This window comes from Myzus persicae, unplaced genomic scaffold (genome assembly GCF_001856785.1).
Source record: "Myzus persicae strain clone G006 unplaced genomic scaffold, MPER_G0061.0, whole genome shotgun sequence".
NCBI classification, from domain to species: domain Eukaryota; kingdom Metazoa; phylum Arthropoda; class Insecta; order Hemiptera; family Aphididae; genus Myzus; species Myzus persicae.
In genome coordinates, this window is record NW_019104002.1 from 34,698 (window position 1) to 106,786 (window position 72,089).

A 72,089-nucleotide genomic window follows, 5' to 3' on the forward strand; every position below is an offset into this window, starting at 1 on the left:
TCAAAACGAATACTATTTTTAGTGAAAAAAAAAAATATTCGTATCATTGATTATTTAAATATATCGTTTCCACAAAATGTTGGCCAATGATGTCGAACGTTAGAGTTGTATAAACAAGATATGAAAATATAATTTCAAAGAACCGGATTAATGTTATTATTTGTATTATTATTATTTCATAACACTAATCGACCAGAAATGTATTTTTTTAATTATTTAATCGTATATATTTTTTAACTGATTTGTAATTGTTTTTTGTATTATTATTTTTTGGATATCGCTGACAAATAATTGCTAATTATAACTATTCATTTTTAAATCTATCCATCCTATTGAGTATTGAACTACGAATGTATTCTGTAGTCATTACAAAAATTATATTAAAATAACGTAAATTTTATCAATTCGGTTTGTGAATCGAAACGCTGGAGATATAAAAAATATATAAACATAAATTTATACAATTTTGAAAAGACACGCAATCGAGAGTCGACCATTCTAATAGTAATTTTTCGAGTATTCGAATATTACATGCAGAATACATTTTTTTTAAATGTATTCTTTACAAGACTGGTACCTATAGGTAATAATGCCCCGGTCACCGAATTATCAACATACAGTGCTAATCGATTTATATCGTTCAGAACGTTCTTTTTAAATTTGATAATAAGTATGCCAATCAACTGTAATATTTAAACCAAATTCAACAAATCATATTCGCAAAAAAGCTAAAAAATATTGTGGGTTTAGAAGAGGATATGGTATTTTATTTTGATGAAATCTAAGAAAAATATTTCTTATTGTGTATATTCATTTATGTCTTGTATATAATTAGTTGTTTAGGGGGCTTAAAAATCTCCAAAAGATGGTATCCCTAATTGCACTTATACTGAACTCAGTACCTCGATAAGCCAATTTTGATTATTATTTTTAAAATACTTTTGGACTGCAATTTGCTAATTAAATCTGCATGTTATTCATCAAGAAAATCTTTGATCAAGTAACAATTTTGTGAAATTAATTAGAAATGTATATTCTTGAAGTTCGAAAAAAAAGAAAACTATCCGGCAACTACTTTAGATAATAATTCAATTAATTCATTAATTTGTTTATGACACTAGGTAGGAAGAGCTCAACAGTTCAAGTGTGATGCCTGTATAGTGTATATAGTCCATTCTAGTAGTTTACATCAATTTAAGATTCAAATAAGATAATTGGTATTCAACATTTGTTAAAATAATAGTTCAATTTTGATTTTTCAAATATTATCTCAATCTTTTTAATACATTTTTTATTATTGAATTTGTGGCTGAAATTAAAATACTTAAATATTTTTCAAATGTGCAGGTGTACTCTTATAATAGCTTGAGTATACCTGGTTGGATTGGTTGAATGAATGTTGAAGATTATTTTTAAAATTCTTTGTAACACTGAAAATGTATGTTATAAACTTATAAATTATAATTTTATTTATGAGCGGTGGCTAATTATATGTGTGAGAATATTTTCAAAATTAAGTATTGTCAAAATAAACTTAAGGTCTGCTATCTTTAAGACTAAAATCATAAAATATATTATTATTTATTGAGCAACAATTAGCATCCAATATAAATTATGATGTTATAAAAGAGGTGCTGTGGTGCTAGAGCACCCTATGGTTAATTTCATGGTTTTATTATTTTGGTCGTGCCCCTGACGACGACTGAAACGATAACAATATTATATTTATTTTTAGTACCTACCTACGGGCAACGTTAATAATGCATAGCTTGTACTGTGTGTAGACGTGTAGACCGTAGTAATTAGTCTGCAAATTAGGATTGCATCGCAATATATTGTTAGCAAAGAAATTTTAGTATATCATCAGTGTCAGACGCAATTGATTTTTTGAAACAAGAGTTGTATTTACAAGATTTGGTACCACAAATGGTAAATTTAATTAATATTATGTTAACCGTACCAGTTTCGTTGTGTACTGCTGAGTTTTATTTTTATGCTCTTCCACGTTTAAAATCATTTTTAAGGTCAGACGAAAACACAGCTTAATAATGTGGCGTTATTAAATGTACATAAACAAAAAGAAATAAATATTGAAAATATTGCTAAAAAATGTATAAAGAGCCCCAAAGTGTTATATACACCAAAGTGTTAAATAGTTATTAAAGAAATCCAGTTTCTTAAAAAAAAATATTATTTTATGTATTATTATATGTAAAGAATATAATTAAACCAGTCAAACATTGTCTTAAAAAGTTGAAATGTAATTACAAATAAACAAAAAAAAAATAAACATATAAATAATAACATAAATATAATTTCAGTTTGATTCAAAATTAAAATTAAACAATCATTAATTACATAAAAATATATTAATCAATAGCTAATAAACAAAAATTAAATTAAATATAGCACAGCAAATTGAAATTGGATATAATACATATATCTTGAGCATATAACAATTAATCCTGATTTTGAAAAGTATTCACTGGGTAGTAGAATCGAAATCCAAAAGGTCTAAACATTTTTTCACTCCGCGGTAAATTTAAATAGTTTCAATCTAAAATAGACAAAATACCATTTATTTATTTTAAATACTTTTAATTGATTGGGGAATCATCCCAATTACTATCGTTTTATAATAAAATCTTTTAAAGAGAGACATTACAAATATCAGTGTATAAAAATTACATTTAAGAAACGCACACATAACAATAAGAAAAAAATCTATAAAAACTGTTTAGTTTTACAAAACATAAAAATCGAGAAAGAAGGGGGTAGTAATGTCTGAATAAGCATTGGTCATAAATGTTCATTCTTCGTTCTTCATAGAGCAATGGTTTATTATTGAATTCAAAATGAACACATTCATTTCAATGCTCGATAACTACGGTACAGCAAAAATCATTATCTTTTTAAACATTATTCTTAGAGCAAGGACTTTCATGCATTCATATTTTTTTTCTGGTTAACTTTATTGTATCTAGAGTAAGTACACAATACATTTCACAACTTTCGTGACTAAAAGCTCAAAGTTTTTCATTATAAGAGCATATTTTGAAGGTTTTTCGAAAATACGAAGTTAAACAAAATTGTTTGCAATACAAGAACCTGCTGAAAAATGAAAGGCATTAATAATTCAGTGTAATTCAGATAATTCTTTAAGGTATATATTTGAGAATAATTCAACAATTATTTTAAAATACCTTTTTTGTTTTATTAGGTGCAGAACAATAATTAATAAAGATCCGAAATTCAAATAAGATTCTAAATCAATTTAGTTTAATAAAATAAGTAAAACTCAACTAATTAAGACTAGAGAGATAATATAAAATTATTAAAATTAAATATTTAAAGAAAAATTATAATTTTTGACAGCTATACATTTTAGTGTCTCAATTTTTTGGAGGGCATATTTAACAGCATATTTTTAAATGCATATTTGATGATTTTTAGTGCATGAAAGTCTTTGCTCTAATTATTATTGTTAAAGATGTATTGAAATTTTGAAAAGTTCGATTTTTAGTCATTAGTTATAGGAACATGACCGATCCATAATATTAACGTGGTATTAGGATATATTGGTATGTGGAAATAAAGTTTAAGAATCTCTGATATAGACCATTGTAACGTTAAAATACATTTTTATGAAAAAAATCATCCAGATTTTATAACATAAAACTCATTTATTTATATTATGTTTCCGTTGCTGTTTGGCAAGTGTGCCTTTCATTTGTGTTAGTGCAGTCATACATAATCTCGACAGTTATGAAAAACACTGCCTGTGTGCTGTGTTGTGTGTAAGATTATCAAATTTTGGAGTGAAGTTAACATGTTTCCATGCGATAAGAACATAGTCCAAAATAATTGACCAATTATTTTCATCACCCAAGTGCCTACCATGATCAATGACTTAACTCTAGGGAAAAAATTATAATAATAACATTTCAATATCTAAATGTTATAGCAGAAGTCATTTACCTTAAAGGCTAAGGTATGCTTCGAAGCTCAACAGAAAGAATTTGGGGATGTTTTTGTACTGCATTTTGACATTGACTTGTAAATATTATGAACTATATAATGCAGATGTTTGTCAAGATACTTTATATTGTTCGGTGGGATATAATTATCCTATTAATTAAACAATATATTTTTGGTTGGTAACATAAAAAAAAATGTGTGTGCATAAGACCACACGACAGAAGTGGAAACTTCAACAAGACAAAATTATTAATACGAAATATAAGTTTTTTTAAAAACTTAAAAAAAAAAAATTTTAAAAAAATGTTTAAATTTTTCCATTAATAATGGACTTCAGATACACACACACATCCTAACCTCCTAAGCAACACAACCTAACCTAACCTTTTTTTTTTCAGTTTGAAATCGACGACGTCGCGGGAACTGCTTTCGCATTGCTTCCATGACGCCACCAACCTAACCTAACCCTAACCAATTCTGCCGAGTGAGTATGGCAGTGAAGCTTTGACTATCTTCCTCTCTCGCTCTGCTGACTGTTTCTCTCATGCTTGGTCGACTAAAGCCGACTTCACCCGAATGAGTGTTACATAGCCGAGTGTGACAGCTCAGTTCAATTCAGTACCCACAAAAAGTGCTAAAGAAGTTTTCACTTTAAAAAGTAATTATAAATATTCTACTTCTAATTTTTCTTCTCTCAGTGATGGGTCGCCAATCGCCATTGCCTGCATAAGTTTCATTTGATGCTGGTTGTAATGGAGGAATTGGACAAGTACACAACTTCTTAAAAACAGATGGTCTCTAAACAAAGAAAATATAATTAATGCTTCACATTAAATAATAATAAAATGCAGTATTACAGTATTGTCGTCATCTGGATAATCGAATAATAATCGTTTACGAGCGGTACTTGGCAAAATGACTGAACCTTTATTTGAATTACTCGTACAACCATCCAATTCTATCAGTAAGTCCTGTTTGCATTAGAAAATACATGATTACAAATTGATATAAAATCAATTAAATTATTATTTTTTTTTTAATGAAGCACAATTATATAAATTAATTGATAACATAAGATTTATTTCTTTAACTAAAATTGAAACATTTGTCACTTCACTAATTTAATATATTGAACGATTCAATGGCCGTTCTTACAATGCCCAGCTTAAGTTAACAGACACTTAACCGGAGATTGTAGCCCTAATACGCTGCAACGCTGCAATTTGATATGTGAAACTAGCGTAACTGAACAAGAGTAAACATCATATTGACATCATCTTTTAAAGATTAAATAAAGACGAAAAAAAGATTTAAATTTATGGTATTAAAACAATAAGATTATAAGAATAATATTATATAATAAATACCGGTTTTATCCCAATGTTATCAGAACTAGGAATTAATTTTGAACAAAGTTCATGGTGTTTTGTACACAATTTTTCTGGACTGTTATTAGGTGTAGGATAGTTACTAATTGCTGAGCTCACGGTATTTGCAAATTTGTCAATTCGGCATGTATCTAAAAAAATGTATTTTGAAAAATTAAATATTAGCATGACAATTTTTTTCATAATACCATACTTTGTTCTGCTACTGCCAATGATAATCTTTCAAGTACTGCTGGTATATCATCTAGTACACATCGGTTCTTAAACAGGGTTTTGTCTGGACTAGGGGGTTCCATTTTTTACTAGATAATTTTTTTACAAAAAAATACAATTACTTTATGAATATTTTTCTTTTTATAGTTGTAAACATAATAACTACGGTAACACATGTAAACAACAATGGTGTTGTATTGAATCAAAAATACATCTTGTAATACAATAAATATAAATTAAATTAATTACAACATAAGTGATGTATGAAAAACATTTGAAATTCCAATGCAAATACTATAATATCAACCAATATAACCACCATTATTGACAAAGCCATACATTATTATTTAAAAATATATATATATAAACATATATCAATATTAAATATATATATTTAATAAATGTTTTAGTTATAACTTATAAGTAGGTGCCTATTAATTTATACATACAACTTGTATGATTGACAACTGGATAGGTAGGTAGGTAAGTAGGTATTCAAAATGTATTTTTATATTTTTACTGATTTGATACATTAATTCAGTATTTATTATAATGTATAACTATTGAATAATATATATTAAATTATAGTAGATGTTGATTAAGTGTAAACATTGTAAATTTCAATACAAAAACACTATGTTTTTAATCTTATACAGTACTGAATTCCTGTGAAGTAGAGAATGTCAAGTATGATATTTTTAATTTGTTGTTGAAGTGTATTTGAATATACTGTCAAAACTATAAGACAAAAGCCAATTTGTAACGTGTAAATAAAACTTAGATTTGTCCAAAATGTGAGTTCATTTGATCAGCACTAATGGTATCATTGTGGATATAGGTGCATAATATTATTATGGAGTTAGTTCCTAATCAATACAATTACATCAGAAAGAATTATGTTATAATATAATACCTAGTGGTTACTAGGTCAAATACTACGTTCAGATGTACCTACCTAATACCTAATGATGCTATCATTATGCCTAGTCATACCGTAATAAGTATATGTTAATAATTAATTATGGTGAGTAATTGCGCAAAAAGTACCAGAAAATATAATGTACAGGGATAATTATATTACTTTTCCCGGCGAATAGCAGCAACGGTCTTCACAATTAATAAGCAATAACGATAAACCAAAAAAACATAAAGAATAGATACGCTAAATTCTTGACAATAACAATTGACAGGCAACTGCAGCCGTAAATCGGTGTCACTAGATCATCTGTTGACTGCTGTACGGTGGCAGATTACGCCATTAGTCATTACGCGGCAAAATATGATAACAACAATGTTCGGCGATGTGCGGCAAGCTGCGGTGGAACAGGGGCAGCTGCAAGACATAATTGTTGCGCATTCGATCACCACCCGGGTGGGTACTGAACCTTTTTACCCGCTAGCCACAGCGTCGTCCGACAACCAGTTCATGTGTTCCCGCGACGACCTTCGCTCCGTCCAAACGACACCCCGCAACACTCGAATATTGTCCTACTACTACCCCTAACCGACGGATAATGGTGAAAATGACGCATTACCATTACGAATTTACGATACTTGATAGTTCATATATTAAATTAGCAGGTACGCGATAAACATTATTCGTCCGGAGAGAGCAAAAGTAAAGAATGACGTGATCACCACCCTCCCCTACCCCTGGGACGATAATGAAACGTATCTACGTAAACAGCCAACATAGGTTGGGTTGTGTTAAGTCATGGTCGAGATTAACACTTGTTCCAATATAACGAGTTTGGTTGGAAGTTGGGGGATTATAGACTAGTGGAAACTAATATCCCTAACTAATTAAAACCATTCGATCATGCCAGGTGAATATTCCATATTCCCTATTATATTATCGCTTATAAATTATGACTCGTATGCAGACGTATACTAGAGATCGTTTAAGGTCGATATTGGTGACGCATTCTTACTACTAGGAACCATGGGTATATGCTGTACCACGTTTATATAGCTCTGTCCACACGAAAGAAGAATTTGTCGGAATCACATGTTAGATAAATATTTTTCGATGGCAATGTTTCCGAAAAATAATACTTGTTCTGAACCGGGCTTAAACAATGCACAACGATCATTCGGAATAATTAGGAGCGATAATCGACTTGTTAATTCTTATTAGGCTAATGTGCATTAACGATTGCATATGAACGTCGTAAAGAATGATAACGTTATAAATTATAGTAAAATTTTGGGTATTTGAAAGCAAAATGCATAAGTTACTCACCTGTAGTGGCATTGGACGGCGGAAATGTATGACTACAAACAAACATTCAGGACAACTGCGACCAGAGTGGTGACAGCGATGAGCAGTGGTGGTATCTCAGCGAATCTCTTTGTGTCGACTACTGTCTGATTGGCCGTGCGTTGGTCAGTGCATGTGGTGGGTAATCATATAAGAGGGAAATATTCGTTTTGAACCCGACAACCCGTGGCGCAAGATGGTACCGCCGATTGACCCGCCTTGGGTTTACACAATACGCGTGTGCCGTGTGCACGAAAAATGTTCAGCCATGATCAACAACACGGTAACGTCTTTAAAATGTTGAATGTGTGGTAATAAAACAAACACGGCAAAGGACTTAAGCGAACGTATATAGTGGAAACAAGGCTATAGTAAAACGTATTCTTTTGACATACTGTAATACCTACCTAATATAATATTTTTTTTTGTTTTATTTGAAAACCTTCAATATAAACATAAATATGGGAGGGAATATTATGCATTAATTTTTTGGAATAAAGAAAATGTATTAAGAAATCGGTATTGAAATACTTATGACATAGATCTATAAACAAATGGACTGATAATTTAGGTTTCTACAATGAATCATATCATGATCAAACAATTGTTTTGCAAAAATATTTCCTTTTTTTTGTAATTTTATCAAATTTTCTACCATAAATATTCTTTAAAGTTGAATATCTAGACATTTTGTATAGTATAAAAAATCAATGTAAAACCATTACATTCATCTCTAAGCTTTAAATCTAATATAATTTTGAACGGCCTAGTTATGACATAGTCCATGTACACTCATGGACGGCGGTTATAATGGTGAAAGGGACTGACCTCCCACAGTGTCTACGACTTCTTCAAAATATTTCTGTATGAATAAATATAAGGTTGTATATTAGTTTTGGTAGTGGGGCAGGTGGGGTATGGTTTTCCATACCTCAACCACCCTTGCACATTGAGTTCACATCTGCCAGCAGATGTTTAGTTGTATAGCATATAATAAAGGATAACAAAAAAATAATACACCTATATATAATTTACTATTTGGATACTTTGAATCGATATTTTTCTATTGTTGACATGATGTATTGACACATGTAAAAGTGTTATAACTAGTGCCCGGATTTAAATTCCCTTAAAAAATGAATTTTACCACAAAAATTTCATGATACAGTTGATGAACAAAAAACAGAAGATGATGAACAAATGGATGATGAAGATGAAGAAGACGATGAAGAAGATGAAATAATTGATCAAAATGATACTGAAAGTAGGTCAAATGAGATAAAAAAATCATTAGAAGATTCTAGAATTAATCTCGATAAATCTGTGACTATTGTTAAAGTAAAAGATCTAAAGCAAAATTCTGGTGGTAGTGGTAAAAAAAAATGACAAGCTTACCTGACATAATCTATAAAAAGTGAATTATCACTATATGTCCTTATCACACAATACATTTTTTTTTGTACAATTTGGTATTTTAATTATTAATTTATAAATAAGATATAACCATTATTTTATTAAAAAAATTTATTTATTTATTTATTTATTTATTAGGTGTCCCGTCACGACGATGTCCGTGTATTACATAGCTTTATAAAAAAACCTTTAACCTCTCAAAGGTCGAATTTTACAAAATTTCAAGTCTCTAGACCCAACGGTTTGGTCTAGGCGTTGATGAATGAATAAGGACGATCTCTTATATTATGTATATAGATATCTTAGATTTTATTAGTTCAATTGAGAAATAATTCGTTAAGTACCTATAACTGTATTAAAACAATCAAATAATTATTTATTTTTTGTTTAATTAGCTGAATTACCCGGCTTCGCCCTTGTGTAGTTTTCGCTTTCTCAAAATGATATTTTTAAATCAACGCACATTGTTGTATTTTAAAGAAGAAAAAATGTTATTTTACTTAATGCTATCAAGTGCTAAATAATAGTAATAGTTGAATTATAAATAAAACAAAAATAATAATAACAATAATAATATTTACAAATGATTCTAATGATTCTATACACAACACACATATTGTTATTAGAAAATGTTTCTATAATTATAATTATAATTTATGTAAGTAGTTAAAACACCTTTATCGCAAGGCGATAACAAAAGTGTTATTATTTTTCGATAACGCAATTTGTATAATTGAGTTATTCGGTGTTTTCCATACAACTCTTAACTTAATAAAAATGTTATGTTAGTTCGCAGTTTATAATTTCGGCGAGTATTCCTATGTCATAAATATAGCGATTACAGCCGGTGCTACGTACGATCGTCAGTAGACAAATTAATTGAACCAAATACATAAAATGTCTTTATTCATATTTGCTTTTGTAAAATTCGTGTTCGGTAAACCTCAAGTGCAATGCGAATAACGGCATACTATATGGTACAGTATGAACTATTTATGAGAACCATCGTTTTAAATGTTCAATCCTTAAGACATTAACTATAAAAGAGCTATTACATTTTAAAAATGTATTTATAAATAAACAATTTTTTATAAATTTCCAACTCAAAATAATTTGGAAATTTTCATTAATTTGATGTACTTGGTCAAAATTTCAACTTTAGACTTTCATAAACAATTTTTGTAAATTAAAGATCAATTTATTTTCAGTTTCCACTAACAACAATTTATGAAAAACTTTGTATTACAATTTTAAGTTTCTTGATAAAGCAAAAAATGTTTTTATCGACAATAAAAAAAAAAAAACTATAAAACTCGAAATTGTATTATGCCTATAAATACATTGTATGCAATTTATACAAAGAACCTATATACTTACACTCATCTACGGTACGTCGATAAATGGACTCAAAAGAATAACAATAGTTTATTATGATATTGATATAAATACCTATATACTATTATAATAATTAAATATTAATAGTGTACTGATCAATGCTATATTTTAAGTGAAATTACAGAACTTTGGAAGTCCACAAATACTTTAAAATATGACCGTCTAATGTTTGAATTTTTACGAAATTCGATATTTCGCAGTAAAATGCAGTCGTAGGATTCTATCAAGATTCTTTCGGCTTAGCCAGTAGTTTTATGCTACGGTAATTGGATGGGCGACCGATTTCTCTGGCATAATATTTTTTATTTTTTTTTTATACAATTATTTTTGTTTGTTAGTTAAACACTTTAAAAATGTAAAACAATATAGTTTATATAGTAACCCATACGCATATAATTCCATAAAAATTTTTAGTAAGGATTTTAAAATTATAATTAAAAAAGGGGTAATACTTTTTTTTACCGATTGTCACACTACGTAAGTGTACAAAACAAAAAAATCAAGCGTGAATTTCCCAACATTTCGATTTTTGGAGATGCTGTATGTCGGGTTCACGAACACTGCGTATGAACGAGGGTCTCACGTCCATCCGTTACTGTTCTTCGATTTTGGCAGCGAAAACGGCATTGGTGGCACTGTGTGTGCGACGGCGGTAGGTGTTGCGGCATTTTAACGTAGACGCTCTTTCAGCGGGGAAGATCTGTCTTGCTCAGTCTATGTACCAGGGTCGCACGTACTAGTCGTTACTTTTTTTCGATTTTTCCGGCGGCGGCATCGCTTACCGGTGCTCTTGACGGCGGCAGAAGCGGACATCACGATCACAGTATATGATCCTATTACATTCGTTTGGTAACTTACCTCCGTCGTTATTTTACATCGTCCCTGCAACGTTCCTACAACGTCCTTGCTATATTATTACAACATCAAATAAGAAAACTGGGTAGGTCGTAAATAAACCCTCACACTCGTTGTTTTCACCAATTTTTATTATCCAATTTACGCTTATTACGATCGCGCCAGTATAACGAGATTCCCAATGGTAATTCCCAATGGATATATAATATTGCTTATATTCAACTCCTTAAAAACGATCCGCTTTCAACAGCCTTAAGACGAGATTCTCTACGAAGTCGTCATAATAATAATATTGGGATATTGTTAATATCAAGTTGGTCTTCGGTTGAATCGCGTTGATCGCGGCAGTAAAATACTTAATGCAAAAAATGTGGGGTCGGAGTACCAGGGTGTCATGCACTAGTCGGCACTTTTCTTCGGTTTCAACAGCGGCGGCGGCGGCAGCGGCAACGGCGACGGCGACGGTGGCAGTAACTGTTCGGTGCTCGTCTCACGACCGTCACGACCACGGCATGCGTTCCTGTTGCATTCGGTTCGATTCTATCGACTACACAAAGAACACAACCCGCGTGCCACCTATATAGTCAAACGGAAGGTGAAGAGTAGGAAGGGGTTGGTGACATAGACCCAAGCCCCTAGGGCGGCGTTTAACTTTTTTTATATTAGATCAAATTTAAAAAAGACTCGGAGTACTATATTAAACCGTGTGTAGTATAAAACTCAATATACAAATATAAAATTTTATGAGTATGATCCAACAAATATAAACGTGTGTCTTACGCTTTAGGTAGACCGTAGCAAATTGACTATGACATCCGACCTAATGAATTCATAATAAAGTATATTTTGGAAAGGTTTTTGTAAAAAAAAATATTTGATATAGTATTTACATGTATAAGGAGCAGCAAAATGTATGTTTGCCTAGGTGTGTAAAATCACTTGCGCCGGGTCCTGGAACCCTCAAATTCTCAAGCTGGTCTTGTGTATGAGACTTGTGTATGTACACATAACATATTAACACAAAGAATAACGTTTATCATTTTGTTGTAATTTGGTTCCAAAACAGTTCAATGTTACATAGATATATTTAATATTTTTCCAGCATCACTGATAATTTAAGAATAATATTAATGCAACTTACCGGCTACCATATTAAGAATAACTAATAAATAATAACAATATAAAATATCCAAAACTGACATACTGACTCCGCTCAGAATCGATTTTCGAAAAAGACGATATGATATCATTGAATTCAAATTTAATACCATCCATTGCAGCGACCTTCTAGACGCCTAATCAACAGGAGAGCGACATCATCCACTTATTCGTTTTTTTTTTAAGTTCAATGTGTATGGAAAATTATGATTTAAATGGTAGTGGAAATGTGAGATCTTTCTATGATAAATATTTTTTTGAATGACAGCAAAATAAAAAAAAATGTTAATATAGATAACGTTACTTCGTCTGAATATCCTGTCGTCAAAACTTCAATCGTTCATAAAAAATATAAATGCATTATGCCTACATTATATAAATACCTGCATGGCTGCATGTATGCTAATTTTGATAATATAAGCTTATTAGTTATGAAAAAATAAGGATTAAATGTTTATAATAATTACCTATGAATTATAATAATGTATTGCAGCTGCCACCAAACGTGAACGAACGAGAGTTAAATACTAGAATACTACCAACTACTTTATAAAAACTAGCTGATCCACTTCGTTGCCCGTTGAAAATTCAAAATCTATAACTGAGATTCGCTGGTTATAATACGAGCAATATATTATGATTTGCCTGATTTGCCCGATTAATAACCACTGGCAACCGTTAACAAATAAAAATACCAATTTCCACTAAATAAATTTGTATTTCTCCTATAACCAGTATAGGTATATATAATAATAATACGATTATAATTTAATAATATATTAATATGTATTCAAAAATTATTGATAAAAATAAAATATTAAGATCATGAATTATATAATTACATGAACATTATAAATTATAATACATATTATATATTATACCTAATAATAATTAAACCTACACAATTATAATTTAAAGCTAGGTATCTGTATATAAATATAATATACATAATATATATTATTTATATTATTATAAGCTGTATTGAAAATAAAACAATACTATATTGTTTTAATAATAATAATATAGTATTATTTTGTTGTTACTTTGAAAATAATATTATACATTTGTTCTAAATAAAACAATACTATAGTATTATTATATATAATATATATACATTATTATATTGAAAATAATATTTTCATAATTAGTTAATAATAATATAGTATGATTTTTTTTCGATACTACAATATCATAACATTCATAAATCATAACACATATAATGTTGATAAAATAAAACAATATTATTTTAATTATATTATTTCAGATAAAATGAATTAATAATATTTTATTATTATTATTATTATTATTATGCTTTTGCTATCTGGGATATTCAATACATGACATATTTCTCTATGTTGATCCATTTTTTTGGTGTTGGCCGGGGGCCCCATTTTAACGATTAATTATGTCATATGGATAATTTAATAAGCAAAAGCTTGCTGTAGCTTTTTCAATTCAAAAAAACATTCCAGAACTCAAAAAAATGAATCAAAAAAAAATTTTTTTTTTAAAGGGTTTTTAAAAATTGTTTTTCGTAAAAACCTTCTCCTGGCAATTACGAACAATTAAAAAAAAAATTTGAGCCAAATCGGCCCAGGCGTTCTTAATTGATGAATTGTTATACATTTTTGGCTCCATTTTTATATGTATAGATTGTTTATATGTTCAATATACAACATTTTATTGTTCATGTTATGTACTCTACAGTTTTACTCTTCTAAAAGGTGTTATATTACTTATAATTTATAACTGTTGAGTGATTACCAGAGCTAGGTAGGTCACACATCAGGGATAACGATAGAAATGTGACGGATTTCCGTTCACTCCATGTGTGCCCCACCACTATAAAGCGAGGCGATCTAAAAAAAATCGGAATTAAGCAGCGCGACACCTTATCTGTGGGGTTGTTCGACGATTGACCGTATTGCCAAAAACAGTTGGTTTTTAACAATGTGCTGATGTGATTCCGGCGACTAAAAACATATTTTTTACCGATTCGTGAGGGCCAATCACCCAAAACATTCACATTTCACGCCTACCCAAGGGTGTAATGACGACAGCAACAGCACGTAACGAAGACGGCGGCGCACGGGTACATAATATATATTATATACCGACATCGACGGACACGCAAAACGACGGCGGTCCTTATTTCCCAAAAAACATTACCGGCTGACAGTACACCACTGAGTACCGGTGGCGGAGAACACGACACCGGCGGCGGAGGCGGAGGGGATGGCGCGCTTACGAACCTTAACACTGCCGGAAATTGAATACAGGTCAATGGCCGCTCATTAGCTCTGCGCGTGCTGCACAAATATCATCGGTAGGGAGGTGCCTGTCTCTAAACAAATCATAGATTTACAACCTTACGAAATTCGGAGATATTACTGCGGGCCTGAACACAGAAACCAACTTGGCCAATGCCAACCTGTGAACCATCAAATTACAATCTGATATATGATCATGATCCAACAATTGTACAACGGTAGAGTGAGACACGGCTGAAAGGGCATCGGACGTTGACGGACGGGACGGCAATACTTCCGAAAAACGTAAAACGGAGAGATAGTATATTGGCCCCGGACAGACATCGACGTACGCGAAACTGACCCACCAAGCCGTCGGATGTGCTTTACTAATTTCAAGCGATGGAGCAATGAACCCCGAACCTGTAGAATTTATTTGTGCCAAAAAAGCTTGGGATGCTTCAACAAGGTCACGCATAATGGAATGTAAAGCATGCGAATACTCGTCCCCCCTGTAAAGCTCGAGCAAACAGTTTGATACGGCCAGATCAAAAGACTTGAATTCAGGCCACAGATAACCTAGGTCAGCAATATGAAAGGAATACTGGAGAGCTAGGCTATTGTCGGTACGGACACGTACTCCCGTGTCATGTGTACTTCGAATTTGTGATATCACCATAGTCGCAATTTGGACAACTGATTTGGGGGGGGGGGCTCAATTTATAAAATCAATACAGGCCCGCAGGGCTCCAGCCCCGTGTCCCCTCGCCACTTGTCATAATTTTTTTTTTTTTTATATTAGATAAAAAAGAATATTTACAATCTGTAATATTTATATACATACAATAAGTAAATTTGATAATATAAGAAACAACAACATGAATGGCGTGAGGAGGGAGGCCCACCAGTGTGGATACCCTCTAACTTGGGGGAGAGGTTTTATTTTTTTTTTTTTAATTAGTGCAGGTCGGGAGTCATAATTTTTATAGTAATAATTTATTACAAAAACATTTTTACGTTTGGTACTCAACAGTAAAAACAAAATACTTGATACATTAAATACAACAATATACAACTAAAGTACTCAACAACTCAATGCTAATTAATCATTTATTTGTAATTATCAAAATAAAATAAAATAACATAGTTACGCAGTGTTAAATCTTATAATTGCTAACGGAGATAAATTATCACTGATAATACATAGCGAATTTATTTAATATGTCTTCATTTGTAATACTACCATATCATATCACGGTCGAGCGCTTTACAATATTCAATTACACAAAATTATTTAATCTCGTGAAACGACGGAGACGCTCTTTATCTTTGGCCATGGTAGCGGACATAACACTACGCTTCTATGGAAGACAACAACTGAATAACGAACTGAATCACGACAAGGTAAACAACCGGAATAATAATCAAACTGTTATGTGAAATATCTCACAGCGACCGGCGTGAATAATAAATAATAATACAGAAATATAGACGATATCACTTCAACGGCGGCGCAATTAAAACGTTAGTACCTACAGATTAGTTGATATATCGGTCATATCAACTCCGCGTCCAACACAATTAACTAATTATAATCTGATATATCGACGATATCAAGAGTAAGTAACGCACTAACGTATACGTACTAACTTACAACCAATTACTTATTACTGTAAATTGTAATCTATATAAGTGCTTATTGCTTATAGATGATAGCAACACGGTGCCCGACGCAGTTAACGAAAACGTATTATATATAATATACCTATAGGCTATAACCTATATAGGCTATACAATCGGCGAGCAGCACATATTTAATGAATTTAACTTGGATATAATAATAATAATAACCGTCACCAACGGGGAAGACCGGTCAACTACTATAATACACCTTAAATTTCCAAAATCCGGTGAACACCCAATCACTGTACTCGAATTCAAAATAAAAAGGCTAAAACAAAACTAACAGTTCAAATACACCGCTACCAAACCCCCCTATGAGGTCAAAAAAACTACGCTCTGTTACTAAAAATGTTGCGCCGCGACCTCTCCTACGGGAACGGCGGTTGCCGGTAGCGACTTGCAAGGTGTTGGAATTAAGGTTACCCACTGGTTGGTATCACAATAATACAAACAATTCATAGCGCTATGCGCACACAGTTATAATGAAAATAAATAGAATGACACATGCAATCAATAATAATAATTAATAATAATCAATAGAGGGACGCTCAAAATACAAAATATGTAATAATAATGCATCTAGCACACAAATTCTCTGCCCATAAGAGGGAACTTACAATATATTTAAAAATACAAGACCAACGTTACCACTGACCACGACGACTACGATTGTGACAAGACAGTGGCTGGTTGCAGGAAAATGCAGCTGAACTGGGCCATGCTGGTAATGCGACAGCGACTTGAGACAACGCGCCTATAGTGACAATCAAGTCTAGGACATAAGCGGCACACTCGAAAACGGCGGTATACGTATGCGTAATGTGACGACGAAACTACTATGGTAATCACAGGCACGACACCTCGTCAACTATCGCCCTTTACTATTGAAGGTAAAGCTCAATGGCACACAAAAAAAAAATCGAGCAGCTAGCTCGACCGTTAAAAACAGACGACTTGGACGCCGGAGGCACAGCCTACGGCAGGTGTGCAACGGCGAACAACCCGGCGCTGGACGACAGCGGAGGGGGTAAACCACCTCGCAAAATGCTGCGTCCGATGCGCCGCTAGGAGGAAGTATGACGATACGTCAGTGGCGCGAAAAAGCGTCTGTGTTTGAACAAGTGTTTAATTAGCTTTGATATTAGAGTGAATTGACCTATTAACAAACTATGAAGTAAAAACATGATCTGTGTTTTATCGTTGGTCCTCACGATATTAAATTTTTAAGTGAATTATTAATACTTTATATACTCAAAACCCACTAAAAAATTGAAATATCGTAGAAAACCAACAATAAGGGAACACAGATAATGTTCTTACCTAAAAGTTTGATAATAGGTCAGTTCGCTGCTATATCAAAACTAGCAACACACTACACACTAGGTATTGAAATTAGTGAATGAAAATTGTTTATGGTATGAAAGAAGGAAAGTTTAAAAAGTAGATGGATTAAGAAAGAAAATTTGATACATGTTAATTTTTATTTTTGAATTTGTTTTTTGAATGTCAAAATAAAAATTTATTAAGAGAATACCTATTTAAGAATTGTTACATATTAATAGAGCATACATAGTTAATGTTTAGGGCATACACGAGTAATGTGTGTATTAGTCAAGGTTTTTGATAACATGAAGTCAATATAATAATATTATTATAAATTAATATATTCTCTAGCCCTATATAATATTATCTATTCGATTTTATAGTTCATAGTTATCTCATCTGTGAGGTGAACGACTCTTCAAGCTATATATAAGAGCCATACAAATTATGTAGGCTTCCTTCCACTTATTTTGAGGTTCTTCGACCACTGTTTGTAAAAAATATAGGTACATAAATTTATAATATGTTGTATAAAAAATAAATAAATCTATTAAATCTATTTAAATCGATATTTATATCTTCAGACTTGTAAAGCTTCTTTTAAGCTTTCTTTTTAAAGTCTTTTTAAGCTTCTTAATTCGTGGGTATTGTCGTTTTTAAAAATATTAGGTTCCATAAAAAGAAAGGCTCTAGGGAACGATTAAGAGGACGTGATACCTGCATGTGTTGTCTCCGTCTTACAAGTGCGTAACATAGCAAATTTTACGCTCAGCAGAACACGTGTAGCTCCATTAGTTTAAAAATTAGTGCGAATTGACCTCTTATAAAATCTAAAGGTAAGATTATTATCTAGTCAACCTCATAGGTTTTTTATTATATTTTAATTTTAACGCGAGTTATGAGTATTTTAAGACGTATAAAAAATTTACAATTTTAAAATACTCATAACTCGCGTTAAAATTAAAATATAATAAAAAACCTATGAGGTTGACTAGATAATAATCTTACCTTTAGATTTTATAAGAGGTCAATTCGCACTAATTTTTAAACTAATGGAGCTACACGTGTTCTGCTGAGCGTAAAATTTGCTATGTTACGCACTTGTAAGACGGAGACAACACATGCAGGTATCACGTCCTCTTAAGCAATATATTAAGTAATTATTTAATTACATTTATAAATAATTATATTTTTTGAATGATTATTATTGTTATTGAATTATTTAAATTTAAAAATAATTTTCATAATATTTGTTTTTCCGATTTTTATAACACATTTTTTTTTTTTAATTTAGTTTTGATATCTTCAGATGGTTTATGTTTAATTAACCTAACCTAACCAGTTCTTCACCTCTTATTCGGCTGATTTCCAGTATTTTAACGGTAGACAATTTTTATTTATAAACATAAGGCTTGTCACATTTTCATATGTCAATCTTGCAAGCAGTTTTGTATGGTGCAAAAAATAATAGTCAGAGATCATTATTTTTTATGGTATAGCCATTCACAGTTCATGATTGTCGGTGTTTTGCACACACGTACAACGAATATAGTTAACAGCACTTAGGTATAACAAATTTTAAATTTTAAGATTCTTAGATTCCCATTAGTTTTCAAAAGTGCCAGAAAAACAAAAAAAAATTTAAAAAAACCGGAAATTTGTACGCAAAATCTATTTGGTTTAATTCTAAAAAAAATTACGGCAGATACATGAAATTTTGGCTGAATTTTTATGTGAGCAGTTTCTACACACTAAACCTTTTTGATCTAATATATTTCGACTTATTTTGAGCTGTTTACGGACATTTTCAGTTTCCAATTTTTTTAGGTTATTTTTCTATAAATATTAATCAAATTTTATTTGTAAGGTAAAAAATCTTGAAAATTTAATAGCAGGCTCCATATATGTATATTGTTTCTCAAAGGCAGATGAAAAATATTAAAAATCCGTAGTCACAAATTTTTTTTCTAAGCATTTAAAGTTCAAATTTGGACAAAATACGTAAACATGACGAAAATTTGCCAATTATTTTGAGCTAAAAATTCATAAAAAAATTTTCTAAGATTTTAAAATGTAATACAAGATATAACATAAAATTCTCTACTTTTATCAAAAATAAAATTATTTTAACACATATTATCTAGTCACACATTGTGTTGTCTCATTGCTTGACTATTAGGTACTAATATTATTCTTGTATGCCATATTTTTATTATAAAATATGTTTTTGCCACTAGGCACTTCAACACTTATGTATAGGATACATTTTTTAAGTCAGTATTAAAAAAATAGTTAGCACTTTGTGGAGGTTATACTAATTACCAAGACTGGACATTAATAATAAGTTAAAAAGTTAAGTTAATAAATCATAATTGTAATAATAGTTATTATTTTAAATATTCACAGAATATAATATTATTATATACCCATAATATAAACAGTAATGACGTTATTGGAGTAATTTAATATTCTGTTGGATTGTATCATTGATTAAAGTATGTATACGCACGTACAATAATTAATTTCAATCAATACCTCATACATTTATTTAAAAATTATAAGACATTTATTGAGTTACCATGTTTGTTAGCTTTAGAAAGGTTTTTATATGAAAAAAAAAGTAACTAATTAACTAATTTAAGTAACTTTTATTTTATAACTAACTTGTAAGTTAAAAAAAGGTGGACAAGTGGGTACAACTTTACTGTACAGCATGTCATTGTATTATTTTATTAAATAGATGTGTAAGTGTAATATTTGAATCCAATAAACCTTTGTATACGAAAATGATTCTGAAAATGCATGAAATTTTCAATTTTGACCTTCCAAAAGTACCAACTATAGATTTAATTTTATATCAGAGAAGATGCTGATCTTGAAAACAGGAAGAAAATTGAAAATAATGTTTGCAAAGTTATGTAAGAAATGAAACAGATTTCAGGTGACCGGACGTCAAAACGTACGCCGTGTGTTCATTCATATTATTTTATATGTATTTTACTGTGACCCGGCAAGGGTCCACCGGTTTTTTGACGGCGTGCTCTTCCAAGCCTGGTCGCCGGTCGAAAAATATGCCGGAGCCGGCGACTGACCGGCCGACGAAAAACGTCACTGTCTGTTTGCCACTAAAACTCTATATAAAAAAAACCGGACGGCAGACGCCGCCCGGCAAAATCCGGTCGTCTGTTTGGACTCTAAATATTGTTTATCAAACAAAACCACCTCATTCGCTTTCAGCAGTTGAGCATGGTAGAGTTTTTAAATAATTCATTAACTCTGGCATAGGCGTGCATATGCGACAATGTATAGAATAACTATTATTGTTTTTATGGTTTGTTATTATAGACCATGTGATCATATTATATGATATATATCTATCATATGTCTACTCTAAAACTATGTGGGATTTTGGATTTTGAGGGAAGCGAAGAAGCTAAGACGTATATTTTCAAAAACTTAGATTGTAGACCGTGTCCTATTCCTATATGCGGTAAAAAAAAAGTTTAAAGTCTTAAAATTGTTTTTTAGAATACAATTATTTATTCTTTCTTTTGAATTCAATAAAATAAAATTGTATCTTATCCTAGGTGCGAAATATGTTCTGTGATTTTTTTTAGTTAGGGCCGGAAAGGCTTTTTTTGAATTGCATAACCTGCGAATAAAGTCTGCGCACGCTTATGAACTCTGTCATACATTGACTTAAAGACATATTTTAATCATCTATAAAAATTAAACTCGTTTTTGGCATCATCTTTATTAAGTATAAATCGATTGCACAATCGTTTGATTTCGTTTTCTCCATATCTTATATCTACATTTTCGGCCACTTTGTAACATCTAAAATTATCATATCTCTAATAACTTCTAAATCTTGTTCGTTAACTAAAAGTCTTGATTTTAAAGTATTAAATAAACTATAGTAATAAATTGATTCTTATTAATATTTTACAGCTTATAATTAATAATAAATTAATATTTTCAAGTCTTTTTTTACTTCTTTTTTGTTTAAGTCGGATATTCACAATGCATTAAATATTTACCAAGTTTTTTTATTAAAAAAAACATAAATTTATTTATTTATTTATCTATTTATTTTTGTTTTTTATATGTTTTTATACATTTGAACGCAATTAAAACTCTAATAGTCCGATTAATATCTTGGTATACCTCAATTAATGTTAATGGAAGATTTTGATGTAATTCTTATAATATGGATAGTTCTTAAAAACTCCATGCTTTTTTTAAATTATAGATATAATTCATACCTATATGATCATAAAATAGGTACGTAATAAAAATGTTATTGAAAAAGTATAAAAAAAAAATTTTACGTTACATTGAACTCCTTAGAAAAGATACACCTTATTTAATTGTATATGTAATATATGTATTATATGTAATCTAGTATACACTATATGTAATTGCCGTATATACACCGTACTACGTTATTTTTTTTAGGTATAATCAATATATGAAAACATCGAAAACCAAAAAGTGAGTATACGCCGTATACCCCGTATAGCTAGGTAAGTCCGAATACAACACTGATAAGGATGTTAATTTTTAACTCACAATTTGTTTTCTTTCTCTAACCCACTCGTCAACATAATAAATTTGCATTCAGCACTTCAGCAGAACCAACCTTATAAATTATAGGTTATTATTATGAATTATAATATTAGCTTTATATTAAGAAGACACCAGCATGTATTGTCTCCGTCTGCGTAACATAGCAAATTGTACGTTCAGCAGATCACGTTTAGCTCCGTTAGTTTAAAAATTAGAGTACATTTACCTCTTACAAAATTTAAAAGTGGATTATTATTATTATCTAGCCATCTTATAGGCTTTTTATTATGTTTTGTTTTAAAGCGAGTTATGAGTATTTTAAAGTTGTAAATTGTTTTTATATCTTGATTCTTGAGACAACACATGTGGGTGCTCTTAAAGTGAATTGACCTATCAATCTATCATCAAACTTTTGTTTAGTTTTTCACTTAGATTATATTATATTATAATCGTCATCCACGAGTTCAAATAAATAGTTTTTATATTGCATTTTTTATACTTTGGGTTTCAGGTCATTTTTTAAATGTACAGAACATTTTTATACTTTATTGAAATCCAGGCAATATTATTATTTGTTTTCATTAACACTCGATGTTTAAATTCATAATAGAAATAATATCGTAATTCGATATTGTCATTTTTATAAAAATCCACTGATCTTGTTTCGTTAATATGCTTTAAGATGCCTCATCGAAACACAAGATCTACCTCTCATGTCCCTCATGCCACCACAAACTTTTAATTTTGTTTAACGAACCAATGAGAAGGTTGATGGGGAATGCGAAAGTGAACATTAATTTTTAGTTTGAAAACATTTTTCCTACATTTAATTGTTGTATATATTTAATTATGCATGTATATACTTAATTACTTTTATAATTTACTTTAAACACATAATGTAAAAAAGGGCCTCACCATGACACTATGACGCCATTAATAAATAAATAAATAAATAAATAAATAAATAAATAAATAAATAAATAAATAAATTACAAAAAATAAATTAAACAACTTATAAAACTTTTTTATTTAAAACAACATAAAATCATAAACTTTAAATAAAGATTTGCTACTGGTTTTATAGTGAATAGTACTTACTAAACTTTAGTGAGTACTTATCCAATTCTTGGGTCAACGACATAGTTTTATTATAATGATGCAGACGGATTTGAAATATTTTTGATTAAAAGCACGTCGTTTACAATATTGAAAGTGTTTTTTTTTACCAGGATATCTTTATTAGGGCCAAATATACCTAGCACTTATAATGCTTATATTATATTGTATATAAAAAAAAATTAACTTGTTTTGAGTTTTAGTGTTGACATATTTTTTAAAATTTTTTTTTTAATCTAGAATTTATACAATCTGTACATAACAAAAAGTACAATAAACATAAATGATGTTTTTATAAATTATAGTATACATGTAGGAGCTTGAATATCTTAAGGGAAGAACCAACCAGCGAAGGCACTTCGGCGTGAATTAATTGACATATTTACTTAACAAATCATGAACCATTATTTTTCTTTTTGAAGCTCCACTTTCGAAATTTTATTTAGACATAATAAATAATTATCATATAGGTATATTATTTAATAAATTAAAACGCAATTAGCAAAAAGCCACAGTCACAATAGCCAATGAGAAAAGTAAAATAAAAATAATAACAACTGATAAAATATTAAATAATACCATAGGGCATAGGCCATAGAGTAAAAATAAGTAAATGATATTATTGTTTTTATTATATTAATGTTGATGTAAGAGAAAATGATGTCTTACATACATTCATACGCATTGTTTAAACATAGAACAAATCGAATTTATTACAATACAAAGATATGAACAAATATATATAAAAGTAGATAGTAAATACGTCATACTTAGCTATCACTAATCGAAAAATTAATTATCTATTATTATTGTTGTTTATTTTTGTTATTCAAACATCGATTATATTTATTTTTATTTACATTTTATACATTATTTAGTTTTAGCACAATAGTAAACATACAACAAAATATATATGTATTTATACGGGTATCGACGACTTTATAGTTTATACAGAAGCCCCTAGGGCCTTAATGGAGTATACAAAATACAAATATTACAATTTACAAATACGCATTAATACTGTACAGCCGCTAGGGTGCCAGTCAGTATTATAAAAATTTACTTTTATATAATTATTAATATTATTATTTTTTTATTTCGGGATTGGGGACTGGGGTCACTGAGTATAATATTGATGGGCCTATCGGGAAAATCCCGATTTTCCGATGGGCCTATCCGCCCATGGAAAGTGTATTATTTCAGTATTTACCGTGTGCCATGTGCCCATGTATGAGTTTGAGACAGTGAGACCATAAACCATTATACATGTATAAAGAAGTATAAATGCGTCTAGGGATAACTACTGATGAATGGCTATCGCTAAACACTTAGTCAGTGAGTACTGACTAAGGTAGAAACTATAATCCAACTATCCAAAGTTGTTTACTTGTATCATAAATTATGATTTATAATTAATATTGTTCCACGACACTACCTATCAGTATTAGTTACCGCCGTATTATCATTTACGATTTCGCGCCATCGAAATGTAGAAATTCTTTTATCTCGATGATTCACGCCTTGTAAACATTGTAAACTCAAACCAAGATAATAATATAGTTCATCATTTTATTATATTTTCAGTTGTTATTATTTTCGTGATAATTGATAATAAATGTCACGCTATTGATTTAACCCAAGTTTATGTGTATAACCTTTGAAAATTAAAAAAAATTAAGGATTCCCACCGGCTCTCGATCATTAAAATCGATTTTCTCCGTTTCTTCGTTTTAGCACCATTTCAACAATTCACTAGTGTGTTTTGCATTTATCGTGTACATTCAGAATATAACAGGTATGTATTATAAGTATATTGCTTAAAACAATATAAACAGTAAAATATTCCCAGTACTACATGTTATGTTTTAATTTCAATACCTATCAATATTCTTGAAACTCAAAAGGTACAAGTGCAAGTTTTAAATCTTAAATAATAAATTATATTCTACACTAGTGGTTGACAACCGTATATTTCATACAGCACAGCTTTAAAATTAACTTAAAGATAAAAATCAATTTATTCCTGATATTAAATATTTTAAAATAATGTTACAACTTTTATGTCATTGTATTAACAGTTTTATATTGAGTTGTTGAAACTAAGGTTTATAGCCATAACCAACATTTTTTTGCATAACAAGCTTCAAATGATGATAACAGTGGTCAACGATAAGCATGCTCTAATAGAATATTGTACTGTGTACTTTTATATGTATTCCCAAAAAAGTCTTCTTTCATCTTTCAATGTATTAGGCAAACATTTAAAATATTTTAAAATCACTATACATTTTTTGGAGGTTTTTTAGAGTTCTTCAATGTTCTGCTCGGTTTTTAAAATGTAATTATGGCCATCCTAGTTGACATAGATAGTAAACTAACTTTTTCATGCAAATTAAATTAAAAACCCATACTGTGTACTTAGAGTTGGCATACGTAATGTTGACGTGTAAATTTAAAAAAATAGAGAATAATATGCGATAACAAAACTCACAGTAGGCATTTTTCAAACAATTGTAATTTCTACACTTTCATTCATTTTATTGTAATCTGTATTCTAAAATGTATTATTTATTATTTAAACATTTTTTAAATAAGGTTACAGTTTTTATAGTTGTCCAGCTTGCCAAACTTTTTAATTCTTTCATTTAGACCAGCGTTTCCCAAACTTTTTCTCTGCCGGACCCCCTTAGAGAAAATAAAAAAGATCGCGGACCCCTAAATAAAAATTTAAATTAAAGCAATAATAAATAATAATACTAAATTGTTTGCTTTATTTTTAAAATTAAATACACATATGTTTATAATGAAAAATTGAATTAATAAAAAAAAATGGATAAATAGATATATTATTTTTATAATAAATAATTAATGCGTTTAATGTGATGGATGGTGTTGTTTCTTTAATACTAAATCTGGTATTTTAGGATCTATATTAGAAAGTTGAATACGTAAATCTGATTCTATATTTAATCGATTTCTATATTTATTTTTAGTGTACACATAAGCTGAAAATCCTTTTTCACAGAGATAAGTTGTTGAAAAAAGCATCAATGGCCTTAGTGCTGAGTCCGATATTTCTGGATAGTCTTGTCTTATACTCAACCAAAAAGAAGACAAAGAAGATTCTTTGAAAACCCTTTTTAAATTAGAATTACTGGATATTTCGATTAATTGATTATCTTGTGTTGTTGTTAAACCAGTTATATCAGGGACATCTGCATTAAAAGGGTCTACTACCCAATTTTTATTTTTGTCAGGAACTGGAAAATATTTTCGAAATGAATGTTTCAAAATTTGGAGGTGTTCAATAATTATATCTTTTGTGTCCTGAGGAAAAACTTCATCGGATGATTCTATAAATGCATAAAGAGTTGGAAAGTGGTTAAAATTGTTTTGAAGGGCACGTTTTCTCCATAGCTTCAATGTTATCCTCCGTGTGAAAAATATTGTCTTCTTTCCCTTGTAAACTAATATTTAATGAGTTCAGAGAATTAAAAATATCAGCCAAATAGGCCACTGTACAGAGCCATTCAAAATTATTGAAAAGATTTGCATATTTAGTAACTAATCTTAATTGCTTTTCAACGATAACTATTTCAACAATGTATTTATTATCAACAGTATTTCCCATGTAATACGAATATTGCATCATTATTTTCGTTTTATGGATAGGTATACTTTGTAAATTTTTAATTTACGTTCGCGGACCCCCTCCGGTATACGTGCGGACCCCTAGGGGTCCGCGGACCACAGTTTGGGAAACGCTGATTTAGACTAATAAGTGTTAAAAAATGTTGTGTACCACTTGTTCTACACTATAGGTTATATAAAACCAAAGCAGTAAATGATTATATACAATAATTGTCAAATGGCTAAATTTCAAACCAGCTGTTCATGAAGATTTTTACAAGCAATTATTTAATACACCTACTTTATTTAATTGATACTTAATGGTGTTGTAGTCACTTTTCTTAAGTTATTTATTTTGAATAATAATATTTATATGAAGTTATCATTTGTATAATAGAGATGGGTGATAATAATTCTAGCCCTACTACTACAAAAGTTGATCGGCTTAAAAGTTTCCATCCTGACTGCGACGAATTAAAACAAAAGTATGATCAATGTTTTAATGTATGGTTTACTGAACATTATATGAATGGACATTATAACAACGAAGGATGCAATAAAGTGTTTGAGTTGTATACAGACTGTGTGAAAGTAAGTTTACATAATATACAAACTAACATATTTTTATTTCAATTAATTAATGTCCATCATTATTTCTAATAGCGTGGTATGAAAGAATACGGACTGCAATACGAACAAACAACTACTTTACATTTGGGAACAAACAAAGAAAAAACTGCATTCACGGATACAGAAAAGCCAAAATAGAATAATGAATAACGAGAAAAAGATAGCAATGAACAATCTAGCGGAAAAAGTATAATGATTTTTATTTATTTTTATTTATTGATTGATTTAAATATTATTATGTAACTGAAAATAAAACTAAATATAATTTACAATGAATAATAAATATTAAACTTTGAGTAACTTGTTGTTAGCGCCCCATTACCGCACCATATAAAATTTACCAACCCTCAAGAGGGTTAATAGTCTGTTGTACTCTTATAATTTTTTATACACTGTTAAAAACTTAAAAGTAAATAGTAACAAAAAATTCTTTACAATTAATAGGCTGTAGCATAATATTTAATAATTTGATTAATATCTCATAATTGCATGTAAAAATAATAAGACAGTTTTATAAAGATCCATAAATGTAACACATTTTATTTGTTTTAACGACAAATTTTTGTTGTTCAATTTGAATTCAAGTATTAAATATTGTCTTAAATAAATCATTAAAATTAATTTTTAACAATATTTTATATTAAGTAAATAATGTTTATATTAGATTGGTACCCACTTTAAATTATATTTACCTACAATATAACCAAATATTGTTTAACTCATATCTTTAGACAAGCTGTAGAATCTGACTGCGCTGGGAGGGGGGGGATGAGTAAATACAAAATACACCACTATACTCTGCTACTCATATTGTGTATCTATGAAAGTTCTTACTCATTGATTAAAAATATTGGTTGATTTTAAATAGTTTTTTTAGCTATTATATTTTCATCATAATTATATTTTTTAGTAATATAAAAAAATATTTAACATAATAAATTAAGTTTAATACTGATTAAAATGTATTGTTACTATAGAAGGATTTGCATGCACTGAATAACTCATTAGATATAGAATTGGAAAAGCTGAAAATGAAAAAAAAAGAAAAAGATGAAATTATGAATGCATTACATCAATACAATGACATTAAAGATGCTACTCAAGAAGTTTTGGGAAGACTGGCTATTCTAGAAGGAGTAACTGTAGCAGAAATGCATCGAAAATATAATTTACTTGAATCCGATTGAAGATTACTATTATAATTAATTACATTTTTATCAATTTTTATATTTAATAAATATTACTTTCATTATGGTACTTAACTATAAAATGTGATTAATTTGTTTTAAATTTGCTCAATTATTTTTAAACAAGGTATATGTATATATTCATTTAATTGTATTTATTATGTATTAATCATAGATATATGGATACTGTAACTATTCACTTTAAGTTGAATTAATTGAGTTTATATTATGTTTTTGATTAAATCTACAAGAAAAATTCTATAAAAATTGTAATCAAGTAAAAAAAAAAAATGCTTTGTCTAACAGCAATGCTCAAAACATTTGTAGGCATTTGTACTCTTTATGAATGTAACTAAATACACCTTTTTCAGTGAAATATTAATGCTATTTAAGTTGTATAGTTCAAAAGACTTGAATTGTAAAATATATAGAAATTTAACTATGGTCAATGCATTTATTGAGAATACATTGAAGTTTCAAATTGTACTTAAGCAATTCTAGCTATTTAGAAATCATTTAAATATTATGTTCAGAATATGTTTACAACTTGAAATGTAAAATTATTTTACATTTAGTATCTTTTGGTTATTTAATATTATAGTAAGGAGTTTTAACTGTTTAAAGTCAAGTCTTCCATAAACATATTCAAATCGCTTTTCTAATTTTAATTTGTGTAATCAAAAGTATCTTATTTATTATTATTTTACAGACGTTTAGTTATTAAATATTAAGCTTAATTCGCATTACACAAAATTCTTAGTAATCTAAATATTTAAATTATAATTCTAAACTATGATAATTAATGTACATTTGGAGCCTTAGTTTTAATGTAAACAAATATATATTATTATTGTTTTAGTACAATATAGTAAATTAATTAAAGCAATATTTTCATTCAAATTTTTTTTTTTGAAAATATTAGCAATTTAATAATATCATTAACATTTTATATAGCTAAATCTTTAGTTCTCCTCTACTACTTCTTCAGACTGAGTTTCATTGTCTTGATGTTCGCAACTAGGCCAATTAATAATATGGGACAATAGACAAAACTTTTTCCACAAATTTCTAGGAATATATTATCCAAATATTCTTAGTTTAGTTTAATATGATGTTTCTAAGCATCAACATTTTGTCTTTTTAGTAGTTATTAAAAACCTTTTTATAAAATATTTACTATAGTTGAGTTCAATTATAAGTTATGATTATATCTATACAAATAATCTTCATCAGATTTGTCACCACCTTTATTTGATGTTCAAATCCTAATTTTTCTGTTAAACTAAATAATATTAAATATAAAAAAGGCAGGCAAGTGAGTACCACTCTGATGAACGTAGTTGTTGAGCCTGTTGTTGTAATGGATGTGTTATATTTGAATTCAACAATAAATCATAATCATTACATACAAAAAAACAATTTTGAGCTGAGACGCTAAGATTTTAGCATACTTGTATAAATAATCAAATTTAACAATAAAAAAAAAAAATGTTAATACCTCATGGCTATTAATAGTATAACTTTCCAGTAAACTTTTTTTTTGAAGGTAGAACATTTTTTGGATAATCATCCAACGGAAAGAATTTTTTTTATGAATTTCTAATTGAAAAAAAATTTGAATATTGTAGAGATATTTTGTTAAAATTCATTTAAAAAATAATTTTTTCAATGTATCTTTAATATTTTTAAATTTTAACAAAATATATTCAGTGATAAGTAAAAAAAAAAAATAATTTATTCATTTATTATTGCATTTACGAAGTAATAAGCATTAATTATTGAATGGAATTACAGTGTTCCCAAATGTCCAAAGCATTGCTTAAAATTCCAGTCAATCAAATTCATCTGCTCAATACTAAATTCAATCATTTTAATTTATAAAACAAAAGTTAAAAGTAGAATGGTCATTCAGTCATAAAGGTATTAATAAAGTTAAAAATAAACTTGTAAAAACATGATTATTTATATTTTGAAGTCGTTTAAAGTCAGTGTTAAAATATTTCCTAATTTTCATTAAAAAAAAAAAATTGTATAGCCATAGAACTTATAAGTAATATAATATTAATATTATTAAAACATTGTTAATTAATCAAAAGGTACCTACATAGTATTACATTATCCTTTTAAAACTTGGAATATAAAAACTACTGAGTGTTAAGCTGTTACCTACTCAGCACCCCTTGGAAAACAGTTATAGCGCCGTACCTGAGTGTGTAAAATAACACTTGCATAATTTAAGAATTAAATAATCATAAAAAATAATGTAAAATCATAGATATGAGATAATGTTGTCATGTTAAAGTTTGATTATAGGTCAATTCTTTCTAGGGTTTATACTTTATTAATAAGGTTATTGCCCGAAATTGGAATTACTTAACACAGATTTGTCATATAGTAAATCGCTAAGACGGACACACAACACATATGGGTGTGGCATCCTCTTATGAGTTATTTTCCGAGAGCTTTTTTTTTCGCTGTTCATCTATTAGATTTAGACGTTTACGATTACACGAAACGGCGCCTGGGCAACCCAACGTACGCACAGCCGAAAATTTGCGTCAGTAGCTGTTAACGTCTATCATATTGTTATCAATGGTTGTTGACCCTGTTCATTAGATAACCAATTTACATCGATAGTAGATAACCGCTGGTAGGACGCGACACACTGTGCGCACGTTTTTGTCGGCGATATAATTTTGACAACTTACTCACGACTTGCCGACCTCGTGATATTCCAATACGATCCTCGGCGATTTATTATCGACAGACGTGTAATCGTCGACCGCTATTGTTTCGTCAGTCAACCTAGTTGCAGCACAACATCAACGTGATTCCGGCCGTAAAACCTTTCGCATATCTGTTTGGAAAACGAATAGCGTTTGTTGTTTTTCGTTATTTTCGCATTTGGTCTCACCGCCAACTTTTAAGCACCTCGATCAGCCCAGCGCTTACAATGGTATTACAGTACACAAGCACTGGTGCGTTGGATTTATATGAACACAACACCTCGTCGACGAGTGTGATTCAGATTGACAATGTTAAATTTGTGTAATGTTATAATGTATCTTTATTTTTTCAGCCGTTGACCCACCTGTAACATTGCTAAGAGGTGTAGACAGCTATGAAAGTAAGTCCTTAGTTAATTTGTAGTTTGATCACATCTCTAAGTTGAATTTATAAAATTAACATTCATTTGTTTCAACAATGAATCAAATATGTAAATAGATAGTTACTAAATGCACATATTAGTCAGATACCTATTCGTCTAAAATAATGACTTAAGACCTGTGTTGGGTGCAACATTTAAAAAAAAACAAATGGATATTGTTGAATTTATACATAACATAAGTTGTTACTTTAATTTTTTTTAATTATGTGTAGGTACTTCAAATCAACGTTGTTATGACCTATAACTGTAGAGTTCAGAACTTAAAGCATCATAATCATAATCATAATTTTATTATAGATGATAATAAATGCATAAAAATGTTTTCTTTTATCAACATACCATTTTTTTCTCTTATTAATATATTTTTATTACGTTATTTAAAAGTAAAAATCTTTTTTATTTAAAATATAAATATATAACACTACATTTAAAAAAAGTTCAAGCAAATTAAATTCTAATATACTCCTATATAATATTATTGTTAGTGTACTGTTTAAACCAATTTTAATTCATAACTTCTGAATTGTATTATGAGTGATAAGAATTTTTAGAATAATTTATACAAAATATTATTGCTGAAGTATAAATAAAAACATTATTATAGAATACATAATGTTATACTTTAATGGTCAATTTAGGTACTTGTTTGTTTTTGCCTTGCCACTGCTCGCTATACAATTTATCACCTTACCCCATGGTTAGATGTACTATTCTATTAGTTATAAAGGTACCGCTTGAAAACTTTAAAAAGAAAAAAAAGAACTTCAAATATTTTATTTTCACTTATTTTTAATAGTCTTTACTCATTTTTCATAAATAGATCATGTTCTAAACTACCCTTAAAGTAAAGTAGATGTATAGAGAAATATCAATCATGAATACCTAGATGTTAGTTTGAGTAAACACTTCTGACGCCTGAAGGCTAGGTGACAAATTATATGCGCTCAGTGGCGGGGGGATAACAAACAAATGCTGTGAATTGGAACAATTTATTTAACATACATATATACCAAAGTAGCAAGTAAAAAAATATATTTATTATTTTTGTTTCTAAACTATTAGTGTCAAGTTATGTAGGATAATTTAGTTATAATTAACAATAATCAGCAAGTATTAAACCCACTTTGTTATTATTTTATTACTTTTAAAAGCATAACCTGACTTACAATGCTTAAATTTGGGAAAAAAAACTATGTAAAAAGTGCTAAAAAAATGTTCAAACCTGAATATTTAAATGTCTTATTGATTAGAAATTAGAATATATTTAGAAGGGGTTTGCATATATATATTTTTTAACTTTACTCCTCAGTTCAAGTACATAGGTATGTTGCTATCTAATCTTTTAAATTATTTTACCAATTAGAAAAAATTGTAGTAGAGTAGTTCAAGATAAAAAAAAAACAATGTATCTATATCATATTTTATTTATTTTTGAACACCAACTTTGCATACACTTGTCAGTTGTCACCTCTGAATGCAACAATTAACTACAAACACCATTACCTATCTGTATTTTTCCACTTTAAATGTTGGTAATTTCAGCTGGGTAGTAATTTTAGTAGGTATACAATTTAGCAATAATTTGAATTAAATTATTATTAAATTTAAAAAAATGGTGTGTATTTATTTTATTATTAAAAATATTTTTTAAATTTAATATTTCCTTTTCTTTCAGATGATGAACTGATTGAAAATATGTTACCCGAAGATGTGTGGTTTCATGTGGATAGCCTCTCATCAGCACATGTGTATCTGAGGTTAAAAGAGGTATTATTTATAGTTCAATTATTTTGTTAAATTAACAATGATGTTAATTAATTTTGTTTTATATTTAAATGTGTTCATGTTCAATTTGTCTACAGGGACAAACAATTGATGATATACCTAAACCATTGTTAGAAGATGCATGCCAATTAGTTAAAGCAAACAGTATTCAAGGATGCAAATTAGCTGAAGTTAAGGTAGTCTACACAATGTGGTCAAATCTTAAAAAGTTACCAGGCATGAAACCTGGAGAAGTGTCGTTTCTGAATCCTAGTAGTGTATGTTTGTATTATCTTTTATATATTTTATGGTCAAAGTGTAAAATTGAATCATTTTAAACAATGTGTAATCTATTTATATTATAAAATAGAAAAAATTAACTTAGTATATATATATATATATAACTTAGTACTCTTATTCTTAAACACTAAGGTACAAGAAGCAATTTTTTTACTTAAATTCTGTATTTGTTGAACTTGAATCTTGATAAACATATTCAATTTTAAATTAAGAAAATAAGAAGATACTAAATCTGCATTCATTGTCTCCATCTTACAAACACATTACCATTACGAATTGTAATAATTGTAATTCTGAATAATCTTTTCATAATTTCTCTGGAACCATCCTATGTATAATATTAGAGTGAATTGACCTGTTATACAATTTAGAAGTAGGAATATTATCTAGTGAATCTTTTAAGTTTTGTTTTATATTTTAATTTAATGGGAATTAAAAGCATTTTAAAATGTATGAACAATTTAAAATTTTAAAATTTCCATAGTTTGTTTTTAAATGAAATATAAAAAAACATGAAATTCATCAGATAATTATTTTACTTCTAAATTTGTTAATAGTTTAATTCACCTTGATACTGAACCAAACAGAGTTTATATGGATTACTCTATGATTCACTATGCTATGTTTTTGTAAGACGTAGACCACACACGAGGGTGTAGCATCCTCCTAGTAATTCCAATAATCAAAGTTAACATAAATTCCCAGTTAATGGTTATTTAAATGTAATATATGGATTTCCCTTTTTGATAACCAGTAATATCTTGGAAGTTTTTTGGTTTCTAATTTATAAACATCAATACTTCCTTTACAAGGTATTTCATAATATTTCTTTCTGGTTAGAAATTCACTGTATTTACTTGAATCACACTGTAAAAGGCTAGCAAAATATAATACTGATACAGAATAAGCCTGGAATAATACCAAATGTTGATACTATGTATATGCTTATCGATACAACATGTATTACTTTTATCTGCAGAGGATATTTTTCTTTGAGTTAATAACACTTTACATAAAACATATTTGTCATTTTCTAAAATATCTAGTTGAAGTATAAAATACACACTTTTCTTGAAGGTTTTTAGCATTTTATAAAATAGGTTATCTGTATGCACTAAACTGCCAGTACACTTTGACTGTAACATATATATGTATGTACAATATGTTTTTGGATTTACACAAATAATTCAAAACAATCTTAACTTTTTGTATCCTATAGGTGATAAAGGTTAATGTGAAAAAAGAGAAGACCATTGTTAATAGATTACAAAAGACCGAAAAAAGTATAGTAATTGATTACGAGAGTGCAAGAGCTGACAGGGAACGAAGAGAAATTGAGAAGAAGAAAGCAGCAAGAAAAATTAATTTAGAAAACAAAAAAGAAGAAGAGCGAAGGAATCGCGAAGCTGCCGAACTAAAGTGATTATGAATAATAGTTGTGTGAATTGGGGTAGTTTTAAATATATTATACAAAATGCATAATGAAAATTGAATATTATTCGTATTATATTTTTTTTTGTATTGTGTCTGTACTTAAAATTAATTTAATATGCCCGTTTAAAAACTATAATTCGCTAGAAATTAAATTTTTGTTGAATAAATACTTACAATTGTCTTATAACTTTTAGTAGGGTAATTGTAAATGAGTAAATGTATCCCTATTGAATAGCATGGCATTTGTATCTCCGGCAATATAACATAAAATTGCAATTTCTGATAATTTTAATAGTTATAAGTGTAAATTACATGCATATTTACAATTGCATCAATTCACTAGAACTACTGGAAAATTTTTAAATAATATTACTCTTTTTTTAATCAGCTCATTTGCTAAGTTTACTAACTACAAACCATAAACATAAACAGTATCCAATTAAAAAAATATTTTAACTGTACAAATTATAAAAAAATAATTTTTACAATCACCTCAAGTGTAAATTTATTAGCCGAAAATGTAAACACTTTTGAGTGATGTTATTTAGATGAACACATCAATTTAAAAATTGTATTTTAAATACTATAAAGACAAAACACAGTTAAACTATGCTTATATTTTTTATCTTTAAAATCGATTTTTGTTTTTTACTCTGATTTGACAATCATAAGACTATTAGTTATTTTGATAGATGAAATATTTTATTACATAATCTCAATTTTTCGTTTTTTATACCGATCCATGATTTTAGTTTTTACTTTCATACTATTGTAATAAATATATCAAAAATTATAACTTTATTTTATATAGTAATATTTTTGATTTCCCCAATTCACAATAATTACCCCACCTCACCCTACTTCATTAAAATATGATTCAATTAATATTTCTTTTATTTTTTAATAATTTTCAGGTCTTACTCATCTCTAATGAAAACGGAAAATATGACAGCCAACACTGATTACTCCGGCTATGATTCAGATAGTTTTATGTGAACATAAAAAAAAATTACAAAATAAGTACTTATACAAATTCAGCGAGCTTATCATTATATTATTATTTGTAGTTACTTGATTACACTTGTGTAAAAAAATATTTTCTGTCTGATGTATTTTTCTAAAAAAATTGAGCTTAATTAATTTTTAATTGTATTAAAAATGTTTGATAAAATAAGTGAAAAAATAAATAAAAAATATGAAATAAGATAATCTTCTACACTTCAAAATACCAATACATTTGTACTATTACTTAATTTTAGTAAATTAATTATTAAAAATACTTTAAAATATTATATACTTCCAACAAACTAATAATTTTTGTTTTAAAGTCTATGTAATATGTGTATACCTAGGGTAAACCAGGATATAAAATATTGAGAAAGGTTGGACCCTTAATCTATACTTGCAATAGCCAAGGGTCAGATAGTTATAAGGATCTTCGGTCAATAGCTTCAATATTGTGGCTTGTAGTTTATTATCTGTTTAATATTTTGTCAAAATTGTACTTGCTAAATTTTACAATAAGATTAGTATTACCTCATCTGGTGTTCTTTGATAATTGTTATTACAGTATCTACTTTCTTCCTTCTTTTTTTTTTCTGTAAAATATTAACTAACAACAAAACTTAATATATTTTCTACAAATATGTTATTCATATCTATACAATTTATCAATTTATCAATCAAATACATTGCATATTTTTTCAAAATCTTAGTGTAATACAATAATAATATATACAATTTATATTTTACTCACATAAGCATAAACTATTGATTATTCTGTGTCATACATACTATTCACCAAGAAATTTATTTTAAAATTAAATTGAGTATGTTAATTGAAATTTCATCTAAAATAGGTACATAAAATTTGTTAAATATAATATTTTTTTTTATTTTTTTATTTTTAAAATAAATTTACAATCTGTACCTTGGCACAATAAGTAAATGCGATAAAGGAATAACATAATAAAGTATTAAACATATCTAATCTAATCTATTAACAAAGAAAAAAAAAAATAGTACAATAAGTTAAAATATACATGAATCATTTGTGGAAAGCAGCCACCCATTAGAGACACTTTCATTTGGGAATATAATATAATACTTTTTTCTATTTATGTGTATATTATGTACATTATTTTATATTGAAAGATAAGTAAACAGATGAACCACCATACAATAAGATAACAAAATCATATTATATAAATGTAAAATTATTAAATACAAATTTGCACTTTGAATTTAAAAGAATTTAATTAATATGTATGTTTATTAATGTAAATTTAATATCATACGTTATTGTTTTATAAACATCATCTAAAATGTTGATGTATTCTTACATATAAGGTGAAAATAATTATTTACTGTTGTTTTCATTTTATCTTTGGTATGACAATATAAACTAGGTGTTTAAGTAAAGATCAACAATAAATATTTTATTCTGTTTAAACTGACAATGCAAATACTTTATTTTATTTATATTTTATCCACCTATCTTTTCTCTTTACAGTATGCACTACTTATCTATAAAATCGGTTTTGAACTGAATTAAAAAGATACCTGTAAAGTAACCTGATAAAAGTCCTGTTAAAGTGGTATAAACCATTGAAAGATATGCTGAGGGGGTAATTGGTCTAAATTTTTGTAGCTAGGATATTTAGTAAGCAATAACTATTGAGTGATGAAAATTAAAAGTATGCCTAAGCATTGTAATTTTTTATGTATTATGTGAATATTCTTATTTTATTACATTTAAATTGTATTTGTAATTAATAATAAATTATACTAATAATACTTCTAGTTCCAAAATCAGTAATTTCATTAAAGGCATAACCATGTATATAGGTATACTGGATGATTTTTTAGGCATTCTCACCCCTGTGTTTCTCTTTAATAGTACATTTATTGAAATTCTGATTTTTAGAATTTTTAAGTATTTCTAAACTTAAGACTATACTATGTTCAAATTTCTGATTTTTCTTGTACTACATAAAGAGTGTCCTGTCGAGATACAAACTTCTATTTCTCATATGAGCACCTTTTTTTACTGAAAATTATTTACTTGAAAATGTTTGTGTATCGAAATCGAAATTCTAATGAGTTGTTTCTGAGCTATTAAAATGATTATGCTACATATTATAATAATCTTTAAAAATGATCTTACAGAAATAAAACTATATGTAAAATTAGATGTAGTATTTATTACACTTGAATCATTTTTACAAACTATTTATATACCTAGCAATTACTAGCTTTTCCAAATTGTCCAAGTCCTCTACATACTAAATCCATTACCAGACATATTATCCTTAGTACACAAAATTATATAACTCAAAACCTTCTTACTTAAATTTTGATTTAAGTACAACTAAGTTCTCAAAAAAAATATTTGCTTCATAATTGATAATGAAAAAGGGGGGACGAGTTCCTATTTAAAAAACAAAGGTTTCACAAGATCATCCTTAAGTGGCACAAACAAATCTCAGGAACTCAAAAATATGGTCTGCAAGTATTTTTAAATTTCCAAAAATTACAATTTGAGTATATGCTTAATATAAGCTTAAAAATAGGGTGAGCATGCTTAAAAGAAAGCCTTACATTTTTTCTACATTTTAAACAAATTATTTCTATTTTCCTAATATTGATCATGTTTAATGTATGACATAACAACATATTGTAGTCATAAGGTAATAGCTATTCTGTTAAAACAAAACAATTATTCAATTAAGCTACATTTCAATTGTACATACTATGTAGTTATTATTGAGTATAGCAAATGTATTCAAATTGTGTGCCACGGTTAAAATCGGTATTGTAAATGTTTGTTAAGGAAGCCTTGCTACAAAAGAGTAATAAATAATGATGAAGATTAATATATTATTTTGTAATAAATGTAAAACTTTTAATTTCAGTTTTCTACGCAAAGTTATTATTAAATTTGTAGTCTCGATGTAATTGAAGTATTTATAATTAAATATTAAAATATTTTCTTTTTGTTATGGAAAAAGTATTTAGTATTGTGTAGTATTGTGTTTTAACTCAATAAATTATAGTTTTGACAACAATAAATAACTTTATGGCAAATACGAATGATTTTACTGAATCAAATCTAAAAGTATGGGGATTTGAACAGTCAGATTAACAGTTTAAGGGTAGGTGGACAGTAGATACTACTTATGAATTATGATATTATTATACGCATAGAGAACTTTGTAGGTATGTTTTAATTTGTCATAATAGTACAATATTTGATATAAATTATAATCTTATTAATTACTTACCCAATTTTTTTTAATTTATGAATTAATTGAGTAAATAGTTTTCCTTACTTTAATTGAGCATATGACTTCTAAATTATTACCAAAACTAGGAAAACATTTATTGATTTTCTGCATATGAAAATTTTAGATGAATATTTTTAGAAAATATTGTAAATATTGTTGAAATTGTAAATTAACTAAACGGACATGAGCAACCGAATATTAGCAGAAAAATATATTCAAATGGATGTAAGAGAAAATGCAAGGAAAACCTACACAGGTACTTAGCCAAGTAAGATATTACGAATAGAAATTTCTAAAAATTTATCACAAATCATTACTCTATGATATATCATTAGTTCGAAGAAATATTTAAACGCCAGAAAAAAAATGGTGCCTCCATTACCAAAAATAATGGAAGAATTGCATAAGACTATAAGCAATTTAGATTTAAAAACTGATGTCAATGAGCAGCTTATATAAATCAATGATCGAAACTGTTATACAATAATATTTTCATGTGACACAAATCCAAATGTTACGTGAAAGATGATGATAATTTTGCCTTTAAAATTGTTAAAACTGTAAAACGTAACTACTGTCTACTATGTAATTGCTCTAAATTTAAAAAAAAGCATATTTGCTTAAAAACTATAAGATGATGATTACATTAACATATTATATATTAGTTGAATTAATGGTTTTCTAAGCCACTGTGCAAATAACATACATATATTTTTTTTGGCGCAAATTACATACGCCCAGCTTAGGGCGATCAGACGTCCCGTTTAAAACTGGATTGGATTGTCCCTTTTTTTTACCATAATGTCTCGTTGTCCCGACCGGAGATACATGATTGTGAACGGTACTTATCAGGGTGACTTTTTTAATAGTACGGTTGCGAACGTCTGTATTTCAACAAAAGACCTCCGAAAATGACACGAGTTGCCAAGTTTATAAAATATAATACTTTGATAATCTGGGAATGTGGGAATTCTGCGTGTATTAATTATTGAAGTATGTTACAAAATACAAGTAATTTCTGTTATATTTCTGACAGTAATTTCATCAATAAACAAAGGTCCAAAAAAGATTTAGATAGAATTTAACTAACTGTTCAGAGATATAATGATTATTGATTATAAAAATCACCAAAACGTACTACAATATTTCAAAGAGTTTGATGTCATTATAGAGGGAAACAATTATAAATTCAAAGGTTTATATTGACCAATGAGAGCTGATTTTTTGCTTTTTTTGATTTTTAATATCCAACTTTTTCAAGCACTTATGTAATTGCATTAATACTGTGAACTTTTAATGAATGTGTACAGTAAGCACTTCATTTATTGAGCACTTCAGTTTTTGATTTTTAACTTATTTTATAAACTTAATATTGTGGACTATAGAAATACGACGCCAATGTCATTATAAATCTATTATCACTTATCATCATTTGGGTTTGTATTATTATTAACAATATTATGTAGTCCATGATTTATGAATTACCTTACGTAATTACGTATATAATATATCTTACACCGTGCTGTAGTCTATGCTCGCTAGACATACGCACGATAAGTAGATCATATACAATTGATAATCGTTGTATTTAAACTGCGTCGCACAACTTGACAACGTATTTCACCGAATTTCGACTGGAATCGTGTAATTTTTTGGGTACAAAATAATAATTTTTGTCATACAGAGATCGTCCGTAATTGTGTTGCAAAATGGGTTCACCCGTCCCGAAAAACTTCAAAATTATCGCTTTTTATCCAGTTTGTAGAAGAGGGTCGCTTATTAATTTTTCTATATTGTTACATTGTACCTTTAAAAGAGATCAATGTATATAAAGTATAATATATGCCATTTTTATAACCAAAGTCATAAATAACAGATAGCAATTTTTGTCGAGGGCCGCGGATGCCGAAGAACAATTAAATTAGCGATAAGCTGATAAGCATGACATAATATGTTTTATGGCATATGACCAGCACCACGATCTACGGAACTAAAATAATATGTATACTCATTACTCACACGTATTTTACACTCTACAGTTGTGTGCTTATGTGTGAATGTATACAGTTCAGCCTAAGTTGTATGCCTAAGTTCAGCTAAATAAACTAAATCCTTTGTAGGCGTTGACACTTAAACTGCTCCTCAACACGCTTAAGCATGAAAGTGCTCTGCAGCATACATTTTCAATATGTTGATGGGGACTGAGAGTAGGAGTAAAGATAACCCTTAACACACGGACTGAACCGTTAAGAGGCGAAATAGAATGACATTCATTGACGTTGAATGACATACCTTAAGTATCAGCCCAGGGTACAAGTATTTTTAAGTCACTCTGGAGGAGATGATAATAATTTATTGATTGAATAAAGGAACGTAGAAATAGTCACGAGAATATGCTTAAAGATGAGATTCTTGTAGTACCAGGTTAGCACTATAAATGAAGAGGAAGATACGTAAGGGGGATGAGTGACCACCTTGACCAGTCTAAACGTACTTATTTGCTTAATTTTACAGCACTAAATGACAAAAACTTGAAATACGGAATTGTGGTTCTTATGTGCTTAGAAATGTTTTGTTTCGTTGGGTTAGGTTAGGTTAAGTTATTTGACACCCAAAAAACTCATTGAGATATTCGAATAAGAATAATAAGGTGATTAGGTACTGATTAAGTGATGTATGAAATATAAATACTTATTATTTTGTGGTCCTCCTTAATTTCTTCTAGATTACCTATTGGCTATTCATAATTTTAGGGATTATGAGTATCTATATTATGAGCATAGTTGGTATAGATTGCCGGTAATTGTAAGTTGCACCCCGATACCAACATACACAAGTGCGGCCCATATTTCTGTTATGTATTATGTGTACGTTAATTGCGTAAAAAATAACATGTAATAATATATTATAATGTTTTTATTGATAAACTAAGTCTAAGATTCGTTTTAAAAGAGTATAATATAAGGTTCTGCCTGTTAAATTTTACTGTTAAGACGCATAACGAACACATGCTTGTATAATAACCGTTCTACTCGTATAATAGTTCACGAATAAGTCAGTGATTTTTTTTTATTTAAGATGAACATAATATCGTGATGAATAGTGAATTATACAAAACAATAAAAATCGTTTTTCACTTGAGACGTCTAACTTGCTAGAAACACTTAAACGAGTTTTCGACCTAACACTTTTTAGTTTTTCATATGTACGCTTTGTAGCACTGGATGCGAAGGCCCAATAAGAAATATACACATTTAAAAATATCGTTGCCCTGGCCGCGCCGGGTGGGACAGCTGGTTACAAATAAAATAGTATTGAAAGTTACTTCAGACTTATTGCTTAACAGTAGATATATTTCAGAAATTATGAATTTTTGAAATTAGGTAAAACAAAATAGAAGTTTAAACGTTATAATGATTTAACATATTGATATAATTGTTTAATCTAGCCGATCACTATTATTTGGAACTCAAGTAATCAATTAATCAGTCGGTGTAGTAACAAACAATATGGTCGTCAGGAAAATCTAAGTAATGAGTCCGAGTATTTTTACATTTAATTCGTTGTTTGTAATATTGTATCATTGCTGGAAGCAATAAATGTTATACTGTATGTAAAACTTACATTCTATCTTTTTTTTTTGATCGGAAAGTATAAAAATCCTCGTTAACCGTTTACAGTTATTTATACAAAAGCATTGTTTCCAAAATGAGTTTAACAAGAGTTGTTAAATTGGTGATACGACCCAACAGAAGTAAGTGGTGATTTTAACCAACTTTTGTTTTACGTTCTTTCTTAATAATGCTTATAGTTTTGATTTTGCAAAAAATTGTTAAGAATAGTTTTCGAATATTACAATTACACATAAAAATATGCCGAGTTCATTCACTTATTTTTGTTTTGTAGCCATTAGTGAATAACTCGATCTAAGATTCACGGTAGGTAGGTATTTATTTGGGAAAAATAATTTATCCAGAAAATCAATCAAATTGTTTAAAAAATATTTAATACTGACATACGGTTAATTTTATATGTGTATCTAACATTAAACTTACAAATTATTATTGGTTGTTTTTAATGTAGAAACGAATCTACTATACCAACAATTTTTTGCTGAAAAAAGAAGATACCAGTATTGTCTTTTAAAAAGATTTTGAAAATATTGCACCTACTACTACTTATCGACATTTTCCAACGTTATAATAATTGTGGGTTTGTGCTCACCGGCACAGTTACTTTATAAATGATTGAACATTTTTAAATACTTTTGGTGATAATTGTTTATTTTAATACACCATATTATGTTGTGTGTATACTGTATATCTAAAATTTATTTAATTGTAGGTAATCAAATATAGTATATTTTTATACTACTGTTGTGTACTTTAAAATATGCAATTGTTATAATCTGTTCAGAATAAGATCGAGGGCAAAATAAAATAAAATTTGAACTTACCTATTTGACCATTTCGGATAGAAAAATAAACATTTTAAAAGTACAAAAGCTAAAATAGTTTAAAAATCTTCAGCTTGATTTTTTAAGATAAATAGTATTAATTAAGCCATGATCAAATATTATCTTTACTACAATTATTATATACATAAATACTGAGTAATTCCCTATAATCTGACCTAACGTACGTAAAAATGGTGCTACCTACTAAATCCGTAATTATTACAGTACCTACAGTAACCTACTATACCTACCATACTTCTATGTATTTTATAATATTTATACATTATAGTTAAATTGACAATATTATTTTCTTATTTTTTTTTTTATTTCAGATTTGTATACGTATAACCTTAACAAAATTCAGGCCATTTGTTTGAATTCACATCTATGTGCATTTTCTAATAATTATTTTTACTCAAATATTGCCTCAAATCAATTACTCCCAATATCCTATACCACAATTCAACTAAATCCTCAAATTCGTCAAATATCATATACATCGTCACTATTATCGAAAAATCAATGTTCCAAAATTGAAGAAGCTGTGAATGCAGTCAAAATAAAATGTCAAAAAAAAGAAGTTAATACAAAAAAACCTAAAAAGTCATTGAAACAGAGAATTATTGATGAACTTTATCACTATTATTATGGTTTTAAACTTCTGGGACTCAACACTAAAATCTCCTTTAAATTGGCAATTAAAAAATTGAGAGGTATTGAATTAACAAGAAGAGAACATAAATTAGTAAGCTTGTTATAAATTAAGTAACTACATAACTAGACTATAGATACCAAACTAAATTGTACAATATTGCCAACATATTATAGATAGTTGGTGTTTATAATTTTCAATGAATTAAAATTAATATGATATAATTACAATGTTTTTCTAGGATCATTATAAAAATATATTATACTAATCAAATCAGCAAAGTTGGGTATTAACTAGTTAAAAAGTCAAAAAGATATATATCATAAATAATAATTATAATTAAATATATACCTATGTTCATATTTTAATTTTAAAGCAAGTTATGAGTATTTTAAAAATGTACGATTTACTATTTTAAAATACTTATATCCTGCTTTAAAGTTAAAAAAAACCCTACAAGGTTCACGAGATAATATTCTTACCTTCAAATTTTATTAGAGGTCAAATCACTTTAATTTTCAAACTAATGGAGCTAAACGTGATCTTCTGAGCGCAAGATTTGCTATGTTAATCATTTGTAAAACGGAAACAGAGCATGCGGGTATAGAGTCCTCCAAATAATAACTTCGTTTTTACAGTACCTAAATGTTATAACTTATAAGTAATATATTAAGTTCAAATAATGTCTAACATAGGTAAATATTATCTATAACTATAGTTAAAAACAATTAGTTAAACTTATTGAAAGTATTTCTGAATACAAATAAACAAATAATTATTCCTTGGTTTAATATAAGAAGCAGTGAAGATGCAATTTTCACAACATTTTGCTAGTTATTAATAACTACTTAATATTTAAATGTTTGAAAATTGCACAATGACTATGAGTTACTCGGGTGGTAATAAATAAAAAAAAAAAAATTGTTTTCACCGAGTTAAGTTAATAATTATTATTATTCATATCAACTGTAATCATTAGAGTTAAAAATACTTTTATTGTTTGAGAATTATTAACTAACTAGTATAAGACATTTTTTCTTTAACTTTTTTTTAAATACATTTATAACTTTTTATAAATTCAATACACCTAACGAATTATAGCTAAAACAGATTTAACTTTGAGATGTAATTTTTAAAATATAATTTAATTTTGTGAGTTATATATTAACTTAGTTTGTAAGAACTGAATATAGACTTATAGTATATAATATTTGACGACTACCTATTTTTAATAAGTATTGTAATTAATGAAGGTGAATTAATAAAAATAAATATGAAAAAAATGTTTTTATTTACCTTTATTAATTGATTGCTATATATGATTTCAGTTCGTTCAAACTATGGCCGATCTTTTCCGGTTATTACCTTTCTCTGTGTTCATTATCGTTCCATTCCTAGAATTCACTTTGCCTGTTTTTTTAAAGATTTTTCCGGGTATGTTACCAACTACATTTCAAACAAAGGATCAGGAGGTTGGCTAATTCTTTAAAAAAAATCATAATCTACATTTTTACAAATTATTTTAGGAAGCAAAACTCATACAATCCCTCAAAGTCAAACTCGAAATGGCTAAATTTCTTCAAGAGACTTTAGACAATATGTCTGTGTGCGGTAAAGGGCACACGAGTGAACTAGCTCTAGAATTTGCTGACTTTTTCGCAAAAGTATTTAAGTGGTTTTGAATGTTTTTAATTTGTATACATTTGTTCAACTTCGAATACATATTAGGTAAGAAAAGAAGGTGTTGTTATACCAGCTGATGAAATGCTTAAGTTTTCAAAGCTGTTTAAGGACGAAATTACCATTGACTCACTACCCCGACCACAATTGGTTGCCCTTTGTCGAGTGCTCGAACTACAACCAATTGGGACCTCAAGCGTTTTGAAATATCTTCTGACTCTTAAACTTCGATCATTAATAGTTGATGATAAGGTGAATAGATATTATTTCTTTATTTAATATAAATATTTAATGGAATAACAAAAATAATATTGATAACAATATTACTTTAAATGTTTAGATGATTCAAAAAGAAGGCGTTGATTCTCTGACGTTTAGTGAGCTTCAAGAAGCCTGTAAGTCTCGTGGTATGGGTGCTTATGGCCTCACTGAAAACCGCCTAAGACAACAGCTAACTCAGTGGATAGACTTATCACTCAATGAAAGAGTTCCTCCTTTATTACTTCTCCTCTCTAGAGCATTTAGTCTTACGCCTAATATTCCAACTAATGATTTATTAAAAAAAGCAATTACTGCTTTGCCATATGGTGTTGGTGCATCAACTGAGGCTGATTTGTGTGAGCGCGATGGCGCTATTGATAACAAGGCGAAATTGAAAGCAATAGAAGAAGAGGAACGTAAGGCAAAAGAAGAAATAGAAGAATGTATGAGAGAAAAGAAAAAACAACGAGATGATGCTGACAAAGTATGCTGCAATATAGTTGATAAGGCACCTGTCTTAACAGATACAACTGGAATTGAAGGAGTAAATAGAGATACATTGTTATATGTTTGGATTGTTAATTGTTTAATTATTTATAGGAAGATACATCAACTGTTTTAAAAACACTAGAATGTGCTTTAGAAAATATGTGCTCAGAACAAAATAAATTAATTGTTGAAATATCAGAAATCTGTGAATTAAAGGATGAACTTAAATGTTACCAAAAAGTAAGTAAAATAATAAACGTTATAGATACTAACTAGCTAGTGAAATATATTATTATCTTCGATCAGTTTCAATGTTGTGATTGTTATTAGGATAGAAATGATCTTCAAGAAGTAATGCAATCTACGAAAAAAGAACAAGTTAAAGAATCAGAGCCAGCTAAACAATTATTTAATGTACTCATTAAGATAATAAACGACATAGATCAGGTCGTCAGTAAGTTGGAGAAAACAGAATTAGTCAGTGCAAATATTACTATCGATGTGTAAATACCTACCTAAATATTTCATTTTAATCATATTATTTGTAATTTTCACAACTTATTGTGCTTATCTTTATTTTAGTGAATCAATCAAGATTGACGAACTGATCGCAGCAGTACGAAAATTACAAAATGTACCGGATGAATGCAAAATACAAAAAATTCTTAAAATTCTGTCTAAAATTGACAATGATAAAGATGGTTCAATAAGATTAGATACTTTGTTGAAAGTAAGCATCACAAGCTTATGTGTCTTGGTTCATAAGTATTAAATATTAAGTATTATTAATACATAACATATTACGTATTATTTTAGATACTGCGTCTGATTGGTGATGTAAATACGAATTTATCTGATAAAACAATGGATATAATAATGCAAATAGTTATTAAAGAGAAAAACATGACAAAAAGTGGCAGTTCCTAACTATCTTAGACGTTTGTGGTTTGTTTTATATTTGCTATTTTCACCGTTCTACCGATTGATCCGAATTAATATTTTATAACACATATCTTGTTGATTAATAATCACTGTTCATTTTGAATGAATTATTATTATAAAACTAAATTATAATTAACCGTTTGATTTCAAGTTTTTAACTGTTAATAAACGTCATTATACATTTATACCTAGTCATTATTATTACAACAATAAAATCGAAAAGCGTTCAAGTTGTAGTTATATTATATTTAAATTATTATTGTTAAAATGTAATAATATTTGGTAAAATATCTTATGTAAAAATTATCTAATTATTAACTGATTTTCACTCTGCTTATATATTATTGTTAAAATAACCTAATCCTAATATTAATGTATTATATATAAATAACCTAATTGAAAACAAATTAATTTTCAATTCTTAGCTATAAGAATATTGAACATTTTATAAATAACATCGTATATGTTATATATTTTCCATACGTATTCAATATTGCTTTTCACATTAATGCTATTATGCAAGTAGATTATATTATTTTATTTTTTATTTAAAATGTAGGTACCACGGTCATCAAATGGCATATTGAAATAACGTAGGTACAATAATAAATTGTAACGATATGATAAAAAATAATGTAACTCAATACTTAGGTACAACAACAAAAAGGTGGACTAGTGGGTACTAATTTGCTGTACAGTTTGTCAGTTTAGTTGTCGAGTATGCCTTGTAATTGATGTGTTAAATTTGAGTTCAATGATAATTAAATCGAATAATGTATAATGTGCCGAGCGGATACAACGTGTCAGTCTAGCATACTTGAATAAATAATTAAATTTAATAAATAAAAATTTAATTATCTTGGTTACAAATAGCAGTTCTTTAGGTAAAATTTTTTAATATGATAAAAAAACTACTAAGTATGTAACCTAACCTAATCCGTGTATTAAACTGCCAGTGGCTAAAATATATCGCTAAATTACCTAAACAAATAGGCTTAAATGTTTTTTTTTGGAAATTATATTTATTTAAATCTAAAATTTATTTTATACACGAGTACTTACGCTAATTTAATTAACTTGGCAGTACTATAGTAAACTAGTTTACTAGCTGATCCTACGCACTTCGTTGCTCGTATAAAAAATGATAACTATTAAAACAATACTGTGGTTGTTAAGCTACTTTTGGGTGTTACTCGATGTATGTGCAACTTAGTCAACCTAGCAGGTACTATGTAAAGCATATTTTCAGTTAATTATTTATTCTAATATCGTCTTTACTGTCCTTGCATTTAAAGAAATGTTAGTAGATAATGTTATCCAGTATTCGTGATCAAAATATACAGCGAATAAGTACCTATTGTTTTCGTTTTTATTTTATCTCTCTATTCTAATCTATTGATTTACTAATTATTACTCAGATTATATCGGTTAGAACTTTTTGTTTCGTTGTTTTTATTTATTCATTTATCTATTCCGGAATATCGGATTATTAAATATTGAGAAATTGTGTCCTTTATACATTATACATGCACAAAAATAATGTTTACTTTTAGTATTTATTTTGTCAGACTGCCTGTAGTTAACTTGTTCTTTCTGACAATATTTTTAGTGAGGTGACAATGTGAAAATCGTTAGCACAATATACCCATTTGGTGTACCTACATAAGAATTTTTTATGTTTATGAACTCATGTTCACGGATCCAGAACAAAAATCTGGGGGGGGGCACAATTGTTGGTTTATGTAAAATTACAATATTGGTAAATAGTTAGTACTATCTCAGTTTGTGCACCCCGGAACAATACGTATAATAATATATTATATTATCAGACACACATATAATTTGAAATATAGTAATATCAGAATCTGTGGAATTATTAAAAAAAAATTACGAAATAATATGTCCGGGGGGAAGGGGCTGGGCCTAAGGGAGGCCCTGGATCCGTCCCTGCGTGGAATAGGTATTATAGGTACACAAGATGCAATTGTGAGACATAACTCATTTTGCTCATTAAAATACGATACAATAATTTATATAATAATAATGACATTGATGATTGATGAGTAGAAAACTTAAAAAATATATAACACATAGTAGGTTGTAGGTATATACTTGTATATACTTGATTGTATAATAGAAAAGGATTTATAAAAAATACTCTAGCATTGTAGTTAAAGAAATCATAATCATAACTCATAGAATATATAAATATGTTGACCAAATCTTATATTGTTTTCTCAATTTTTCATTACTATTACGAAAATTTATTGATATCTATTCTACATTACGTCATACATGAACCTAATAGAAAATACATACCTAAATAATAATAATTCCTGCTTTATTAATTCTCTAATTATAAACTTTTTAGGTTACATTTATGTTGATTATAAATTGTAGTACAAATAGTATATGATATTATACTAAAAGTTCACGTTAAATCTATTGTTCCCCCATCCTTCAACGCAAATGACATTCTTAAAGTATTAAAACTACGAGTGGAATCTTTTGACATAGTTGAATGGTTTTAAGAAAAAAAAATAGAACATAGGTACCTAGTATTATATAAAATATATGATTTTTTTATTTAACTATCAATCTCTTGTATATAAACTTATTTATAAATGTATAGGTAAGTATAGTTATCACCAAAATATAAGCGTGATGACTAGTGTATTTTTATTTTGTAAATATTCGTTGTTTCTTTAGTTTGCCCCCACCTTTTGAATATGCAATATCCAAATATTATGAAATATACGTTATTGATGAAGCGAGTGCACGATGCAGATCATTTTTAAGTGTTTTTCGATGATAATATGTTAATTATTATTTTAAAGTATTTTGTTCAGACTTGTTCGCACTAAAGAAGTCGGAGTTTAGAGTTCTGGTTTTCTGGGATATTATTATGTCTTAACAGAAATACGAAATAAACTTTAAATAAATAAATAAATAACTTCAATATGTTTTTAAATAGTAGATAAGTAAAGCCAAGGTAGGTAAAGTAAGGTGAGTGAACTTAGGAAGCTAACTTGACCATACGTAATAATGTGCTATAATCGTAGTATAATGCTCTCAGTTACAGCAATATTTTACAATAGAATATAACTTATATTCTCTATATTTCTGTTTTGTGGTCCTGTAATTATCGTAATAGTACTATGATCTAGATTAAGCTTTAAAGTTCAACTGAATTCACGGCCGCCAAGTGCCAACTCGCTTTAATAATGTGGCAATAAGCAAATAACAGAAGTGTTTTCAAGTGGAAAGTGTAATGCGTTACAATATGCACAACTCTAATTACAGTGCACCAAAACTTTATTCATATTTTAAGCTTTTCATGCGAAAAGAAAAGGTTGAATTAGTTGTTTGTGTGAGTAACGCTGATGGTATAATTTGATCGCACGTTTTCAGCTAAAATAATTTATGTCTTTATCATAGAGGTGACGAGGCGTATATAATGATATCAACAGGTTAACTTGGTAATTTGATTAAATTAAAAGTTTTAATATAATGTGAAAATAATATCTAGTATATTAGCTACCTACTATTTACTAAGTACCTGGTACAGATAGGAAAAATAATAAAATAATTTAGTCTTCATTTAGTAAATTATATAGGTAATGAAATGCATACTTTTCAATATTTTTTCCCCGTTTTTTTTTATGTCTACTTCATGTGCTTTCTTTGAACGCCTGAAATTTAATCATAATTTTAATAATTAACGCACAGTGGCTAGTGTACTACATGTTTGACTCTAATTTGCAGTAAACTTTTCGATGGAAAAAAAAACTGCTCAATGGATTATAGTTTATGTTCGTATATATTCATTAAATAGATTTAAGGTAGGGAAATGGTCAGTTCGTATCACAAATTGCGTGTCTAACAAAAATATAACGATAAAACACTTTACACGGATAGTATAGTACCTATGGTATTGCTTATTGGCAAGAGTTTTTTTTATTAACCTGACAATATTATTGATTTCACTTACTAAAATACACTGCAAGTTGACCTTATTGTAATGAAACACACCCAAATTCGAACTGTTTGTTTGAATGATAACTGTTTTTCTAGAAACTTAAAGGTTCAAGAACAAACTGTGTAGATATAATTTTAAGATTTTTTTCCAGATTCGTTTTATAAAAAGTCGATCAAATAAATTGATTGGTAATCCTTTTGTTATACGTTAACGTCAACTTTTAATACTTACAACGTTATTACCTATTAGTTTACATTTTATATTTATAAAAATAAATATGACCAACCCGGCTGCTATTTATATGTTTGTCACTTGAAACTGAATCATTTTTTATTTACCTACCTTTGTGATGTAATTTTTAAGCTCTTAATCTAAAACCTGACGTAAAGCCTCATCGTTCATCATAATCTGTTCCACCTCCGTGACTGTCTCATCGAACGAATAACACTAATAAATCATCAGAATAAATATGTTCAATATCACCCATAAAATGCACCCTCTATATTTTTGACACAATACATTTCATTCATACTATTATTATTCTAAATGGATGTTTAAGTGGTACTTAAGTCTAAAATTACATGGTTTTGGACTAGTTATCTCTGAATAGCTATTTTTTTTAAAAATTCAAGTATAGGTACTAAAAAGATAAGTATTTTCTAAAATTTATTTTATTTTATTAATGAAACTATGAATATGACAATATTATAGTGTTATATTAGTACCTAAATAAAATTTACAGAAAATTCGAATGTCATATTAACGAGGCTTAAAATCGGACACACTCAAATCTCCTACAGTTTCCTAATGGCCAAGGAAGAACCCCCAATGTGCAAATCCTACGGTGTCCAAGTCACCATCAGCCACATTCTCACTGAATGCCGAACATACTACAATATCCGAACAAGCTAAAACCTGCGCGAAATATTAAAAAATCACCCTCAATCCATTGCCAACATCACAGCAGCCAATCTTCGAAACAAGATATAAAAATGATTAATTAGAATAAGTATAGACAATTAATTAATTATATCTTCTGTAAGCCCAATGGCCCATGTAGCCTTTTTTTACAATGCTCACTAGTGCAGTTGTGGTAGTAAGGAATCTGATCTATGGTCGTCAACTATCGTAACCCACAAAAACATAATCTTACAAAAGACACTTAAAACGTGATATTTACCAATATACGAGTAAAAGTTTTTAATTTAAGCCCTAAGTAGGTAGGAACCTATTATTTTAAATCCATGATCATTTATGAATCTATTGTTTTAAAAATTGAGTTGAGAATTATTGCTAACATCGTCAAAATTATCTTTATTTATCACCTAGTCAAGTGTTACACCATTTAAGATTCGACCAAATAATGAACAATTATGACAGTATTTTTAACTACAGTACTCGAGTCCCCTATATTGTTAGCATTATTATATTATAAAATTATAATAGGTACTTAAAATATTTGAAAAATCGTGTATTCTATATTTAATATTTTTAAATAGTTATAATAACAATTTATGAGGAACCTTAACTTAAATGTTCAAGCTATTTGACCAAATTAATTTTTTTTCATCGATATTTATAGAAAAAGATCAAAAATGTTTATAAATAGCTCTAACAGAGTTAAAGTACAGTTAATGTGAAGAAAATTATATGTCGAGGAACACTTAAAATCTAATACCTAAACATATATAGCACAGCGCGACTTCCTAGTTTTTAATTATAGTATAGTATAACAATTTGTAATTGTGTAATAAGGGCGGTCACTGTAATTCGCGGGCCGTAAGCCGCGGCCAGCCACCATTTCATTATCTTCATACTTGGTACTAATTTGAAATTACCTTATGTTGCTAGAACATTTTTCGGCGAGGAATGATAACTGCCAACCAGTAACCACAACGAATAACTTGTTGTAAGTGAAATTGAATTTGACGATAAACGATGGTGGGTCATAACTCATCATATTATGCACCCACTATGATATTAAAGTATAATTATTATACTAAAGACAGCGTCTATAGGAGCGTCATTTTTTATTTATACGACCCTTAAAAAACCATTCATCTTGCATAAATAAATCATTATTTTACTATTATGAATAAAACCATTAGCAAGCATGCCAATTTACTAAAAAAATTGTGGATACTATGTTTTTCTTATAACATTATACTATATTATACATCATTATATAATATGATATTTTAGAAAATGTATTATACTTACCTAAATATATACCTACTATATATTGTAATTATCCGTCAAGCTGTCGGTTATATATAGGTCATAGTGGCGTGTAACAAATGTCTTATGCCAGAAAATCGTTTTTTATAACCGTCAATTATAAAGCGCACCTAATTAACTTTTACTTTATTTTCCACATTCAGAAAGCTTTCAAAATTCGTCTATTTATGGTTTTGATGGATGTATATACATTTTATATAAATCTGAAAAATATACAAGAGTTTACGAATCTCAGAAAAACTTCGTCAATAGATAAAAAATTTATTAGGTAAGATAACATCATAATATGTATATAACTATACATGACAAATCAGAATAGTTAGCAGTATTTTAGCTGATACGAGTAGTACATACATTATTTTAGTAAATCAAAATATGACTTTCATTTTAAAGTAAAATACATGAATTAAATAACAATGATTATTAGCTTAATAATTATAATATAATACTGTAATAATATATTATACTTAAAATCTTAAATAGGTTACTACTTTTTTATTAAATTAATATGTCCTATACCGATTCTAGGAAGTATTATAATTTATAATATATCGACTATTGGAAGCTCAGCTCAAGGATTTCGAATATGTTGTTGGATATTTCGTTCCTAACTTAGCAGTTGATCGCAGATGTTAATGATGGTAATTATGTGTTTGGTGTATAAGACTGAAGAAGTGTATTTTACTGTCTTTCATGCTTCAGACTCATTAATTAATATAGTTTTTTCCATTGTATTTTTGATAATCTAGTTTTGTTGACTTGGCTTATTTTTTATAATTATATCTAAAAGTTCTGTTATGGAAATGATATAATCTGAGTAAACTTAGAACGGGTCTTAATTTCTTTGATCCTTTTTGATTATGTTTTTTGCAGGAAGGTACAAAATCAATTTTGAAATGTTTTTCATCAGGCATTGAATATTCGCAGTGTTCGTTATAATTAATATCTATGTTTTCCAAATATTTATTCAAAAATGTAAAATAAATGATATAATTCTCGATCCATCCAGTGTTTATTTTGAAATATTTCTAGATTTGAAGATTTCTGTTTGATTAAAAACTGAACTAAATGACAATTAAGAAGTAAAAAGTAGGTTGAATTGTTTAGGAACAAATCTTTTAGCACGCTAAACTAGTGCATCAAATTTCTATTCTGAAAACAGTTTTAATTGGTATTAAAATTTAATACTAATAATTATAACTCCTATACAATTATAAACTGTTGGTTTTTATTCGATTTTCGTTGTTTCTGATTGAATATTAAGCAGTTTACTTTTTAAATTAATGTGCATTACTTTTATTTGGAAATTGAGATTTAATGTGACCTTGATATTTGTCATATAAAAATAACTTATACCTAGGTTAGTATCATCATAATTGATGATAAACCACAAAATATTGAAAGTTCCAAATGCCTAAAATGTAATATTATATAATAGTATACTAGGAAGGTAGATATATATGTGCCAACTATATAATTTTTATTATTATAACGTGTATTTCGAGAAGAATTAATTAAATAAAGTATGGTTTAAGTAAATCATATTTTGTAAAAAAAGTTCTAAACATTGACAGCTGAATTGTGACGGTTTAAAATGGATACAAACATATTATTATGGATATTTATGTTATTATTTTTCCTATTTTTTCTTAATGATTTTTGTTTTAATTTTTAATCCTCAATATTCGAAACAGTAAGGTTGTGTTTGTCAAAAATACTTTTTATTATATTTTCGTTACTTGGAAAAAATTCAAATAGAACACATTACAAGCAAAATAACATCGTTACAATATCCATACCTAAAGTGTTTAACACTTACTTTCATCAAACACTGTAAATACGTAAATATTTTTTTAAATATTATACTTAAGTAGGGAGGTACCTACTGATAGATTAAATTTAAGAGTTTTAATCATTTTTAAATAATATCAAAAAATATTGGCATTTATAAATTGTAATGGACTTGAATAATTTTTTCATACCATAATTAATAAATATTTTATGGTTAGCATTTTTAACTGGAGCTTAGCATATTTTGTAATAAGAAATTTAAGTCGTTTTGAACATTTAATATTATGTGTTGTAGCTATTGTATGCTTAGCTGTTTTGGTTTCACAGATATGTCGGTGACTTGCTATCGGAAGCTAGTTGACATAAGAGAGAAGGTGGCATTAGCGATAAGGTTTGTTTACTAAAACGCCGTACCGTAAATGTTATCTGTGCGGTGGTGTGGCGTGCGGGCATGAACAGTCTTAGAAGTAGTTAGAACTTAGAAGTTCGATTTATTATTAGGTATATTAATATTAGATTATACCTACAAAACATTTTATAACATTTATAACCTCAACACAAAATACAATTATTATATTATCAAACTAGCTATTTGAACTCCTGATTAAATATAATGTTGTCATTATAAAAATGACAAGTTCTAAAATTATTCGTAACTTATCCGTTCAAATTCAATAGCAATTCTTCAATTGATCACTCACTTAAAAATGTACACGTATATGATTTAAAATGTGTATCATTTTATTCGAAACTATTTCAAATGCACGATAATTTAAACTTAGTAGATACTTGTTAATCGTCATGTAGTAGACCTTTTTAGTTTCCTATTAAAAAATATTTCTTATTCTTTTGAACATTTTACCAAAAACTAATGAAATTTTAAAAGTTGTTTTTGAGTACAATCTGTTTTTTATTTTCCAACTAGGTAGTAAGTTTATGCATAATATTCCCAATGAGCTTATTTTTCAACTAAAAATTGTTTTAAAAAAACCTATAGTATAAAAAGTTGTCACTTGATATTGTAAATCCATAGCACAACATTTTCCTGTGCCAAGATCTTCAGCTTGGATAAACACTCGTATTGCTCGTTTAATTAATTATGGCGTTTTATTATCATCAACAAAATTGGTGCATTAAGTAATAATCAATGTTAATCATTATAAATGTAATTTAAATAATGATTAAGAGTATAAATTATAGTTAAATTAAATGCCAAAAATCAAAATGGTTGGTTGATAACAAAAAAATAATTTGTTGACGTTCATTAAAATATACAGTCAAAGTGTTTAATTATATTATGGTGTAATGTGTAATAATATATAGAAGTTTAAGGAATTGTTCTGCAATGTGTATTATTAAAAATTACCTTTCTGTACACTGTTGAACGTACCATATACACAATGGCACCATGTCCAATTTCCAATCAATATAATATAGTGAGGTGCTGTACTAACACAACTTTTAAAAGTCTTTCGACTCCAAAACGTGTTTACACGCACATAAAAAACAAATCGTTATATACTATTAACAACGTCGGAACTCACAATGTTCTAAGTCTTTAAGTTGACATTTTTTTACCCGTGGAAATTGCTGTTTTCTTAGAATGTTCAAGGTAACAGTGGTGAATGTCACTGGTTGTGTAGTAAATTGAAATAAATAAACAAAATTATATTTCTAAAATACGTATATTTGAAAATGACGACTGTAAAATACTAAAATAGATAGATATGCAATAAAATCGACAATACAACTAATAAAATACAATTAATAATTTTAGGATTCTGTAAGTAATAATATAAGAAAAAAAACAGAATTATAATATAAACAACAACATTAACAACAACAACAACAACTATTTAAGTTCAATTATTATTTGAATATAATATACCTATAGTTGGTGTATATTATAATATTGTGTACGTGTGTGTAAGTGTGAATGTTTTGTTGTTGGAAAAAAAAATTCTACAATAAACGACTACGTATTACCTATATAATAAATTGATTGATTGATTGATTAAAGTATATAATGATGATAATAATAACAATAATAATGCTATATGTTGAAATTAAATTAAATATCAAATTATTAAATGGTTAATGAAATATAATGGTAATAATAAGGAATTTATCGTTTGAAATAAAAAGAAAAACAGTAAACTATTTTTATTCAAAGAATAGGTATTTTACGAAAAAATTATTTTTCAATCATTTATTTGTATAAATGTAATATATTTTTCAAGTGAGCAGCGACAATGAGTTTAAAATACAAATTTTAATTTTTAAATGACCCAACAGGCAATATTTTGTTTGCCGGTGTATACGAGTGCTTAAAGTGATGTTTTGTAATAGTTAATGTTTATAAATTTATGTAAAATTATCAAACATTTTTTCTACAACCTACTCGATTAATAATAATTAGTAAATTGTAAAAACAGAAATTTCAAGCAATTGGTTCGTTTTTGTGGATATACGTTGATTACCTACGTAGGTACTATATAAATGCGAGTTTCGTCTAAGTAATGTATGATTTTTATACGATGTATATATTATAATTTATAACTACAATAGTCAATAATAATAATAATAATAATAAATTTAATATTATCTCGTAAACGTTAAAATTTTTAAAACGACTGGTCGAAAAAAGTAGTTATGAAACGATTATGGCAATAAAATAATACTGCAGCGTTGGAATCACACCGTGCAGCATAGAAGAAAATAATAATTATTACTATTCTTTGGAACGACGCATAAATGATAAGCTCTCCAAGCTCAATGTAATAGTAACCCTCGTCATTTTCGTGATTTTTAATTTAATTTATAATTATTATTATTTTGATTACGATTACATTTGATTATTACATTCTGATGGGACACAACGGTATTCATATAATTATTATAGTATTATTACCCTGCAGCTACCAAATTTTAGTTACAATACATAAGGTAGGTATATAATATACGAAATACAATATCGACCGTAGTTTATTTTTTTGGTAGAAACTCCAGAAAAGTATTTAAATTGATGTGCGTGTTTTAAAATATAATATGTATTAATAATTAATAATAGTAAAAATAATAATAATTACACATTGATACGAATTTCGCGTTGGTCACAATCGACATAGTGAAAATGAATATAATATTATGACTGTATTATAATATAAGACGAGGATGGCGGAAAAGGAATGTTATTAGCTTAAGAGAAAAAAAATCGAACGATTCTATTTAATTAGGTATAATATAATATAGGTAATGCTGTGGTTTACAAACCGATTGACATATTATTATGTTGCTGAACCTAATAAGAAACTTGTCACGGCAGCGTTGGAAAACCTATATTAAATATAAATGTAGTTTTAATAAAACGTTTCCTCTCCTACATCCGCAGTGAAATAAAATAATACTATCGAAAATTACTATGGTCATGATAATAATAATAACCGCAGTAGTATAAGTATAACAGTTGCAGTGGTATCATTATGCTGCATTATAACTCGTCCGTCCTCGATGGATATTATTATTATTACCATAGCATTGTTGAATGCAAGAAAAAAATCAAATACAAATAATAATAATAATAATAATAATAATAATAATAATGGAAATTTTATACAGCGGCGGCGGTCCTATTGCTTGGCATCGATTGCGTCATCAGCCTTCCGAGCTTTGTGCCCGCGGAACGACGCCTGAATCTTTGTGGCGGCTTTGTGCAGCTCCGGATCGGCCAAGTCAACGTCCAACAGCTGGTCTAGGTCCGCGTCCTGTACACGACAATTTAATGGGTGTGTAGTACATTTTATGGGCGAGAGATCGAAAGAAATAGGTTGTATCTAACGGTCAACGACGATGAACTAAGTGTGACTATAAACTATTGCGAGTACTTGGTAGGCGCATCGCTCGCGTTTATACATATATATATATATACATTTTTTGTAAAAACTTGTCTGAATTGGTTGGTGACATGGCGAAACGATAATTTCGTTGCAATCTAGTATAGGGTTGACTTTTTATGATAAATAATCGAAAAAAATGTATATTCTGCAGCCTAGTGTACTAAACTTCTCCTGAGAACTTATTGTCAAGTATTGGAAAATAACCTTCAATATAATGTTGCATACCTACATTCTGATCGTGTGAAATGCAACTCTTCAAATTGTAGTAAAAAATGTTTATAACTCAACTTTTAATGCTTTTGAATTCAATAATGTTCGGGTCTAAAAAAAAGTAGCTGAGTGACGCGTTTAGCATAAACCTGTGCATATTAGTATAAAGTAGAAGTTTAGTTTTAGAACACATATTGTATTACACAATGTGATCGGCGAGTAAAACACGCTGTGGAGTTCCACTATTGAACTATTACCAATATTTTAGTTTCTGGGCGTGCATATTGGGTTTTGAATACCTAATGATTATATATTATTATAAAGGTATTTCATTTTTTTTTTCGGGAAGCACATTTTGGATCACAAAAAAAGTTTCTACTGTAGATTATCGGTGATTGTGTATAAACAAGCAATTTAATCTATATTTTGTCTTTTAATATGTATTTATTTAAATTTTCTAGTAATTTAAACACTAACAAAACACAAATATTTTTAGATAATTGGAGTTAATCTTAAAATGGATTTTTATTTATTATTATTATATCGAGTCTATGATACGACATTAGCACTATGTAATTCACGTATTTTAAAAATATTTTATTTTCAAAAGTTTATTGAAAAGTATTAAAACCGTAGTCGAGTAAATTAATATTAGTGTGTTAGTGCAATAAATATCACTGCAGCTATTCATTCATCACATTGCTCACTGCACATTTTTCATGTCACTAACCAATCGACCAATATTGTTGTTCATCTTTACACATCAATATAACCCTTAAACGAGAAAGAAAATTAACGTTACTTCCTGATGTAGAATTTTAATACAATTATAAAAATGTGTTTGGATTTTTAAAGTTCTTAAGTAAATTTTGTAGAAAATAGTTTTGTTATTTAAAATGTCATGCTATTAAAATAAAGGAAAATAAAATCATGTTTTTGTATTAAAAATATCTTGACTTTAAGAGAAGCTGTGGTTTAAAGAACAAATGTTTTTCTAACAAAACCTAAAAGAAAAAGAAAACCAATTTATTCAATTTTTTAAAATTAAAATCAGATCACGGAAAGTAAGGTTAATTTACTTTTGCTTATTTTTCTAGATGCATGAACATTTTTTACTACTCCAACCACCCTATACTCTGAAGTAAATCAGACCTCAATATTAGTATCTATAATCAGACAATTTTTTTTATATGTTTACATATATTTTTGTTAACTTATATACATTGATTAATTTACCATAATATTAACGCTCGTCGGCACCTATAACATAAATATATAATATAACCCTTTACAACCATATTGTTATCGTTAGGTAATTATTATTATCCTCACTGCAATTATAGTCACATATATAATAATTATAATACCAGCATTTATGCAAACAAACATTTTCTCTCCCGTGCTTTCATTATGTTCATAGAATTTTTGTAAAATGTAAATCTCTAAAATCTCTTTGTACTTCTTATAATTTGTCCCCTATATTGCAATATTCTTAATTTAAGATGAAATTTTCGGTGCCAACTGACATTTGTTTTATACAATAAAAAAAAAATATATCACTATCTTACTCTCGCATATAAATAATAAATATGTAATAGTATGATGTAATTTTCTGTTAAGACTGTTGAGGTAAATAAATTTCTAAAATTGGCCAGGTAGATATTAGACAAATTATAATTATTTAACTTTTTACTAAACTTTTGTATAAATATTCGACGTTATTTTTCATAGCATCAATTTTGGCTATAGCCTATTGATACTGATATGTTATTCATCTTTTAATTTTTAATTTTAATTAATTAAATGTATAATAATACCCATATCACCTATGTATTTTTTTATTTTGTAGCATCGCTGATGACAATGTGTCATTATTTCCTATATTATAACATTTATAACTACAATAAAAAATTATTTATTATATATTTATGTACCTTGTTTATGTCGACGTTTTTCAACTGTGATTCGAGACTCTCATCTTTAGAAGTCAAGCCAGAAGCCGTTGCGCCAGGCTCGTCTTTTCCGCCGGCCTGTTGTTTCCTAGTCATATGACCTCGGAATGAAGCTTGGATTTTGGTCGCGGCATGACACAATTCTGTATATAAATATATGCAACACAAATAAAAAACGAATTGTGTTTGTGAACATGTGTGTGTGTGCGTGTAAATTCTATTTCAACAGATTCGAAACAAAATAAAAAAAATCACTAAACAAAAGAAAGAATTTCCATTTATCTTGTAATAAATGCACACACTATTCACATAGTATGTCACACACACACACACACACACACACACACACAAACAACATGGCAACGAGTGTACGTGTGAGCGGAACGCATTTCATTTATGTGTCCTCGAGGGTTCGATTTTTTTCCTTACCAACGTCATCCGGTCGGAATTCCTTTTCGAAATCAGCTACTTCCTCAGATGTTTTCATCGTGTCGGAGTTTTCTTCTTCGCTAACCGAACTGGTCAAACTGTCGCGTTCTCCCGAATCTATGTACACACAAACAGAATACGACGTAAATTCGATTACGATACGAGCTTCCTTTGATGTGACATGCACGTAGGCGGCAATATGGCAGGGCTTGGGAGGGAGAGGTCCAAGCCTTCCAGGTGGAAAGCAGCCCCCAACATTATCTACCAATATACGTATTTTTTCATTTACTTCCTGTTTCTACGCAGGAGTTATTAAAAAGAAAATGTAATGGAAAAATAATTAAATTATCAGTCATGACTCATGAGTCACGACCAATTAATTATCTAGGCGTCTAGGTAATTATGTGAACGATAATTGTCGACTAACATCATGCGATAATCGAAAACGTATGGATTAATCGATTAGACAAACAATGGCGTGAAATCCCCCAAGTTAGTTTTCCGTAAAATATTTAAGTACCTACCTACTGAAGCTCTCGTCGATTTATAATACCTTATTTGCACTTGTGATTTAACAAATAATAGCTATATTACATAGGTATTGGGATTATTGTTTTATACTCCACAATTGCACTCACGGAGCTATACTAAACACAACATATATTACTATTATTTATTTGTAATACGTGCTCTTTAGGTCATTTCTGTGTACAGGACACACTGGTGGTGTATATTGTATTTGTATTATCGCACACAGCTAAATATAAAATATTGTACAAAGCTGGCAACCCTAAATCGTCATTAAACATTTAAAACGAGTATAATTTGTTTTACATGTAATCAATTTTCCCAGTCCTCCCATCTTCCTCCTCACGCTCTCCGTCATCTGTTGGTGGTATTAAATATTGAGCATTAACTCAAAGTGGCATGCAGCGTGCGCAAACATATTTGGCAAATCGCGATGCCCTACATATATTTTCAAAATGACAGCCGTATATAAATCGGAAATATAAATCGGAAGAGTAGCTGCGCAATGCATTTTTAACAAACTTTTAAAATTTTAAATCCTCATTACTCCATATAAAATTATACACGTCATTAAAACTTTTGAATCGTAGGTACGTTTTAGTTATACTCATTGCACACCCACACCTATCCTATATGTATATATCTATTATTTATGTTAGTCAAGTTATGTGTAATTCAAAAAAACACGATTTATGAGATCCGTATATATTCTACAATATTGTTATTTGTTTTGTATCGATTATTTGTTTAATTTGACATTGTTCACATTTTTATTTCAGTCATTAAAACGTGTTTGGGAAACAAAAAAATTGGAGTGACTTTCCGCATACGTTTTAAACACAATAGGTTACGAACACAATATAATACACTACTTTATTTTATTATAGCGTTTTAGTGAATAATGAATATTCAAGAGCATTCAAAAATCTAAAAAGTATAGTAATAACCAATAGGTAGGTACTTTAAATACCGAAGTGAAAATTTTTCAAGAATTATATATTATATTCAACGTTGCACAAAAAACAAAAATATATTATAATACGTACCTATAATTTATAAATAATGGATACTATATTACCTAGATCTAATGCATATTATAAATGTATAATACTACATAGGTACTAGGTAGTATGAATCTACTTATACGTATATTTATGAAGACAATGTCAGGATACTTTCACTCCCAAAATAATAGATACTTACATAATAAATATAATATAATAAAATACAAACAAAAAGTACATATTTATAGTACCAAAAAAAATATTTGAATACCTTTACTTCAAATACTTTTACTCAAATACTTTACAAGGGTGCGTATATAAATATATATAACACATTTACACACCCTATATGTGTTTTATATTATTATACCATAGCTGTTCTATAGATACCGTCGTTTTTGTGGGACTTTATATACCCCAGATGCTATATAAATATTACCTATAGGTAGCTTAAATTTTTGTTTTGGTTTTTGGCACTCAAACTATATATTTGAAAAATACAAACAATGAGAAAGAATACTCGAGGAAAAAATACTTGACAAAATAAAATACTCGACTTTTTTTTGTTAGTAGATAAAATGATAATAAAATGAACATAAATAGATGAACAATAAAAACAAGGGTATATAATAATAATAATAATACTAAAAAAATGTCTACTACACTATATAATGTGCATACGTATATATATAATATATATACACTACTTTTGGAAAGGGCGGTGTTGAGAAGGAAACACTGGTATATGCTGTGCCCTACATTTTTTTTCAGACTTTGCATACAGTAGTGCAAATCAATGCTCCATTTATTTTCTCGCACACTTAACCATTTTATCATATTCTTGTGTCTTTTATTTTTTCCGGTTTATATACCTTTTTCATCATTGGGACTAATTCTAACAAGGGGTAACTTTTTGTTTTGTTGTTAACGTCCATCTTATTCTCGTCATTCTAAACCGCGTAAAATAGGAACTCGACAATTCTGCAGTTGTAATTTTCCAAAATCTATTTTATAAAGTACCTTACTAATAACTATCATAATAAAATCTGATAAAAACCGCAGTGTTTATATTATAAATAATATACCACCTACCAATATTCACATAGTATAGAATAAGACGATCAAGTACCTATATAATAAATACTACATCACTATTACTGTGTGAATTTTAATTCATTTTAATAAGATTTCAGGTTTTATGTTGACCGATTTTATGCATATACTGAATTTGTGCTGCGTATTGAGTTAATCTGTGAATCTAATATGTCTTAAAATTATTATTATAGGTACTAGCTAGCATATCAAAAATCATGAATGATAAAAAATGATGGCCGTGGATGATAAAATGAAATATTATATAATATGTGTATATACATTTTTTGTCTGCATAAAATATAACTAATGGTGAAGATTTCAGTAAAAATCATTATAAATAATTATTCTCGGGGGAAAAATCTTGGATATAAAGTTTTCAAAATAAACTTATTTTTAATCCATCAATAAAATTATTTTCGCCTGTATGAAAATGCGTTACATTGTAAATCGTTCTCACAAGTAGCGCCTGCAATCTCTCTCTCTCTCTCGCTCTGTATATATATAGGCGTATTGTGAACCATCAATCAAACAACCTTTCGTGCAAAAAAAAAAAAAAAACAATTTCCACTACTTTTGCAATAAGGTCGTAGCTCACACAAAATGATATAATATTGTCTTTATAAGTTTTTATTTTTAAAATTTGAAATTCACTCCAATAATGGTATTTGTAATATTTGTCATGAATAATATTTTGTTTAATGTTCCTCGCTAAATGAATTAATTCAAAATCCTATACAACTCAAAAAAATTTAAGTCAAACTGTCATAGAATACTATACAAGCTATAAATCATAACATGATCATTAGCTCAAGATTTATATGGTTCAAATGTTTTCATTCCCAGTGAGTTACAGAATCAACTGAGAAATGAATTTGTGAAAACCAATGATCTCTACTTTATCTTAGTACACTACAAAAGTTCCACCTAGCAATCCTGCAGAGTTGCCGAATTTTCAAAAATCTAATAGGTACAATTATTGTATAATTACAGCATCATAATTGCAATAATGGCTTGAGTAGGTAGCTGCTATTGTTTATCTAATAGAATTGAGTAGGTATCTAGTAGACATATAGTTCGGTAATTCGAACCACTTACAAACCTTTGAAATCACATTCAAATCGTCCTACTAAAGCTGAAATGCGCAATTGGTACAAAATGTTTATTGTTAAATCAAAATTCACGATGGTTGGAATTGTTCACATGCGCCCATCGAACGCATAGGTAATATTATTGTAGTAATAAACCGAAAGCCGACTGGAAAATGCGTTTTATAGACGGATTATATGAACAGTGATTTATACATTACGTGTATTATGACCATCTAAGTGTAAAAACCACCAGAACGCGTTTTCACCGAATACCAACAAAAAATAAACTCGTCTCCCGTCCACAGATTACTATTATCACTATTATCATTATTATTATTATTATTATTATTATTATTGTACTGCAGCAGTCAGCCTGCCCGCCATTGTACTTAGCGTTTCCGCAATTCGCGTTGTTCGCGCGGGCAATTTATTTCACGACGGGCGTAATGTATTTAATATTTATACAATTGCGGAACTACGTCGGGCTATATAATAATATATTGTACACATATATATTTGTATAGGAAAGGTGTGTGCACCAGCATTATATACGCGCGCATACGGCGCCATTAATATTATATTATTAACGATTTATCATCGCGATTCGCGACGTGCATGTATAATGTATACAATGCAATGCTTAGGTGTAATTTGCAGGGTACCTATACGTATGTACAAAATATTACATCATATTTATCATGCAATTGTGTGTGTGTGTGTTTGTGAGTGGAGGAGGATATACGTCGACACGCCGCTGTCGGGTCTTTTTGTTTTTCCGAACCAGGGACACCCCTTAATAAATATAATACTAGAGTAGGTAGGTATATTATTAATAATATTATATATGGATTAATATCATTCTATTTAGATTGGTGTAAAATATACATATATATTGCATCCAGTATGGCGAGGGGTGGTATTTGTAGAACGAGTAAAGGAAAATGTTTATTCACCAAGTACACATATCATAGAATCTATTCAGTAATGACTTAAGCACATATTATACTGATAACTATAACCTATAAATTATTATATTCATTACCTACTTAGTAAAATATAACACGAAAACCTCTTAACCTCATGACTCTACGTTTCTCCTATCACTCATTTCCAATTTTGTTTTAAATATGCCCCGGCCTATTCGGTTACGTTCATCACGTCAGAAATCACATCATTTTATACATATAATATGATGTGCGGGCACCTAATTACCTTTATATATATTAAAGTTTAAAACATAATAGTATTTACAGAAAATAAACCGGCCAACTAGTGCGGTGGACGCAGAGTAGTTCAAATAATAAAAATAATTCTAATCATTGAGAATTAATATCGAGAATCGCAGTAGTAGTAATGATAATAGCACCTATCTACATCGTATACAAGTGTTGAACAACCGTGATTTTCCGTTCGTACCCATGAACGCTATTCCACGTAGAAGTTTACGAAGAAAGAATTTTCACCCACACTGCTAGTAATGAAAAATCGACAACAAACTAATTAAACTTCTTTGTAATAATATAACTGCGGAGTGAACGTCCGGTGGTGGGAGGAAGAGGCAGCGACCCGAGTTTAAAACTGCGGACGTCTGCGTGCTGCAGATATAATATGCTGATAATATATTCGAATATATGTTGTATCTGTATAGGAATAAATAAGAAAAACGCACCGCAGTTCGTCGCAAAACTATTGAATATAAAATATAATATTATAGTATAAGTAGGTATGTATTATTATTATTATAGATTCGCACATTGCAGCGTGAAACGTAAGCTTCGCCGCTCGAAAAACGTTTGCTTATTTTTTTAACTCGGGTTTTTTTTTTACACATTATGCAAAAACGCAAAAGATGTCCCCGATCGATGGAATCCGCTGCCGGTTCCGGAAGGATAAAGGAGGTCAGCGCTGTGCGTCAGGTATATAAAATAGGTGGCTGCAAATACGAAAAGACGGCGCGCATAGTCACAGTGATTTCTGCTTAATGAGATCAATGGGCAACGGGCAATGCGCTGTAGATCATTTTATTTATAATCAACCAATATTGATTCTGTAAAATAATTTTTATTTATTATTTGTCTTGGGATTATGCTATAAACCGTGGTGGACTGCTGCAGCATTATAACCGGAAGTGATCGCATTAAGCGAAACACTATAATCACATTTTTTTAACCCTAAACTTCAGCTATAATGTGCTTTTTACTTTTATTCCTACATAGGCTATAACAACTGAAGTCTAATGATAGGTACATTATGTATAATGCATCGTATGTTCAACGATAATATATAAGACGATGGATATTGTTACCAATGCATCCGCGTTGTTGGTATTTTCATTTTTACAGGCTCATTCGCTCGCTCGTCCCTGCGGCAGCATATATATAACCTGGTCAGTGGTCACCTACTTATTGCATAATATTAAAGCAGGTAAAGGCAATAGTAATAATAATATATGTTCGAAAATCGAAGTGATTATATAGATCTATCCATCCCCCCTCCATCCCTGGACGTAACCAAGTATAGTATATACAAGACAAAATGGGGTAGTAAGGGGGGGGGATGACCGGTGACGGTGGTCGGGCAGGGGTTCGCCATAGATATGGGATGTATGTGTGTGTCTTTTGTGTACATGTCTGGGTGTGTGTGGGTGTCTTTGTGTGTATCTTTGTGTCTGTGTGGTGGTTTTCGGCGGCGGACTGCATCGATCGTGGCGCGCGGTAGTTAGGTCGTTCGCGGGGGGTGTGAGCGTACGCGCGTCGCAAGCGAGGGCGGCCCGTGTCGGTCATTGGAGGTCATCAGGTCGCGCGTTCGACCAAGGCCGCGCGTCACCTTCTCGGCAATTATATCGCTACACTGCCACTACTATTCCTGTTACTGCTATTTCCCATGTTTACTATATGTATACATATTATATGATATATATATATATGTATATATGTATATGTATATATATATATATATGTATATGCGCATATATATATATATGTATATTACCACTATATTATAGTCGTGTTATACATATAATAGGTACTTAAACTATATACTGCATAGAACTGCGGCTGTATGTGTATACATTACAACACTCCGTTATACCCACCACCCACCCGCCTACTCATCACGGCCGCAGACTCCACCCGCGTCACTATGAAGCCTCGTTATTATTGTAATATTATACAATATATTATGGTATGCATGCGCTAAAATATCATATTATATTATGATCGCCGTCAACGAGGAAGCTGCAGCTTGCAGGCATGTGTACCCGACGTTATGCGCTGAACAAACAAAATGAGCTTTCGAATAACATTTCCTACCACCCGAAACGGGACTTGTCCGTAACAGTTTGATCGTATTCGCTTATATCGGCTAGGCTAGCCAGAGGAGGGAGGGGGTACTACAAAACACTAATAATAATAATAATAATAATAATAATAATAATAATAAAAATAATGATAATGTATAAAATAAATAGTAACATTACGTTCTGCGCACGACCCCTGATGATGTAGTGTACCCATACAGCACTATCGAGTTACACCGCGGGACTAAAATATATGTATATACTTGAATACGCTAGGGTCGAAATTTCATTTTAATACGACCCAGCCATCCAACCGTCAAGATGATAAAACACTCTGACCTTTTCCATACATTATATGCGAGCCTTTCACGTTCGACAAGTTTCCTGCAGTCACGAATTCTTATATATATATCTGTGTATCAAGTTGGCCGTTGGGAATAGGGTTGTGATGGGGTTTGAATATAAACCTTCCTGCAGGTCGTTCTTTTAAAATGTTCATATCTACGTAGGTGGTATATTTTGTGGAATATTATCAGTATGTATATGAATCGTAAGACCTGAGATGGAAAACCTATTTGATTTTCCCCGTGAAACCGTATTTCTCAAAAATATACGCCTCGGTCGGCAGTGGGCCTCGACTGCCACCTCTCATTGCCGCCGCTAAATAATAAATCACCATATTCGGATGCATAGAGTTTGGCGCCACTGCGGCACTACAATAAATTCGCGTGTATTGCAATATATTATAATATGAAGCACAACGTTATGCATAAATAATGTACTGCAGTGACTGTAATAAACGAGTATTTTACGTCATATTTTAAAATGATGTATAGAACATGACGTCGTGGTCTTAACGTTTAGTAATGTTCAATATGATGACTGATGACAATAATTATAATAATAATAATAATATACAACATACGAAGACACCAAAAGATGATCGTGATTATTATTAAAACAATAATATATATACTTACGTGCGCGGGCGTGTGTAGTGAGAGACGGTTTCGTGCTGCCGCTGCTGCAGGTGTAATGTAGGTACTTTAACGCGCGAGTGTACGGTTATTGAAAAGTGTTGGTATATCGGTGGCGGAGGAGGTGGTGTTTATTGTAAACGGTGAAATATAATAAATTATCGAACAAATATATTATATTTTTATTATAATATATTATAAACTCTGCACGCAGGTGGTGTGGCACAGGTGTAAGCTGTGTAGCGCGCTGCGGCGTTTGCGTGTGTGTGCAGTACGCAACGGTTTTTTCTAAATTTTTTTTTTTTAAACGCCGTGTGATACGCTAGTTAGAATTTTAATAATTAATAATGAAAACAAATAAATATGATGAAATATCGCAGTGCAGTTGTTATTATTTCGTTGGTTTGACGCGATTTCGTTATATTGTGATGTACAGGCGGGACGACGACTACGACGACGACGGGGTGGTCTAGCGCGAAAAGAGATATAGAGACGGACGCGGCGCGCTGTCTGGTCTGGCGGCGGCGTCGGCGGTATCGGTGGTGGTGGCGGCGGTGGTGGCGGTGGCGGTGGTGGTCGCTTTTCGGTTCGCGTTCGAGGAGCAGCCGTAGGAGTCAGAGTAGAATGTAGTAGCAGAGTGCCGTCGGTGACGGTGGCCGGCGAGCGTATGACGGCGCGGCGGCGGATTCGTGCGACTATATACCGCGGCGCGACGTGCCCCGCACGTTGTAAAACGTACGGCGGTGGCGGCACAGAGCGCAAACGCCGCCGGTCGAGCGCGTATATATTATTATTAGGTATACATATACATATACGAGCACTTGTCCTACGTGTGCGTGTGTGTGCGTGTGTGTGTCGGAATTGAAAAAAGCTGTGGCGGCGGCGGGTGGAATATACGTATAATGCCGTTCGCGTATATATATATATATATATATATGTATAGCGTATATGCGGCAGCGCCGGCGCCCCTGACACTCCCTGGCGGTGAGGCCGAGCAGTGCGCGCCGCGGCGAGTCGGTGGCCGCCCTCGCCGCGCGCATAATCGCCATGATACACCGCCACCACGTCGTCTCGGCGCGCGCGATCCCCGCCGCCGCCGCAGCGCCAGGGACTTCGTTGCATAC

At 29.2% G+C, this 72,089-nt stretch overlaps 4 protein-coding genes and 1 pseudogene across 5 annotated transcripts in view; 3 read left to right on the plus strand and 2 right to left on the minus strand.

Annotated features, from left to right (window-relative positions):
- Nucleotides 1–3,679: 3,679 nt before the first annotated feature.
- LOC111037469 lies at nucleotides 3,680–5,662 on the minus strand (annotated as a pseudogene).
- A 19,463-nt stretch (nucleotides 5,663–25,125) lies between these two features.
- Nucleotides 25,126–28,912, plus strand: LOC111037479 (TP53-regulated inhibitor of apoptosis 1-like). Its single transcript, XM_022320077.1, has 4 exons — nucleotides 25,126–25,395; nucleotides 27,628–27,821; nucleotides 27,894–28,047; nucleotides 28,838–28,912. The coding sequence occupies exons 2-3, from the start codon at nucleotides 27,630–27,632 to the stop codon at nucleotides 27,996–27,998; spliced, it is 297 nt and encodes a 98-aa protein (XP_022175769.1). The 5' UTR covers nucleotides 25,126–25,395; nucleotides 27,628–27,629; the 3' UTR covers nucleotides 27,999–28,047; nucleotides 28,838–28,912.
- A 2,769-nt stretch (nucleotides 28,913–31,681) lies between these two features.
- LOC111037478 (coiled-coil domain-containing protein 25) lies at nucleotides 31,682–36,726 on the plus strand. The gene is made up of 6 exons (XM_022320076.1): nucleotides 31,682–32,025; nucleotides 32,127–32,174; nucleotides 33,892–33,983; nucleotides 34,079–34,258; nucleotides 35,500–35,699; nucleotides 36,629–36,726. The coding sequence occupies exons 1-6, from the start codon at nucleotides 32,001–32,003 to the stop codon at nucleotides 36,708–36,710; spliced, it is 627 nt and encodes a 208-aa protein (XP_022175768.1). The 5' UTR covers nucleotides 31,682–32,000; the 3' UTR covers nucleotides 36,711–36,726.
- Nucleotides 36,727–43,708: 6,982 nt separating this feature from the next.
- LOC111037480 (mitochondrial proton/calcium exchanger protein-like) lies at nucleotides 43,709–48,512 on the plus strand. Its single transcript, XM_022320078.1, has 10 exons — nucleotides 43,709–43,754; nucleotides 44,789–45,201; nucleotides 46,437–46,580; nucleotides 46,635–46,772; nucleotides 46,837–47,040; nucleotides 47,129–47,593; nucleotides 47,650–47,778; nucleotides 47,869–48,041; nucleotides 48,121–48,268; nucleotides 48,355–48,512. Exons 1-10 carry the CDS (start codon nucleotides 43,709–43,711, stop codon nucleotides 48,463–48,465), a joined length of 1,971 nt encoding a protein of 656 aa, XP_022175770.1. The 3' UTR covers nucleotides 48,466–48,512.
- A 9,865-nt stretch (nucleotides 48,513–58,377) lies between these two features.
- LOC111037474 overlaps nucleotides 58,378–72,089 on the minus strand; it is a 15,158-nt gene continuing 1,446 nt past the window's right edge. The window contains exons 2-5 of one of the 2 annotated variants that reach the window (XM_022320070.1): nucleotides 62,976–63,092; nucleotides 62,529–62,689; nucleotides 61,831–61,854; nucleotides 58,378–60,252 (exon numbers count right to left, since the gene is read on the minus strand). In XM_022320070.1, the coding sequence (XP_022175762.1) occupies nucleotides 60,118–60,252; nucleotides 61,831–61,854; nucleotides 62,529–62,689; nucleotides 62,976–63,092 (437 nt within the window). In that variant the 3' untranslated portion in view covers nucleotides 58,378–60,117. The remainder of the gene's footprint in view (nucleotides 60,253–61,830; nucleotides 61,855–62,528; nucleotides 62,690–62,975; nucleotides 63,093–72,089) is intronic. The other variant, XM_022320071.1, reaches the window with a different exon arrangement.

Coding starts and splice junctions, on each gene's coding strand:
- LOC111037480 (XM_022320078.1), top strand. CDS start 43,709: ATGAGTTTAACAAGAGTTGTTAAATTGGTGATACGACCCAACAGAA. Junction 47,041..47,128: donor CATTAATAGTTGATGATAAG/GTGAATAGATAT, acceptor TTAAATGTTTAG/ATGATTCAAAAAGAAGGCGT. Junction 47,594..47,649: donor ATACAACTGGAATTGAAGGA/GTAAATAGAGAT, acceptor AATTATTTATAG/GAAGATACATCAACTGTTTT.
- LOC111037478 (XM_022320076.1), top strand. CDS start 32,001: ATGGTATTACAGTACACAAGCACTG. Junction 32,026..32,126: donor ATTACAGTACACAAGCACTG/GTGCGTTGGATT, acceptor TTATTTTTTCAG/CCGTTGACCCACCTGTAACA. Junction 35,700..36,628: donor CGCGAAGCTGCCGAACTAAA/GTGATTATGAAT, acceptor AATAATTTTCAG/GTCTTACTCATCTCTAATGA.
- LOC111037479 (XM_022320077.1), top strand. CDS start 27,630: ATGGGTGATAATAATTCTAGCCCTACTACTACAAAAGTTGATCGGCTT. Junction 27,822..27,893: donor TGTATACAGACTGTGTGAAA/GTAAGTTTACAT, acceptor TATTTCTAATAG/CGTGGTATGAAAGAATACGG.